At 41.9% G+C, this 70,056-nt stretch overlaps 7 protein-coding genes and 2 pseudogenes across 17 annotated transcripts in view; 6 read left to right on the forward strand and 3 right to left on the reverse strand.

The window, feature by feature from the left end:
- The first annotated feature begins 2,960 nt into the window (after nt 1-2,960).
- Nucleotides 2,961-19,641, forward strand: LOC124035884 (synaptotagmin-13-like). The gene is made up of 6 exons (XM_046349702.1): nt 2,961-3,654; nt 5,941-6,163; nt 8,960-9,097; nt 11,774-12,075; nt 18,000-18,120; nt 18,305-19,641. Exons 1-6 carry the CDS (start codon nt 3,481-3,483, stop codon nt 18,613-18,615), a joined length of 1,269 nt encoding a protein of 422 aa, XP_046205658.1. The 5' UTR covers nt 2,961-3,480; the 3' UTR covers nt 18,616-19,641.
- A 3,508-nt stretch (nt 19,642-23,149) lies between these two features.
- LOC124034870 (PR domain-containing protein 11-like) lies at nt 23,150-27,934 on the reverse strand. The gene is given in 6 exon segments (XM_046348279.1): nt 23,150-24,007; nt 25,342-25,597; nt 25,758-25,829; nt 25,831-25,923; nt 25,925-26,019; nt 27,916-27,934. Coding segments are annotated over 6 exon segments (648 nt in total). The 3' UTR covers nt 23,150-23,894.
- A 31-nt stretch (nt 27,935-27,965) lies between these two features.
- On the forward strand, nt 27,966-31,921 carry LOC124035880 (zinc finger protein 408-like). Its single transcript, XM_046349693.1, has 6 exons — nt 27,966-28,076; nt 28,946-29,166; nt 29,262-29,329; nt 29,466-29,734; nt 29,877-29,999; nt 30,096-31,921. Exons 2-6 carry the CDS (start codon nt 28,954-28,956, stop codon nt 31,811-31,813), a joined length of 2,391 nt encoding a protein of 796 aa, XP_046205649.1. The 5' UTR covers nt 27,966-28,076; nt 28,946-28,953; the 3' UTR covers nt 31,814-31,921.
- Nucleotides 31,922-33,068: 1,147 nt separating this feature from the next.
- Nucleotides 33,069-39,040, forward strand: LOC124035881 (prothrombin-like). Its single transcript, XM_046349695.1, has 14 exons — nt 33,069-33,238; nt 33,408-33,568; nt 33,754-33,778; nt 34,098-34,169; nt 35,460-35,565; nt 35,659-35,792; nt 35,972-36,280; nt 36,415-36,525; nt 36,630-36,756; nt 37,662-37,829; nt 38,001-38,174; nt 38,283-38,461; nt 38,633-38,703; nt 38,805-39,040. The coding sequence occupies exons 1-14, from the start codon at nt 33,163-33,165 to the stop codon at nt 38,958-38,960; spliced, it is 1,869 nt and encodes a 622-aa protein (XP_046205651.1). The 5' UTR covers nt 33,069-33,162; the 3' UTR covers nt 38,961-39,040.
- Nucleotides 39,041-39,257: 217 nt separating this feature from the next.
- On the forward strand, nt 39,258-46,647 carry LOC124035883 (rho GTPase-activating protein 1-like). Its single transcript, XM_046349701.1, has 13 exons — nt 39,258-39,468; nt 40,822-41,018; nt 42,083-42,178; nt 42,279-42,366; nt 42,532-42,663; nt 42,925-43,011; nt 43,093-43,191; nt 43,341-43,448; nt 43,573-43,649; nt 43,872-43,949; nt 44,107-44,235; nt 44,405-44,508; nt 44,737-46,647. The coding sequence occupies exons 2-13, from the start codon at nt 40,880-40,882 to the stop codon at nt 44,905-44,907; spliced, it is 1,308 nt and encodes a 435-aa protein (XP_046205657.1). The 5' UTR covers nt 39,258-39,468; nt 40,822-40,879; the 3' UTR covers nt 44,908-46,647.
- LOC124035882 (autophagy-related protein 13-like) lies at nt 45,126-57,040 on the reverse strand. 5 transcript variants are annotated; one of them, XM_046349697.1, is made up of 17 exons: nt 56,914-57,040; nt 56,419-56,498; nt 56,225-56,305; nt 55,994-56,113; nt 55,815-55,861; nt 55,555-55,695; nt 55,399-55,439; nt 53,606-53,702; nt 53,342-53,440; nt 53,106-53,196; nt 50,835-50,930; nt 50,028-50,161; nt 49,773-49,893; nt 49,549-49,626; nt 49,320-49,433; nt 48,045-48,173; nt 45,126-47,792 (listed from the first exon to the last, which is right to left on the reverse strand). In XM_046349697.1, the coding sequence occupies exons 2-17, from the start codon at nt 56,488-56,490 to the stop codon at nt 47,715-47,717; spliced, it is 1,539 nt and encodes a 512-aa protein (XP_046205653.1). In that variant the 5' UTR covers nt 56,491-56,498; nt 56,914-57,040; the 3' UTR covers nt 45,126-47,714. The 5 variants fall into 5 exon arrangements, with proteins under 5 accessions (XP_046205653.1, XP_046205654.1, XP_046205652.1 ...); XM_046349698.1 differs by having other exon boundaries at nt 56,419-56,519; nt 56,914-57,038; XM_046349696.1 differs by having other exon boundaries at nt 56,836-57,030.
- A 592-nt stretch (nt 57,041-57,632) lies between these two features.
- LOC124035888 lies at nt 57,633-60,204 on the forward strand (annotated as a pseudogene).
- A 1,255-nt stretch (nt 60,205-61,459) lies between these two features.
- On the forward strand, nt 61,460-63,358 carry LOC124035887 (annotated as a pseudogene).
- LOC124035885 (PHD finger protein 21A-like) overlaps nt 63,319-70,056 on the reverse strand; it is a 60,845-nt gene continuing 54,107 nt past the window's right edge. For all 7 annotated transcript variants that reach the window (XM_046349704.1, XM_046349706.1, XM_046349705.1 and 4 more), the window contains 3 exons: nt 68,435-68,510; nt 68,232-68,335; nt 63,319-68,113 (listed from right to left, as the gene is read on the reverse strand). In XM_046349704.1, the coding sequence (XP_046205660.1) occupies nt 67,715-68,113; nt 68,232-68,335; nt 68,435-68,510 (579 nt within the window). In that variant the 3' untranslated portion in view covers nt 63,319-67,714. The remainder of the gene's footprint in view (nt 68,114-68,231; nt 68,336-68,434; nt 68,511-70,056) is intronic.

Raw genomic sequence — 70,056 nt, forward strand, 5'->3', positions numbered from 1 at the left:
TTCTCTCCAAAACTCTTGAATGTGCCGTCCTTGGCCAGCTCTCCCGCTATCTCTCTCTGAATGAACTTCTTGATCCAAATCAGTCAGGTTTCAAGACTAGTCATTCAACTGAGACTGCTCTCCTCTGTATCACGGAGGCGCTCCGCACTGCTAAAGCTAACTCTCTCTCCTCTGCTCTCATCCTTCTAGATCTATCGGCTGCCTTCGATACTGTGAACCATCAGATCCTCCTCTCCACCCTCTCCGAGTTGGGCATCTCCGGCGTGGCCCACGCTTGGATTGCGTCCTACCTGACAGGTCGCTCCTACCAGGTGGCGTGGCGAGAATCTGTCTCCTCACCACGCGCTCTCACCACTGGTGTCCCCCAGGGCTCTGTTCTAGGCCCTCTCCTATTCTCGCTATACACCAAGTCACTTGGCTCTGTCATAACCTCACATGGTCTCTCCTATCATTGCTATGCAGACGACACACAATTAATCTTCTCCTTTCCCCCTTCTGATGACCAGGTGGCGAATCGCATCTCTGCAAGTGACTGTTCCACTGGATGTCATAAGGTGAATGCACCAATTTGTAAGTCGCTCTGGATAAGAGCGTCTGCTAAATGACTTAAATGTAAAAATGTAAATGTAATGCATGTCTGGCAGACATATCAGTGTGGATGACGGATCACCACCTCAAGCTGAACCTCGGCAAGACGGAGCTGCTCTTCCTCCCGGGGAAGGACTGCCCGTTCCATGATCTCGCCATCACGGTTGACAACTCCATTGTGTCCTCCTCCCAGAGCGCTAAGAACCTTAGCGTGATCCTGGACAACACCTTGTCGTTCTCAACCAACATCAAGGCGGTGGCCCGTTCCTGTAGGTTCATGCTCTACAACATCCGCAGAGTACGACCCTACCTCACACAGGAAGCGGTGCAGGTCCTAATCCAGGCACTTGTCATCTCCCGTCTGGATTACTGCAACTCGCTGTTGGCTGGGCTCCCTGCCTGTGCCATTAAACCCCTTCAACTCATCCAGAACGCCGCAGCCCGTCTGGTGTTCAACCTTCCCAAGTTCTCTCACGTCACCCCGCTCCTCCGTTCTCTCCACTGGCTTCCAGTTGAAGCTCGCATCCGCTACAAGACCATGGTGCTTGCCTACGGAGCTGTGAGGGGAACGGTACCTCAGTACCTCCAGGCTCTGATCAGGCCCTACACCCAAACAAGGGCACTGCGTTCATCCACCTCTGGCCTGCTCGCCACCCTACCACTGAGGAAGTACAGTTCCCGCTCAGCCCAGTCAAAACTGTTCGCTGCTCTGGCCCCCCAATGGTGGAACAAACTCCCTCACGACGCCAGGACAGCGGAGTCAATCACCACCTTCCGGAGACACCTGAAACCCCACCTCTTTAAGGAATACCTAGGATAGGATAAGTAATCCCTCTCACCCCCCTTTAAGATTTAGATGCACTATTGTAAAGTGACTGTTCCACTGGATGTCATAAGGTGAATGCACCAATTTGTAAGTCGCTCTGGATAAGAGCGTCTGCTAAATGACTTAAATGTAATGTAAATTGTCATGTTTTGTCTTATATTGTCTTGTCATTTTGCTTTTCCTTCTGTTCGTTTTCCCCCTGCTGGTCTTTTTAGGTTCGTTCCCCTTTTTCTCTCTCCCTCTCTCTCTCTCTTCTCTCTATCGTTCCGTTCCTGCTCCCAGCTGTTCCTATTCCCCTAATCAATCATTTAGTCTTCCCACACCTGTTCCCTATCTTTTCCCCTGATTAGAGTCCCTATTTCTCCCCTTGTTTTCCGTTTCTGCCCTGTCGGATCCTTGTATATTGTTCACCGTGCTGTGTCTTTGTATCGCCCTGTCGTGTCGTGTTTCCCTCAGATGCTGCGTGGTGAGCAGGTGTCTGAGTCTGCTACGGTCAAGTGCCTTCCCGAGGCAACCTGCAGTTTATTATCGAGTCTCCAGTCAGTTCTCGTGATTACGAGTGAAATTGTTTTATGCTTTATTTACCGCTCCGATTTGTCTAGGAGTATTGCTATTTCCTTAAACTGGATTAAAGACTCTGTTTTCGCCAAGTCGCTTTTGGGTCCTCATTCACCTGCATAACATAAATGTAACACTGGATGTAGATTGCTGGACACATGTAAACCTATAGAATGCTATCTTTTTTTCAATTGTATAGATGGGCTGTGTTAAAAATGAGAATTATGAACCAGTATTGCCTTCTGAATGAAAGCGGCCAGGAAAACCAAACTGAGTCAGCATACGTCATACCTCATCACACAGTTTGGAGATGGCCACTGCCCTGGGGGAAATTTCAAGATGTGATTCATCTAGACATGGGGATGGAATGTAAAAGAAGCCTAAAGTGTTATTAAGTTATCCAGACAGCCATGGTGATGGCTTTCATTATACAGCATGTTTCCAGAAGAGCTTGCAAAGTGGAACTACTTGCAGTCAGCTACTGTTGTTAGTAAATTAGCCTTTGAACCTTTTTATTTGTCATGTTCAAGTGCTGTACTTCTGGTTACAGCAGTGCTAAGAACAGTGCTTGGCCTCAAGTTGTTTTTACAGGTTTTGGGGGTCTGTTTGTACTGTGGGTTATGTTGTTTCCATGGAAACTGCATATTAAGGCAAGGTTGGGGGACCAAATATAGAATTTGATGAGCGAGAATATATATTTTTTTTACTGTTCATGTGGCTAAATGACATGTCTTCATACTCTAGCTATTTCAGATTCAGAGAGATGTTCAATTCAGAGAGATATCCTTTTTCTAGCCATGGAATGAATAAACATAAATATTGTGGTGGTGCACATTCCCTTGGCTGAACAGCATAATGGGGATAGGATAGTGCATTGAGAGAAGGGGAATGAGATCAGCCTATTTTTAAAAACTTTCTGTTGGTGTGTAAAAAAAAAAAGTTATTCTGGGGAGCAGGATTTTTTCAGATGTCAGACATGGATGTGTCTGAGGGCAACAGGAAAGGGGTAGTGGGGAAGAGAAGGAAGGAAGAGAGAGAAACTTAGAGATAAAAAGCAAAAGAGAGACAGGGAAGGTAAGCATAAATGAAACAGACATAATACATGAAACAGACATATTCTGTCCTAACCAGCTAACCAGACACCAGCCTGTACCCTCCCACTCCTTTCTCTCCCTTTGTCATTAACCCATCCCTCCTCTCACTGAATATATGCAAGTAGACAATGCAGACTGCCTCTCTCTCATGCTATTCTCTTCTGCAGACAGGAACATTCTCCCTCTGTCTCTGCATGAGGGAACTGCAGATTGAAAGTCCTCCTCCAACCAACTGCTGGTACCCGAATGAATTGTAGCCTGTCTCCTGAAAAAGCATCCTATTTTTGTGGGACATTTGCTGCAGACGAACCAATCAGCATCTTTATTTGTAATGCTGCCTGAAGAATAACTTGGACATTTTTAGCTTCCTTTCTTCCTTTTTATTTTTTTCCTGTGTTGCCCTTCTTGACCAGCATGATTTTCACCACAGCTGCTGTCCTTGGTGCTACGCTGGGCACTGCGTCAGGCATCCTCACTCTCTGTGGGCTCTCACTGATCTGCAGGTCCTGTAAGAAAGGCAAGTTGGAAAGTGGTGAAGATGCAGACCCAGAGAAGGCTAAACCCAGTGTTCTGCACTCCTCAGAGAAGGTGAGCTGCCCTACTACAGTACTTGGACATAGACTCAGATCTTAGAGAGCTTACTTTCCTGGGAGGGTAACTACCATCACCGCAGGGGACTTGGTGAATCTGTGTCACTAGGTTTATGTGGCGTGGGACTGGAGTGAATGCCATGGTTATTGAGTGATAACATTGACTAAATGTCATATCATGTGTAGAGCTGTTTTTTTTAAATATCTCATTTGTGATCTATAATTGTAGTGCAAAAAGCTTTGTCCTTTATGTTTGATTTGAGCAACTACAGTTTCACTGAGTAGTAACTACTCTGAGTGGTAACTAACTTACTTTGTGTAACTACAGTTTCTCTTGGTAAATAATATAGCTAACTACAGTTGTTTAATACACTGACACAACAACTACTCTTGATTTTTGAACAGGCTAAGATGATGACAAATATCTGCTTATGCCTGCCTTTGATATCTCCCTTAACTGATATCAAGATTGTAACACAGGAAATGAAGAAGTAAAAAAAAACATCAGATAGGGGTTACATTACAATAAAGGAGTGCATTAAGATAGAGCCTGGATAGGCACTGGAGTACAGTTAGTATAGCACTCTATTCTTGTTCCTATGGGCTGCAGGAGGCTTAACCTGTGACTTGGCTTGTGGCATTGTATCACAGTTCTGCTCACAAACAGTGTCCTTTCTGTGAGACAGGTTGATTGTCTGTTGCAGTCCCCTTTACAGTGAACCCACCCATCCTCTCTCTGAGCCAAGCGAAAGGTGTTGCACGTATGTCCACATTTGACCTTGACTGATTAGTCATAGAGTGAGATCCCACAGCTTTGAAGCAGACTTAACACCTCAGCAACCACTTTGAAGAGCTACAGTGTGTTTAAACAAACTACAGTGCGTTTAATTCCTATGGCCTAATGGTCTGTGTAGTGTTCCTGAATATGGGTCTCATTTGATGATGGCTAAATAATGGTGTTAGAAGCAGATAATATATATTTTTTAAAGACACGCGTATGTTCGCACCCAGCAATCCGATGAGTTTGTGACGAGGTGATGAGTGATTCAGAATCTTTCAGAGCGGAACAAAACCTGCTGGGACTAGCCTAATAAAGAATGCATGGGTTCCCTGCACATCTGTGTCAGTGTAATTTGGGGAGCAGGATACCCCTGCAGCTCACGCTACAACCTGGACTCAGGCGTAGACTTAATATAGTAAATGTAAATCTGGGACACTCCAATTAGTATTATATGTTAAGTTTCATTTGGTGTGTATTAATTTCTGGATGTCGATCATCCATTTCGTATGATATGTTAAGAATTACAATTGGTTGTGGATAACATTAGCTAGGTGGCTAACGATAGCTAGGCTAGGGGTTAGGGTTGAGGTTAGGGCTAGGAGTTAGGTCAAAGGATTGTTAGGGTTAAGGTTCGGAGTTAGGTTAAAGTTAAGCTAACATGCTAAGTAGTTGCTAATTAGCTAAAATGCCGAAGTTGTCCGTGATGAGATTCAGACACGCAACCTTTGGGTTACGAGACGTTTGTGTTCATCCTTTAACCGAACTCCTAACCTTTGTCTTATGTAACCATACCAAACGTGACTTTTTATTCTGATTTGATCGTCCCAGATGTACATTTACTATGTTACGTCTAGTCTATGCACACAGCCTTCCTTTCCTCAGCATACACAAGCCCTCGCACATGATGTGTGCACCAGGGGGACACCACGTTGCAGTCAGCTTGCTTTTTGCAGCACTTCAACTGTGCTGCTAAGGAGGTGAAAGAACACTTGCTGGGTGGAGAGATTTAGTCCTCCTCTGAATTGTTTATATCCCATTATGGAATGTAACTTAACAGTGTGCAATTTATTCCACAAGCATAAATAAAGTTCAATACTTTAAAATAATAGCTTCCAGTTACCAGTCAATGTTATCATTGAGAGTTTGATTTGGGAGAGTAATGATGCATGCCCAGGAGAATGGATGGAAATTCTTAGCAATCATAACCATAACTCACCCATCTGAGTGGCCCACATTTAGCTGACTGTCAGAGAGTTGCATTCACTGTAAATTGGTGTTCCATGTTTTCCTGTGAATTGCCAGACTGCAGTGATAATGGACTGCTATGGCCATAATGAACCCCTCTGGGATTGATTGCATACAGCAGGCTTGCTGTCTTTGAACTGCACGACCAACACTAAATCTTCATGAAAGCAGTCTACAAACTAGCTGTGATTTCTCACCACACCTTGTATCATAGTACAGTATTATTAGCCTGTGTTTAACCATCTCTTCCTCCTCTAGTTCAGTGTGGAAAAATCCACAGAGCCCATCCAACCAAGGACATCGTTGAAATTTCCTAAAATATACAAGCCCAAACCATCTGTGACCTCATCTGAGGTCATCAGCTACCCTGATCATGCCTCAGAGAAGGGGGGCGAGCCCTCTCCCGAGAGACCCTCGACTGAGCCTGATGCTGGTAACCAAGCAACTGACAGCTCTGACACATTCACGATCCTCAGACAAGGTAAACCCCAACCAATAACATACACCCTGAATTAAACAAGATAAATTCCTTTATCGTTTCCTATTCTTTTCACAGCTACTATGCCTTCATCATATACAATGTGTTATACACTTCAGTTATTTAGATTCAACATTTTTCAGGTGAAATTTTACATGTGAAAAAAAATCGTGTCAGTTTCTTGGCAGAAACAAATGTTGTTGCTAATTACTGTAGTCAATCACTTCCTACCACTTACTCAGTCTAGATAATTGTGTTTGAGTTACTTAACTAGACTTCATTACCGGTCTAAGGCGGCACCATTTGTCTGCGGGAAGACTGTGATTCTTAGTTCTGTCTTTAAGGCGGCACATTTCATTCCCCTCGCCCTCCTCTGTTGGGCTCCCAAGTGGTTCAGCAGTCTAAGGCACTGCATCTCAGTGCTAGAGACGTCACTACAGACGCTAGTTAGATTCCAGACTGTATCACAACCCGCCGTGATTGGGAGCCCCATAGGGCAGCACACAGTTGGCCCAGCGTCGTCCGGGTTAGGGTTTGGTCGGGGTAGGCCGTCTTTGTAAATAAGAATTTGTTCTTAACTGACTTGCCTAGTTAAATAAAGGATAAATGCAAATAAACTCACCTCTCCTCCTGCCAGAGCATTGTGATCAAAGGCTTTGTCCCACTCTCCCTTCTTCCCTCCCTCGTCCCTACACTCATCCACTTAGTGTTATTGATGTGTCCAGTCAATGGAACCTAATGCATGATGGATAGGACTGGTCCTAGAAGGCTAAGATCTTCCTACTGCTATTCTTGGTGCTTTCTTACACCTGAATTCAGTTGCCTTACGTTAACAGCCAGTTTGGCTATACATAGTTTCTCAAATAATTGTTTCTAAAAAAATAAATGTACGATGCACTGATTTTCATGGTTTAGTTGATGCACACATTTACCATTCAATGTCCCCAGGAAGACAAACAGACGGTAATTTCCATATAAAAGGACCCATGAGCACCAACTTGTGAAGTTCATAGGAGCATATCAAATTGGGTGTCAAATGAAAGCTAAGGGTCTATATTTTAGAGAAATGAAAATGTATATACACAATTTGGAATGAGCAAAGCCTTCGATTTCTGGTCAAACAGATGGAAAAGGGGTCTTAGGAAACATCTTACAGAAAAAGTCTGAAAAGGAAGTACAAATCAATCAAAACACAATAATGTTGGAAGTAAAGATCCCTGCCAACTAATATCAAAACTTATATTTATTTTTGCGAAATGTTTCTGCTATCTGTAAGTTTAAGAGAAATTGCCTTGTGCCTTGATATTACGTTACCAAAAACCCATACATCTTTAATATATTTTAAAATTTCTCTTCCTCTCATGAGAAATTACTTGATATTACGTTACCAAAAACCCATACATCTTTAATATATTTTAAAATTTCTCTTCCTCTCATGAGAAATTACAAAAAAGTACAAGTAAACAAGTAAAGGTAGACCTATCAATTAGTTGTAGTATTTTTACTGATACCAATTTTGTTCATGAATTATTCAGTGATTAAAACTTGAAATTGTGTTACCAAATCGATCATTTAATTTCCGAAACATTGGTAACAGAATGTCTGCAATTGAATTGGCTACAATGGGAAATCATAGTCACAAACCACAGTTTGTACAGTATATTACAGTTACAGTACACAAGGAAAATTCCAGGCTTTGGAAAGTTCATCCAGCCTCCCTACCACTGAGGAACATTACAGTCAAAACTAGCTCCCCAAGTACAAAGTACAGCAGGAAGGAAAACCTGAAACCCCACCTCTTTAAGGAATACCTAGGATAGGATAGTTCTTAAAATATTTAGATGCACTATTGTAAAGTTCCACTGGATGTCATAAGTGAATGCACCAATTTATAAGCACTAAATGACTTAAATGTAAATGTATATGAAAATGAAAGAGTTCAGTACAGTACAAGTTAAGTGTAGAGCACACTGGAGTAGAGCACACAATAATGTACTGTATTGTACTGTACTGAAGTCTACTGCACTCTACTGTACTGTACTGAACTATGCTATACTGTACTGAACTATAATGTACTGAACTCTACCCTACTGTGCTGCACTTCGATGTCCAAACTTGTAGAACATAGACGTCTATGATTGGTTCAGATTTGGTCTGGTCTGGACCAAACAAATTTGGTCTTGTTTGGGGGCAGAGCTCATTAAAATAATAGCCATTGTGAAGAATAATACCCAAATATGCAAAGGAGGATATTGCATATTTATACCTTTGTGTACCGATTTAGGATACATCACCATGAAAAGAATGACATTCATATACATAATTATGCATTTCTGTGTAGTACAGATCACAGACCCATGAATAAATTCCATTAACACAATTCCGTTACCGGGTGTAAATCCACTTTACTTACTGTAGTTCAATAACCAAAATAAATGTTTCAAAGTCAATGTATCATGTCATAGCTGACACCCCATTCTTTCTGCAGACATTGTTAAGACTTAATTCGGAGCATATATTTAACAGAGTTTTTGGAAAACGTGGACACATAAAACAATTGAGGGAGATTTTACCAAAATTCTGTTACCAAACTTTGCATCTGCATATTTCTTCCAGTAAATGTGTTTTTTGTCAAATGTTCAGTGTAAATTGTTAAAAGTAGTCCTTGTGCATGGAGTTGTAGCGTTTGTTGAACTTTGAAATCAATGGTTTTTGTTTGGCATACATTTTAAGTGAAAAATCTCAGCGCAATTCTGTTACCAAGGAATTGACCAGCCCTAACGCCGTCTCCTTTCCCAGACTCAAAGGACAAAACCCCCTGTGCAAGGGCTCTAACCAATGGGATGACAACAAGCAGCTCCATCCTCCACCCCAAGCTGCATTTCTCTCTCACCTATTATACAGACCAGAACGAGCTACACATCACCGTGATAGAAGGTAAGGCAACAATCTCAACAGTATGATCTGCCAGCATGTCCACTTCATGGAAGTTATGAAGGGTGAGGTATCACTAAACATGATATTGACCCTAGTTTACCTATTAAACATACTTTTTCCCTTTTCGTTTGGTTTTGTCTAATTGTTTTCACCTGTTCCTTGTTGGTGTTTTTGGGTTGGTGTGATTTAAGTTCGATTAGCCCGCTTGTGTTTGTGCGGGCTTGTTGCTGTGTATGTAAGAGGTGTATTGTTTATTGTTGGGTTTTTGCTGTCCGGGTATTACCAGTGGTCCTTGGGTTGTGTTTGCGCCTGTGTTTTGGCTTCACCCATTTGTACGTGTTCCTGGTTTTTGGACATTAAAGCGTTTTTTCCCTCTAATCTTTTACTTTGGTGCGAAAAGTGCAAATCAATCCCAGAACAACAGCAAAGGAAATTGTGAAGATGCTGGAGGAAACCGGTACAAAAGTATCGACATCCACAGTAAAAAACAGTCCTATATCGACATAACCTGAAAGGCCGCTCAGCAAGGAAGAAGCCACTGCTCCAAAACCGCCATAAAAAAGGCAGACTACGGTTTGCAACTGCACATGGGGACAAATATCGTACTTGTTGGAGAAATGTCCTCTGGTCTGATGAAACAAAGATAGAACTGTTTGGCCATAATGACCATCGTTATGTTTAGAGGAAAAAAGGGAAAAGCCGATGAACACCATCCCAACCATGAAGCAGGGGGTGGCAGCATCATATTATGGGGGTGCTTTGCTGCAGGAGGGACTGGTGCACTTCACAAAATAGATGTCATCATGAGGCAGGAATACTAATTGAGTGTATGTAAACTTCTGACCCACTGGGAATGTGAAGAAAGAAATCAAATCTGAAATAAATCATTATCTCTACTATTATTCTGACATTTCACATTCTTAAAATAAAGTGGAGATCCTAACTGACCTAAGACAGGGAATTGTTACTAGGATTGGAATTGGAGGTCAGGAATTGTGAAAAACTGATTTGAAATGTATTTGGCTAAGGTGTATGTAAACTTCCAACTTCAACTGTATTTAAGTACTTCCATGACAGTGCATTTCTTTCTGTCAAACCTCATTTATTAACATTATCAAAGAGGTCAACAAGCAGATGTCTTCTGCAATTGAAAACAAGGATAAAGGAAAAAACTAAGAGGCAGTTGTCTGCAAATGTAATAAATAAATGTGAGGCAACAGTTAATCAATAGTGACAAATAGATTGAAACTGTAAATGGAGACCTCACAACCCAATCCCCTCAGTGCATCGTGTCTTGTGGAGCAATATTCCGAAGCCAATAGAGTGGCAAAGTGATGACGCACCAACACTGTCACACTGGCTTAATCTATTTCAATATTCTAACCCTTCTTTTATGTCCTCCATCTACAAAATAATTGATTTCATTTGTGGTAAGAAAAAGCAATCCACCGGCCTCCCCCTTCATAAGACTGTGGGGGATTTGAAAAGGGGTCGAGTAGCTTGGATGCCTTTGCATTTGCCCTCTGTTGGCTGGTCCCCATATGTCGATGCTTAGCGACTAGATGCTGATGCGTCACCCAATGAAAAGGTCAACAATCTACTTTGCCTTGCCGGCGGTTGGGTGGGTTGTAGTTGGTGGTGGGGTCCGGGTGCAATGCTGTCAGACTGTTCATACCAGCATCATACGCCTATTGAGATATGCTAACGGAGGACACAGGTTCTCCGCAGGCCAGCTATCTGCGAGTCCTGCCTCTGGTTTGTTTATCACCTGCCGAGTGCTCAATTATATCTCATTATATCCAAGCCTTTAGCTTCATTAATTACTATTTTTATTCAAGGCGTACCGTCTGCTTTGCTGTTAGAGAAACTGTTGGGAGAGACCTATGCCGGGTCTGCAAAGTGCTTCTGCATTGTTTATCATAAACACATCTACTAGACATACGCATTCTCTCCTTATAAATACATAGCCTATAAAGTTCTAACTTCAGTGAATTTGACATAATAAGATATTTTGCAGACCTGGTATTTTGCAGAATTGGGAACAGCTAATGAGATTCTCTCCTCCGCACACTCCACTGGCTTCGAGTCGAAGCGCGCGTCTGCTACAAGACCATGGTACTTGCCTACGGAGCAGCAAGAAGAACTGCCCCCCTCTACCTTCAGGCTATGCTCAAGCCCTACACACCCAATGCGGGCATTTCGTTCTGCCACCTCTGTTCTATTGGCCCTCCCCCCTACGGGAGGGCAGCTTCCAGTCAGCCCAGCTCTTCTCTGTCCTGGCACCCCAATTGTGGAACCAACTTCCCCCTGAAGCTAGGACAGTAGAGTCCTTGCCAATCTTCTGAAAACATTTTAAACCCGATCGATCCTCTTCTAAGAGTATTTTAAATAATCCCACAGTACCCCCCCCCCGCACCCCCTTTTCACCCAGACCCCCCTTAAAGAAGGCCTTTTGTGAACAGACACTACTCACTAATATGTGGTTATCCCATCTAGCTTTCTTAAGATGAATGCACTAACTTTAAATCGCTCTGGATTTGAGTAATTTAGCATCTGCTAAATTACTAAAATGTAAAATGTAAAAATGTAATTAAAACTACATCAATAGACTGCTATTCTCAGGGTTCGCTCCCCCTCTCTCTGTTGCCTTCCTTCCCTCTCTGTCTTCCTCTGTAGCGGAGCATTTGAGTGTGGGGTCGGGCTGTGAGGGCTATGTGGCCGGAGTCCTGACCTTAGCAGCAGGACAGAGGGAGGCCCAGACTTCGTTGCGACGCCTGACCAGCCACACCCACTGGGAGGAAGGCCTGGTGTTCTCCCTACCAGGAGGGTATGAGGTGGAGGGTGAAGTGGCTCTCTCCCTTCACAGTTGTGACCACTTCTCCCAGAACACCAACCTGGGCCTCATGAGGTTCAAGCTGGTTGATGTGGGCATGATGTCCAACGCAGACTGCTGGGTCGACCTACAACCACCAAAACAGGTAGGCTACCCTGTTCTTATCATTGATATATAGTAGACAGCATTGGCCGCAAAGTTAAAGAGCAACTGCTCCTAAAAATGAACTAATCTTTTTGAAAATGGCCTATTGGCAGAACATTTATTATATTGTCAAAATTGACTACAAAGTCTAAATAGGGTCATTTTGGTCATAAATTCAGTTTGGAATTGAAGGGTGGGTTTGGATTATAATTATGTCAACAAATCATGCCCCGTTTTGCCAAGCTCCACATGCAAATCACCACTCCTCCCACTTCGCTTCCCTTCTTTAAATGGGTCTCCGTTGTTTAATCGCCCCCAGCCAACATGTTCAAAGGATCACGGCCGTTTGAGACTCAAAATATCTATATGGATTGACCATGCAATGCAAGCGTCCAGCAAGAAGCATAACCAATAACTATGGTTTGCATGCCCTGCCGAAGGACCCTATCATGCGGAATAGGTGGCTGGAGTTTGTTGGTCCCCAGTGGTGGTGAGTATACCGGTAACTAAACCATAGACTGCTGGTTTATGTATCTGGTTATGTTTACTGATAATCATTATCACTATCATCGCTAACATAGCTGATGTTAGCTAGCTAGCTGGTTAGCGTTAGCCTACCTAAATCCAACTTGATTTGGCATGGAGAAACGTTAACATTTCAAAAGGCAAATAATTAGTAGGAAATCCTTTTGTCATGACTGATGTTCTAAGATTGAGGGGACCACCGTATTTTAGTTAGCTAACATTAGCAGTGCTAGCTCATTTTTCTTTACAAACTTTGCTCGTAACAGTAATGACAACATTGCCATCTCTCTAAATTTGATTTGACGACACCATACTATGGCAAAGTTGTATCATACTAATTATTTGGTTACTTTAGCGATGTAATCATATTTCCATGCCACTCTAAGTTAGTGTCCAGGTAGGGCACAAATAAATATGGTTGTTCCAGAGATGTCTAGTTTGCAGCCAAACATGCAGCATAGAGACCAGCAAGAGGGCCCTCATCAGCATCATGCAGACTTGCCCTCGCTGTGAGCATTCCTATGGCAAGTATCTGGCCAGCAACCTTCACCTGTCGGCGGCAACAGCTTTCACAGGCTCATCATTTGTACAAATACACAAGGTAACCCGCTTCGTTACTTTGATACATTCTGATAACCCAATTGTGAAACATAATTGATGTAAACTGACATTACTTGTTGCTTATTTTCTACCTTTTTAGATGCATATAATGTCCGGGGCATAAGCGAGCTTGGTGGAACAAGCTTGATCTGAAGTGAAATAGAAAGATGAACCCAGTGTTCAGGTTGGATCCACCAGGCTAATCGTAATCAGTGCTCTGTGTGTGTGTAACCGACCAGTATCTTTGACGAGGGGCCAGGAGCTGATCTACGCTGCTATGCCCATCAAAGGGGTTCTGGCAAAGACCTCACCTCCAGCCTCACCTCTTGCCTGCTCACCAACAGTCGTTGATAGAGAGAACAGAATTAGGTAAGTCTAGTCTGACTTGTTCAAACTTCAACATAACACCCGTTTGTGTGTCAGATATTACCTATCCTAACTGCCATTGGTAATAGAACAGTGACTATGTGCATGTGTTAACAGAAACATGAATGGAGCCAGCACATGAAGACTTGCAAGATGATGGGATGAAGTCCAGACTGACAGATGAGCTTGATACAGATGTCTCTGAATGGAGAGAGATCTTGCACTCTGCATAAACATTTTACTAGAAACAACTTTTACTTGTATTGTCTTTTTTTAAATGATTGAATGGTGTCAGTCAATATGGGGAGGGAGAAACCCTGTGTATTCTGCATCTGATCAGGGAACTCCTGTTGCATACGGGATTTCACACAGGAAGGTATGACCACTCTGACATGTTTGCCAAGGTAGCCCCACTACCACTTGACAGGCTGATAGGCACAGTATCTGTATCGACTGGGAATGTCAATGAAAGGTGCTCATTGTTATGTTAGCAGAACACTGCTTCTACGGTATTATGTAAAGGGTTGTTTATTCTACATGGAACTGTTGCTACATTTTAAACGTTATCAAAACACTTAGTTTAAAATGTATACATGCATTCAGCAATTGCATTCTTTTCGTTATTACTCTGTAGGCTACAGACCTATTCAAAGTTCTCCGTCATCTCCTCACGCATCTGTAGTTATTCAACTCAACCTCCAGGAGGTTTGTTGAGATTGAGTGGGAGGAAACGGCTGCGGGCAAGGTTCTGACAGATGGTTGTGTCCTAGTGGTGGAAAGGGCCCGCGTAAGAAACACCCACATCAAACCACACCCCCAAGCCAACTCAAGTTTGTTTTCTGTCATAGCCGCAGGCATTTCTTGAGGAGTGTCACAAATACGCCGGGAGTCAGGAAGCAGGTGCAGAACGTGAGTTTAATAATGATAAATGCAGATAAATAAAACAAGTGTACAGAACGTGAATCGAATCAAACCAATACTGCCTGATGACTGAGGCTACCGAGGGCTAAATAAAGGGACGGTAATCAAGGTGATGAAGTCCAGTTGTGCATAATGATGGGGAGCAGGTGTGCATAATAATGGTTGTCAGGGCCTGTGGTTAGTTGACTGGTAATGTCAATCACTGGAGAGGGTGAGTGGGAGTATGCATGACAGTACCGGGCCCCTCCCCCTGCCGGTCCTGGCAGTGACTCCTTAAGAACCTCCCCAGCTCCTGGTTGGTACTCTCCACCTGCCCATTGGACCAAGGCCGTTACCCGAATGCGAGGCTGGCCATGGCCTCCAGCTTCTCCATGAAGGCTCTCCATACCCGCGATGTGAATTGGGGCCATGGTCAGAGACGACGTCCTACGGATGGCCATAGTGCCGGAAGACCTGCTGGAACAGTGCCTCTGCCACCTGGAGAGCTGTAAGGAGACCAGAGAGAGGGATAAAACGGCAGGATTTGGAAAATCTGTCCACAATAACCATAACAGTGATGAAACCATCAGATGGGGGGGGGTCAGTATCAAAGTCTATGGACAGATGGGACCAAGGCCGCTGAGGCACAGGAAGAGGAAGTAGTTTCCCTGCTGGAGCGTGCCGGGGAGATTGGTTTGTGCGCATACATGGCCGCCCCTCTGCCATAGTGGACCCCGGGTTGGAACGCACCAGACACCACTGAAGCTGGTGCCCCTCCTGGTCGCAATAGGAACAGAGCCCCAGCTGTCTCCGGCAACGCCGCTCTTCCGTGGAAAGGTGTGTGGCCCCTACCTGCATGGGTTCAGGCTCTGCCTCAGGACAGCCAAAGCAGAAGGGCGAGGAGAGAGGTAGGTGCCGGTGCTCCAGAAGAAGGTTATCCAGACGGATGGCCATCGCGATGAGTGCGTCCAAGGATAGGTTGTCATCTCGACACGCCAACTCCGTCTGGACCTCTTTGCGCAATCCTCACCGGAAAAGAGTGCGGTGCTCCGGCTCATTCCAACTGCTGGAGGCTGACACAGTCTGAAAGGTGAGGGCATACTCCCCAGCGGTCTGGGCACCCCGCTGGAGAAGTATCTCCCCTCCCTTTCTGCCCTCTGGGAGGATGGTCGAAGACTGCCTTGAACAGAGCCATGAACCTCTCAAAGGATCCCAGCTCCTCTTTTCCTCTCTCCCAGAAGGCCGCAGCGAGCCATAAAAGGAGCCAAATCAGCGCGTGCAGTTCCTCTTTTAATATTATTCTATTTTTGTAAATTGAATTGAATAAGACTGTGTTCCTTATTTGAGACCATCATAGATATAGTTTGAGTACTGTAACTGTTTATCTTCTTTTGAAGATTGGGTGGTATGATGAGGGATTCTGAATTGGGGTGAGATGTATTGGCTGAGTCACTGCTATTTTGTGTGTTTCCACTAACTATCTCTAACCTGTGCTTCTCTGGGCTGTCAGGTGTACGTTATAAAAAAGTAGGCGTTGCCATGGCATCCTTCGAGAGCCCTTACCCCTCGGTGATCTGATAGTGACTTGAGCCATCCCAGCTCTCAAACTGGACAACTGTTCTGTGGATCTGGTGAAACTGAATACTAGGCACTGTGATCAAAATTGTTTTTACTCAAGGCCAAACTCATTTATCTCAATAGCTTGGTCTGCCTGTCTGTATGGCTACCCTGTAACAAGCACCGTCAAGCCTCCTCAAGATAAAGCGACAACCATCCGGCTTTATGTTAACCTAAAGGGAATTATAAGAAACCCCAATATGATCTTCTTTCTCTTTTCTTTCGGAACAGCTCATTCTGTCCACCCACAAGCTGTTCTTCAAAACCTCGGCTACAAGGACACCTGAATGCAAATAGGGATTTAATAAAAAAACAGCCAGCTCTCCAGTCCTTCCTGGCAGCTCCATCGTAAGCCTCCAAGCTAGGCAGGAGATCAGAATCTACGTCATCACAAACCCTTGGGACTATCTTTATTCTGGGATGCGCAAGAGAGCATGAAGTCCTGCCAGGAATCACAAACAGGGATGATGCACGAGAGGGAGATGACGGAGAGAGATACGAGGATGACACGAGAGAAATCAGTCTTTGCCAAAGACAAAGAGCAGATAGAGGAGATAGAGAGGACAGGAGGAGGCTGAGAAATGCAGGGAGGGGAAGGCGGCAGTTTGTACGATGTAGGCTGTGACGCAAGTGATACACCTCCGCGGGAGAATAGCTATAAATGATTTCTAATTGAACACAGTGAGAAGTTTTTCAGCTCTTTATATAATGGTCATAGCTGCATAAAGAGAACACAGGGGGCAGATGGGGCTGACAGAAGCCAGTGATGACACACACAGCAGTAGACTGTGCTGCAGCTCCTCAGGAGATTACACACTATGATACTCCACTGAAGAAAGAGATAAGATGTTTGATTTATCAGACGTCCACTGAAAGAGAGAGAAACATTTTCACAAAACTGTTGATTTGGATGTGGATGTGCAGAGTTATGACTCAGAGAAGAACACTAATTTAAAAAAAAACAGACCACCCCATTCCCTTTGCATCGATTACTTACGACCCCTTTGATCTATTGCTCACAGCAAATCAAAGAGTGAGTCAGGCTGCTACTTTAAAGGGTTTACTTGCTATGTATCGCAGTCTATAAAGGGTTGCTCAAGCTGTAAAATTGTACTGTGCTCTTTGGTGCTGTTAGAATGATGTAGTTAACATGTCATTTTCAAGCATCCCCTAAAAAGACAATCATGCCTCGTCTATGCTGCATATTGGCTAATGCACAATCGTTGACTTTTTGTCCATTAGTGGGCTCCCTATTTTTGTGTGTGGCCTGTTTGAACATAATACGTTAACTACTGGATCTAGATATGAATTTTTCAAATCACCCTCCCACAGTTTGGTTGTGCATGAAACAGTTTGACAAGCGTGTTGATAAAGCCTCCCTATAAAAAGACAATCATATTTTTACGACAGACTCTTTCCTGGTTGTAAGAGTCTCTGATATTCCACTTAGTAAAGTGACATATTGGGACATATTGCAGTATGTGTAGGAGTTGCAATGCCCCTAACCCATGCAGGAAGACCATTTACCAAAGTGGCACAAATTCAGATCAATATGAGATTCACCAGTAGCATCAGAAGTATAATGGCAGGGATTATAAGGATCTGTGCCTAATGAATCCTAGTCTTCCTGAGGCACAGAGGTGACTCACTCAGCCATTCATCCAGTCCATTTGATTACTAGTGAATCAGACCTTTGTGTCCAATAATGATGGTGTCAAGGTAACAGGCGTACCTTATTGTCATTCATAAATGGACATTGCTTGTTGATATTTATTCTAACCTATGTATATTAAAGTCTGCTATGTGTTGAAGTTTCCCGCTGTGTGTTTTTTACATTATTTGCAGAGGAAACGTTTTCATGTGACCTGTTCTAATCACAGTGAATTGGTGTAATTGACTATTGACTACAATCGGCAGGATGTCCAGGCAGCTGGAGAGCTCCTGCTGTCTATAAGTTACCTGCCTGCAGCCAATCGGCTGGGAGTAGTGGTGATGAAGGCTCGAGGACTACAGTCAGACAAGCTGAAGAACTCCATAGGTACACCCTGTTTATTAATTTAACCCATTGCTGCTCATACTGTATGACGCCTATAACTGCTCATTAAACCATACAACCGTGAATGGGTAGTCCATCCACAGGTTGACGCTAGAGTATGCTAAGATAGAAAAATATTTCGGTTGGTGGATGTCATTGTAGTGAAAGCCTCGTTCCTTGTTCCTAGACCTGTCTGTGAAACTGGCCCTGAAGCACCAGACTACCAAGCTGAGGAGGAAGAAGAAGCAGACGCGACGGGTCAAGCACAAGATGAACCCAGTGTGGAATGAGATGATGATGCTGGAGGTTCCCCGCGAGCTGCTGTCTAAATCCAGTCTGGACTTGGAGGTGTTGAACCAGGCAGGTCCTGGTGAGCAGGAGTCCCTGGGCCGCTGTCAGCTGGGTTTACAGGCCTCCAACACTGGCCTCCAACACTGGCAGCAAATGCTAGACAACCCCCGTAAGCAGATCGCCATGTGGCACTCACTGTATGACTAAGATAACCACCTGTCCGCTTCGCCCTTCCAAATACCCAAATGGGGGGGGGGGGGGGGCATGTCAACTGCCTTCCTGGATCAGGATTTAAGAGCCTAAATCTATTTTATCCACTTATATTGAAAGTATCCCATTACCTGCAATTAATTATCCCACAGCATCCCATGACAACAGTAGCATACACCAAACTGAAATGTCACTGAATATCACAGAATTTCCAAAGAATACCAATTATGAACACATTTTATATATTCAATGAGACTCATCAATGCAATGTAATACTTTGCCTACAGTACCTATACTTAACCACCTCTATGATCTGTTTTTATAGTTGAACAGAATAAATATGATAATGCCTGTGTTTTTATGTTATAGGGGATTGTGTATATGGTATGTAAGAGTATGATAAATATCAGTGAATTATTCTAGAGTAGAGCTGTCATTTTATTTGTAAAGGGATTCACACGCTTGGAAAGCAATCGAGAAAATGCACCTGGCAGAAACTTAAAGGCCAGCCAATATTGAACGGATAGGAGATTCAAAAGCCCGGTATACTACTGAAAGGACAAGTATTAGTATTCATAGATATACTGTAACAGTGATGAAATTACAGTGGACTACATGTTTAAAGTGTATCTTATTACACAGGGTCTAAAAACGTCAGCTAAAGTTTTCCACATGATGTATTAAAAAAAATCATGCAGTGTTTAATCTAGTAATATACTGTATTTGTCATTTTTATGAATATGTGCAGCTGTATTCTATCTTAGGAGAATACGAGAGTTGATATACATGTTATATTTAAAGTAGTTACAATACAACTATCAACTCAACTTCACACCTGTTTCCATTCAACCCACTTTGCTTCAGTTATGTACAAAAGGTATTGTTCTCCATTGTGGTTTTGTTTTTTACATAGCTTTTGTCAAGTGAACTGCTTATAGACTGCGCCAGTGAGGAACACACTGCATAATTTGAAAATGTACACACTGACACACAAAATGTGTGAAAATAAAAACATCTTCAAAATATATCATGCCAAAATCTGATTCTCGTCAAGTTGTACTGAGGATGTGCAAATACACGGGGCATCCAGAGAGCACTATGTGCAGTATCAGCACCTAACACCACATCCGGGCAGACATTGATGTAATATATCTATTTATTGATAATTCCTATCCTCAGAGCTCATTTTGCGTAACTGATATAACCTTGGACCTGACCTACTATACAGTAGCTATCTTTTCATAGATGAATGAGCTGCCGTTATCACGTTGAGATGAAGTTACATATTAATATTACCGGTCCAAGCCATTTCACAAAAAAAAACAAAGATTTACTGTAACAGACCGGAATATCATCAACCTATTAAATGATAACTTATTGACTAACTAAAGTATGGCTATTTCGCATGCACGGTGTTGAATTTACAAGAACACTGGTAATAAACCCCCGGGCTGACAAGGTACAAATCTGTCGTTCTGTCGTTCTGCTCCTGAACAGGCAGTTAACCCACTGTTCCTAGGCCATCATTGAAAATAAGAATTTGTTCTTAACTGACTTGCCTAGTTTAATAAAAAAATGTATATGTTTATATGTATATGTTTTTTTCTAGGAAATCATTTCAACAAATGTCTTATTTGGTATGTTATTGTACTTAGGCCTTAAGTCATTGTTTGTAGATATTTAAAAAAACAAATATACATCTTCATGAGATTCTGAATGATCTTTTGCCAGATTGTTTTAGCATGCCATGGTCATTATATTCCTGCCTATTTGTTAAGATATGAGCTTGTGTGTAAGTAGTGTGATCATTATGCATGCAATGGTGTGCAATGTGCATACACTTTATAGCCCTAAACAACAGCACTTCCAACTAATGATGTAGCTACATTGTTATGTAAATTAACTGATGCAGAGGCAGTGGTTGGATATAAGGCAACAATAAATCATCCAGTGTTTCCAGGCAGTTGTCCTTTTTAATAAATATATATTTTTTAAATTTAACTAGGCAAGTCAGTTAAGAACAAATTCTTATTTACAATGACCGGCCTATGAACAGTGGGTTAACTGCCTTGTCCAGGGGCAGAACGACAGATTTTTACATTGTAAGTTCGGGGATTTTTATCTAGCAACCTTTCGGTTACTGGCCCAACGCTCTAACCATTAGGCTACCTGCCACCCTTTCTGTGGACTATCCATTACAATCTCCCTGCAGCTGCAGACATGGCCAGAATGAATAATGAACGTTGTTTCCAATCTGCCGGTTATATAACATAGCCAATAGCACAGTTCATCAACCTCAATATCTGTCGTGGCCAGAAAAGAGAGAAAGAACGATGGGACATTTTTTATCCATTGCCTGGCAAGGACAACATGAACCTGGAAGAATAATTGCATGAATGAGAACTACAAAATAAACCCACTGATTCATTAATAAGTAAAACGTACTGACTAGATCAGCCTGTCCCATGGGTCTGATACTTCTCTTTTCAATTTAAAATGCTTGTTGCTGCCTAGTTGTGTCAGCAATGGAGCCATTGTTTTGGCCAGAGTCTAATCTGAGTCTAATCTGACATAGGACAATGTGATGAGGCGAAACTGCTGTGACAGGCACTGAGTTGAAAGGTAGACCTTGAAATACATCCACAGGTACACCTCCAATTGACTCAAATGATGTCAATTAGCCTATCAGAAGCTTCTAAAGCCATGACATAATTTTCTGGAATTTTCCAAGCTGTTTAAAGGCACAGTCAACTTAGTGTATGTCAACTTCTGACCAACAGGAATTGTGATACAGTGAATTATACGTGAAATAATCTGTCTGTAAACAATTGTTGGAAAAATTACTTGTGTCATGCACAAAGTAGATGTCCTAACCGACTTGCCAAAACTATAGTTTGCTAACAAGACATTTGTGGAGTGGTTGAAAACCGAGTTTTAATGACTCCAACCTAAGTGTATGTCTGACTTCAACTGTACATACACACATGTGTATGTATATACAGCTCTGGAAAAAATTAAGACACCACTGCAAAATGATCAGTTTCTCTCTTTTTACTATTTATAGGTATGCTTTTTGGGTAAAGTGAACATTTTTGTTTTATTCTATAAACTACTGACAACATTTCTCCCAAATTCCAAATAAAATTATTGACATTTAGAGCATTTATTTACAGGAAATAATACATATGGAATCATGTAGTAGCCAAAAAAGTGTTAAACAAATCAGAAAATATTTTATATTTGAGATTCTTCAAATAGTCACCCTTTGCCTTGATGACAGCTTTGCACACACCTTCAACTAGCTTCATGAAGTAGTCACCTGGAATACATTTCAATTAAACGGTGTGCCTTGTTAAAAGTTAATTTGTGTAATTTCTTTCCTTCGTAATGCGTTTGAGCCAATCAGTTGTGTTGTGACAAGGTAGTGTGGGTATACAGAAGATAGACCTATTTGGTAAAAGTCCATATTATGAACAGCTCAAATAAGCAAAGAGAAATGACAGTCTATCATTACTTTAAGACATGAAGGTCAGTCAAAACAGAACATTTCAAGAACTTTGAGAGTTTCAAGTGCAGTCGCAAAAACCATCAAGCACTATGATGAAACTGGCTCTCATGAGGACCGTCACAGGAATGGAAGACCCAGAGTTACCTCTACTGCAGAGGATAAGTTCATTAGAGTTACCAGCCTCAGAAATTGCAAGCCAAATAAATTCTTCACAGAGTTCAAGTAACAGACACATCTCAACATCAACTGATCAGGGGAGACTGTGAGTCAGACCTTCATGGTCGAATTGCTGCAAAGAAACCACTACTAAAAGACATAAATAGGAAGAAGAGACTTGATTGGGTGAAGAAACATGAGCAATTGACATTACACCAGTGGACATTTGTCCTTAGGTTTGGAGTCCAAATTCAAGATTTTTGGTTCCAACCGCCATGTCTTTGTGAGAGGCGGTGTGGGTGAATGGATGATCTCTGCATGTGTATTTCCCACCATAAAGCATGGAAGAGGAGATGTTGTGGTGTGGGGGTGGATTGCTGGTGACACTGTCTGTGATTTATTTAGAATTCAAGGCACACTTAACCAGCATGGCTACCACAGCATTCTGCAGCCACACGGCATCCCATCCCATGGTTTGGGCTTAGTGGGACTATCATTTGTTTTTCAACTGGACAATGACCCAACACACCTCCAGGCGGTGTAAGGGCTATTTCACCGAGAAGGAAAGTGATAAATGCTGCATCAGATGACCTGGCCTCCACAGTCCCCCAACCTCAACCCAATTGAGATGGTTTGGGGTGAATCGGACCACAGAGTGAAGGAAAAGCAACCAACAAGTGCTGAGCATATGTGGGAACTCCTTCAAGAACATTGGAAAAGCATTCCAGGTGAAGCTGGTTGAAAGAATGCCAAGAGTGTGCAAAGCTGTCATCAAGGCAAAGGGTGGCTGTTTGAAGCATCTCAAATATAAAATATATTTTGATTTGTTTAACACTTTTTTGGTTACTACATGATTCCATATGTGTTATTATGTCTTCACTATTATTCTACAATGTAGAAAATAGTTTAAAAAAATTAAAAATACCTTGAATGAGTAGGTGTGTAGGTGTGTCCAAACTTATATAATATTTATATATATATATCAAGTTTTTTCGTCTTCATGGAATTGATCAGTTCTCTCATCACCGCCATAGTCTCGGTGTGCTGTTGCTGCAGAAGGCTTCGCAGCTGATTAAAGCGCTCCTCTGCCCTCCTTTCCCTCTCCTCTTGCAATCGTTTGTCCTCCTCCCTATAACCCTGAAAGACATCCAATATATCTGCCATCCTCCTTATCTTCCACCCACTGGTTCTAACACGGAGGTGATTTTCTCTATGTCAAAAGGAGAAGGTGGCAGAAGTGGAGGGGGGACTGACAATGTCAATGGGGCTCGCCGGCACCTCCACAATGTGTAACAGACTGTCCTCAACCCCTGCATCTGCCTCAGCATCTCCCATGCTGCCATCAGGCTCGGGGGAGTCTTCAACTAGTTGAAGGCTGAACCGGTGGCCTATGAGGTCCTAGAGCCTGTTGAAGTAGGCTGGAATCTTCCTCTTGGCCATGTCAGCATTCTCTGGGTGGAGGACGTACTCCTTGTACACCCTCGACAGGTTCTGCCACTTCTGGAAGCATCACCCCCTCGCCTGCTCTGGCACATCACTGATGGGGAAGCCTTGCTCCTTCAGCCTGCTAGCTAGGATCTCAAAGATCCTCTTGGTTCGGGTCTTGTTCTCCCTAATCAGTCCCTGGATCTCTGGAGAGCTGTACAGCTCTACTAAAGCCATAATGTCCTGACTGATCACTTTCCGAATCTGACCACACAGGCAGGGACCCACCGTTCTCAGCAGCTAGAGACGTGGATAGGAAGACAGAGAAAAATGAAGAGTTATTACACAAAGACTGTCAATGATTTTGAAAATGGCTGCGTCCTTTTCAGTTATAGGCCAACTGCTAAGATTCAACGTCATAACATGTGTCATCCCCAAGCCATGACCTCCTCCCCTTTTGGAGTTGATTCTCTGCCCTCTTCTCCTCCGCATTTGACTGGAGTATCTTGGGATGTGGGAACCATTTGCTCCTGGACTTCCTGGCTAGCGGTTCAGGCTCAGTGGTGCCTTCATAGACTCCAATCTCTGACTCTGGGGTGGAGGGGATACGGAGGTTGACTGGATGGCTCGATGGGACTACAATAGCATAGAGTTGGTGCTATAGCTTTAGGCTTCAGCTTGGTCAACGCCCTGGCTGGGGTGTCAGCAGGAGCCAGCTTGGAGCTCAGCCTCTGGTCCATGAGTGCATGGAACTGGTCAAAGAACTCGGGCTGTTTCCTGCGTCCAGAGTCAGTCCTCTTGGACGCCAGCACATAATCTTTGTACGTGCACTCCATGTTGCGCCACTTTTGGAAGCATCGCTTGCCAGGAGTTCTCACTGATCAGGAAGCCCTGTGCCTCCATCCGACTGGCAATGATCTCAAATCATTGGTTCTGGTTGTTCAGTTAGGCCCTGGATCTCTGGGGACCCGTAGTGCTCGATGAGGGCCTGGTTGGCCTCCCGGTCCCGGGCTGTAACATTCCAGGGGCTTGAATGATCATTCAAAACCGCAAGTTTAACTTGATCAGCCTCTGATGGGTAAGCACCTTAAAACTGCTTATAATAATATTTTGTATTACCTTTATTTAACCAGGCAAGTCAGTTGAGAACAAATTCTTATTTTCAATGACGGCCTAGGAACAGTGGCAGAACGACAGATTTGTACCTTGTCAGCTCAGGGATTTGAACTTGCAACCTTCCGGTTACTAGTCCAACACTCTAACCACTAGGCTACCCTGCCGCCCCATATAAACAAACATGTAATCATTCTTACATAATAAAATGACAAAATCCTCTTTATTAACTATATTTGTGCGTAAAACGACATGCTGATATGTGAAGTATTAATTTCAAAAAGGTGACTACTGGTTTGATATTGCCATTCATTGTTTGAGCTTCTGCATGTATTTTGCAACATGGCTCCCTCCGGTGGTCAAAATGTCATACTATTGCATTTATTAGAATAACTATTTAGGAGATCTTAGATCAGTGATATGGGTAGAAAAGTACACAAATTGTAGCACTCTGGAAAGCAACAACAATAAGTTTGGTAGTTAACTAGAGGGCTGGCAAAGGGATTAGTTAGGAGTGTTACCTGTGGCCAAGTTGCTGTCAATGGTGTCCTGGGCCATGGGGTGTAATCGGTCCATGTAGTCATCACTGTACCATACCCGAGGTCTCTCTCCCACTGACAGGTCACGGCACACCCGTAAGTAGATGTGCTCACCATGCTGGAAGGCTGTCAGGTTTCGCTCAATGTCCTCTGAAGAGTTTCGGACATACCTCATCCAGTTAGCTTTGGTTTCGTCGCTACCATCAATGGATTTGTATGAGTTGTTTTTGTCCACCAACTAGGGATAAAAAAAATCATTGACATAAATACGTAGATGCGAGTGCCTTAAAGTTACACCTGATGCATGACGTAAAGGAAGACAATTTCATGAGTCATACCATATACTCGTGAAAAGTGAATTGCAAAACATAGTAAGGAGGTTTGTGGATTCAACTTACCATCCAAGGAAAGAAACCAGAGGACTTGTCCTGTGACATCACTTCACCCTGGTAAGGACCGAAGACTGCCCCACCTGGGAATGTCTTTGTCTACGCAGTACACGTCCACCTCACTGCCTTCCTGAATGACCTCAATGCCACTAGGGATAGTAAGGGTGGCACGGTTTAGGACAACCCACTGGCACAGGGGTGTCAGGCACAAATACTGGAGGGCCATGTGTGGGGCATTCATCAATAAAATTGTCTTTGCACTCGTCGCAAACTGTAAGGCATGACAAAGGTACATTTTAATATCATTTGAAGGTAAAATGTCAAGTTATTTAAAATATTACAGCAATGATGCATGGATGACAAAATAATTCAACACCAACAATAGAGGTTGTGGAGTACATTTCATTAGCAATATTCACATAAAGAAATGATGGGCCTAGTGGCACTGGGAAATGTATCAAAGTATCAGAACAAATGAAACAGTCAAACACAGTTCAGCTGCTCTTAGTCATAGTCTAAGGCTCTTAGTGCGAGTCTGTGTTTAAAGGCACTGTACGGAAATATCTAATAATCACACCAGAAGTAACATTTTTGGTGTCTTTCAATGGTGAAAAGCAAGTGGTCGACTTTCAATCTCTGGTTGGCTCCTTCTGTCTCAGAGGACTCAATGTATTTTATTTCACTAGAAGATTATAGCATATCAAAATACAATCAAATCTAATTTTATTTGTCACATGCGCCGAATACAACAGGTGTAGACAGTGAAATGCTTAGTTATACAAGCCCTTAACCAACATGCAGCTTTAATAAATAAATAAATATTTGTTTTTACTTAACACATATTTTTCTTAAAGAGCAGCAGTAAAATAACAGTAGTGAGGCTATATACAGAGGGTACCAGTACAGAGTCAATGTGCGGGGGCACAGGTTAGTTGAGGTAATATGTATGTAGGTAGAAGTAAAGTGACTATGCAATCTCTGGATCTCTGGATCTTTTTCTTACTGCACCTGATTAGCATCCATTTATTGAACTAACCTGCAAAAATGGGCTATCAAGGCAACAGATATCAAAACAGACTAGGCTATATGAAAACCAGTGGAGGCTGGAATGGAATCGTTTTCATGTGTTTGATTCCTTTCACTCCATTTCAGCCATTATACTCTATTTCAGGCACATGTTACGAGCCGTCCTTCCCTCAGCAGCCTCCACTGATCAAAACAGCAGATCATTGATTAGTAGAGGATAGAACACATAGATACTACTAGGCTATCCAGCAGATCCAACCCGCTTGCTTACAGCTGCACTAGGGTCAGACAGGCTTTCTGTGTAGAGTAAGACACATCAGAGCCGGTGCTAGATATATCTCGCAAAACGTATCTCAATCCAGGGATGAGGAATGTGTTGTACCCTGAATTGTTCCATTATCCCAACTGTTACACTGAGACGATTGAACAACTGCTATTTGATCTTCTCTGTGTAACAGTTGGGATAATGGGACAATTCGGAAGTTCAATTTATTTATCATCCCTGGTTTGGCCATATCTCGCGCCGACTCCGCTGTTATTATAGCAGTCGTTCAATCATCTCAGTGTAACCGTTGGGATAATGGGACAATTCGGAGTACAACACATTTCTCATCGCTGGATTTGAGGTACATTTTCGGAGCCGGCGCTGTGTCTTAATTTACACAGGAAGACTGTCCGACCCTAGCCTGTCTGCAACTGTAAGCAATCCGCTGGCTACTAGGCCAAATTTATTCATATTACTACTTGGTGCATAGTTCTGCTTCTGTTGAATGGTCCTGGATGGCAAGTGACTCTGCCATAGTGCATAGGTCCCCAGACTCCCCACCTCAGCATACCATGTCAAGTCTGTTGGTAGAAAAAGCATAATATAATGGCAGTTCATGAATACAAGTGGATCAGGTAATACAATCAGTCCTAGTATTTAAAATAAACTCGACATTAAATGTCAGTCTGGCAATGGCAAAACCATAAATGGGACCACGGCACTTGCTCTACGAGATAACGTACATGAGTTCCTATTGCCGCTGACAAATATATGTTGAAGTTGGAAAAAAACAAAAGCAGCAAGGTACGATAGCTAAAGATCCATGACTATATCTGGATTTTTAACCATTCTAATTAGAATAAATATAGCATTTACGATGTGGGTCAAATGACATATTTCCTGTCGGAATGTTTCGATAGAAAAGAACTTGAGGACTTCCGGATTCTGTCCTCGGCTGGAGAACGATGATTTTCCCGGAGTTTTCAAATGGAAAAAACGAGTGATACAAATTGGCCAAGACCCTGTGGAAATCCTGAGTTAGTTGAAATATTTTCGTGTTATTGCCGCGAATCGAACGTCTAGTTGAAATATGTTTGATATCCTAATCGTAGTATCATGTTCACACTGTCGTCGGCTGGTTAGCCAGACAACAACAATGTAGCATGCATGGTAGCAAAAACAAGTGCTTGAGTTTGTTAGTTAGCATCATCAGTGCCACCGAGAACAAATTTAAAAAACGATAACGTTCGTTAATTAGCTATCAAGCTAAATAACCACTGTTTCTAGAGTTCTGATATATACTCAAGCCTGTTCGAGCTAACGTTAGCTACTGAAAGCATAGCTTGCTAGCTCGACAGTTAATAGTTGGCTTGTGCTTCTTCATAATAATTGACTGCCTGTGTCACAATTAATTGACAAACTTACTCACGGTCCCTTGTCGTCTGGTACTGTTTCCAGTTAAGCAGGCCAACTTTTGTTAGTGAGAAAATTATGTTAACGTTGGCTAATGGTTTTGACAGGGGCTTACATTAGCACTGAGATGTGTTGCCTTGTCGGCGCATGTACACATAGGTTGTCACGACAAAGCTTGCCACCCGCCAGGTCCACGCAATCACGTATGCATGTCACACACAATTATTGATCAATGATGGCCATAAAGCTCAGCTAGCTATATTCCTATTGTATGTACATGTGGCTGCTGTTTCGTATTCAGTACTGTGTCACTTTATACAAGTACTTTATCAATGACAGCTTGAAACAAATCAAGGAGATACTTCCAATGTAGCTAGTCATTGTAAATGACATCCAAAACGTGCATTTTTTTGTGTGCCATTGTAAGCTAGTCATTGTAAACGACGTTCAAAACATTAGCTTTTTTAAGAGTCTCTACATTTTGTGGCTACAGAGAGAAGGATGGACTCTCTGGGTATGAGGGGCCCATCCCTAAACCAGGACTTCCTACACAGTGTGCTGAATGCTGTTCCTCGTGGACTGACAGTGGGCCCCTCTCTAGCAAATGATGGCCAGTTGGGGCTCTGGTGTGTAGGACATGCACTGCAGAAAGGGATGCTTCTGGGTGTGGAAAACCAAAGCAACACCTTTGACCAAAGGGAAGACTTTACAGAGGTATGTATCCGAGTGGTTGTGATGGCGGAGGCACACACTTGCTCAAGTTTCTATAATATTGCAAGTGTATTGAATGTAACATTTGTTGTCGTCAGAGCTTGATGGAAGAAGCATATCATACGATAATCAAGGGGCATCTTTGGGACAGGTGCTATTGGATTAGGTAGGTGTCTTTGGGTAAAGAAGAATAACACAATGTTTTGTTGTTGTTGTAGCACTCAGCTGTATCAAACACATTAACATTACTGTCACGTTTAATTTGGTCATTGGGAGAGAGAAACCCTCTTTGTTTTATGCAGATTTGCCTGTAATGCAAGGAGAAAGGATGAACAGAATGTTACTGTTCATGAGGTGGACGGAAGTCTCTGTCTAAGGGCCTGCAAAGAGATCAACCCAGGGACAGAACTTCTGCTTTGGAGTTTCCTAGCTGATCCTCCGGAACACGATGGAAGCCAAGGAGGGTCACTAATAACACCAGGCAAACCCCGCAAACAAGTTACACCTCGCAAGTCCAGGGAGGATAGATCCCCAGGTGTAAACTTCATGGAGCAAGAGCTCAAGCTTACAGGTAAGCCTGACACCCACATTCTTAATACACACTAACTAATAAATATTTTTACTAATAAGGATGATGTTATGAAATGATGACATTTTATATTTGGATAGTTGTTTCCGAAATGTTACGTGGAAGATGTTTGTATGTCTTACAGAGCCTGAGGAGCACACTGAAGATTCAGACATGTCAACTTCTCCACTGGGGTCGGTGGTGGAGGAGAAAAGCCAGGCTGGAATCAAAAGGACCAAACCTCTTATCTACAAAATGAAAAAGAGAGGTGTGAGAGACTCTCATTCCAGGGGTGATAAAACAATGGAACAGAATGGAGAAGTTGACTCAGGCAAAATAATAAAAACAGAACGTTTCATTCCAGAAATAACCAATGTGCAATGCTCTAATGAGGACAAACTTGTGAGTCCTGCAGACGAGCCTCCAAAGAACAGTGAAGAACCAGGTAATGTGGTAAGAAATCCCCAGGAGGAACAGGGGCCACAGGTGGTCAGGGCCAGTTGCAGACTGGCTGCTAAACCCAGGAAGGTGCATTCATTAGTCAGCTGCATCCACAAGCGTCTTCAAGGGTGCAAAAATAGGTATCTGGATCGTCAAGTGACATTGGAGGTTACGTCCAGAGTTGGTGATGAAAATGGACAAGCTTGCCAAGAAACAGACATAAAAGATAGAGAAAATATAAGCGCAGATGAAATCCCAAAGGATAGTGACAAAGGGGGGAAGAAAGACCCGGAGGAGCTTACGACAGCTCCAGACCTCTTTAACATCAGGGAAAGGAGGTATACATGTGACGAGTGTGACAAGAGTTTCTTTCAGCTCTGTCACCTGAAGAAGCACAAATTCACTCACTCGGACCTAAAGCCTTACTTATGCACAGAGTGTGGTAAGAATTACAGCTCTCAAGAGAACTTCAGGGCCCACCTTCTGATGCATAAGGGAGAGAGGCCATTCAAGTGCCAGCAGTGTGACAAGAGCTATGGCCTGAAACGGGATCTGAAGGAGCATGAAGTTCTTCATACAGGAGAGAGGCCTTTTGTCTGCGATATCTGTGGGAAGGCTTTTGCCCGCCGGCCTTCATTACGTATTCATAGGGAGGCCCACCGCGCCAAGGAAGAAAATTACCATGCTCCTAAGCTCAAGTGCCCTGTCTGCGATAAAGAACTGGCCAATTCGGGCTCCCTTAGGAATCACATGCGCTTGCACACAGGAGAACGGCCTTATGCCTGTCCCCACTGCAGTAAGACATTCCGACAGCGGGGGAACCTTTTGGGGCATCTACGCATCCACACAGGGGAAAAGCCTTACAAGTGTAACCATTGTAATCAGTACTTCTCACAGGTGCCTGAACTCCGCAGACACCTCATATCACACACAGGGGAAGTCTACCTCTGCCCTATATGTGGCAAAGCCTTGCGGGACCCCCACACCTTGCGGGCCCACGAACGTTTACACACAGGGGAGAGACCTCACAAGTGTGAGGTGTGTGGGAAGGCCTACACCATGGCCACCAAGCTACGCCGGCACATGAAGTCCCACCTAGAGGAGAAGCCCTACAAATGTCAGGCATGTGGTGCTGGCTACACGCTAATGCAGAGCTTGGTTCGCCACCAACTCTCCCATAAAAAGAGAGAAGATCGGACATCTGGGGAGCTAGCTGACGCTCTGGCAGCTCTGGAGTCTAGCCACTCTGCCCCTGCTAGAGGCAGACCTAGAAAGACCCCTCGCAAGACAGAGGTCAAGCCATGGGTTGATGTCACTGAAGAGAACATGGAGAGTCAGACAGTAGTGTATGTTCAGGCCATCGAAGACTTAGCCATGCCTAACTCAGGGGAGGTTGTTGTCAGCACCTATGACTCGTATCATGATAATGCCATATCTTCTGTGGTAATAGAGGAAGGGTTGGAACAGGATTTGGGCCAGATCCAGCTAAATGAGAATGTCATTGAGATAGTTGTCTCAGATTCTAATGATAAGTGCATTGTGGTAAGGGAGCACAAAACACACAGCAACCTGGTGATTCTACAGGGAGAGGATGGACTGAGCTCTGTGGCAGAGACAATAGAGATAGAAACAGGAGTTTAAAACTGCAAGTCACACCGTTTTGCTTTCTGATGCTGTTTTTATTTTTTAAATCTTCAAATAAAACCAAGAATGTGAAGAAAAAATGTTGTTTTGCCTGCTAGATGTACTTTACCTAAAAGAAGACAATAAGCAGTATTTATTAGGAAAATACATTTGTCATGAATATAAAATATGTTATCACCATCAGGATACCCCATTTAGATTACTGGAGAAGGGAGCCATAATTGTCAACGAGTTAAAGATATCAGCAAATATTGACTCACATCTGTGGTGGATCTTGTCAAGCCACTATCAATAATAATAATATAATAATAATATATGCCATTTAGCAGACGCTTTTATCCAAAGCGACTTACAGTCATGTGTGCATACATTCTACGTATGGGTGGTCCCGGGGATCGAACCCACTACCCTGGCGTTACAAGCGCCATGCTCTACCAACTGAGCTACAGAAGGACCAGCAAATGTTCTTTTCAAGGACTGTACTAAAACTACCTGCCCCTGTATTTGAGGAAATATCTTAATGGTTACAAAGAGAAATCCTCATGAATAGTTTTCTTTTTTATCTGACTAAAATATATTTGATGTCTAGAGAATGTTTATGAAGGCTTATTAAATAGCTTTACTGTATTTTAATACACTGTTGTAAATCTGGTCCATCAACAAGACGATGATTATTGTTGAAGACTCCAATTAAAATAGAGAAGTAACTCTGTGGTGGCTTTACAACAGTTGTATGTGTTTTTGAACACGACTTTGACCATTCACTCTTTATCCAATGCGTCATTCAATATTTGGGTGCAAATATTTAGATGGTTGGGACAGTCCGAGACTGAATCAGCAAATATTCTGGTTTGGAGCAACTTTACTGTGTGTTTGCTATGCTTGTCTATGCAGCACACACTATCATACTCTAAAATAGCAAATGGCAGTATTTAACAGGTTGATTTATTATGTGTTTTTGACATGGCCTTTGTCTTTATCATTTGATAATCCTCTTGTAATGACTTATTAGCAAACATTTTTTTAAATAAAGTAATCCATGAGTAGGCCCTGACAGAAAATAAACCATGCAGAAAGCTATTCTTGACATAGTGTGGAAAGTGTATCCATGGCTATAGGTAATAGTTGGAACTTTAATGGAAATACTGAGTGCAATTTCCTGTTGTTGACATGACCCAGGTGGGAGGCGCAACCCCTAGTCAGTCTTAGTACAGTGGTTCAATATTAACCAGGTGGTTCAATGTAACAAAGTGGGGGGTTTCAATGAGTACTGGATTTTGAGGGGGTGAGAAGGTTTGGTGATGTCCTAGGTTTTGCAAGGAGTTCTGTCTTAACCATCCGCAACAATGGGTCGAATACCCGCAACTCTCATTTTCACTCTACTATTTTATTCTACTCTTCAGATCACCCTTTGTGAAAATGGTAAGATACCAGTTATTTACCAGCCCTAAAAGCTTAAAAGCAAGCTTCAAAATATCGATATTCTGAAAAAGTATACTCCTTAAATTGTTACTCCTTGATGTGAATTAGGCTATTTGTCAGTTATAATTTCACTAAACAATAGGTTGAGTTATCAAATATTTGTTTATAGTATTTCTTAACAGCAAGGAGGCCTCACAGGTTTTTATCCGTGCTAAACGGGCAAATTCCTTCCTTGAGGAGTTGAAACCTGGGAACTTGGAACGGGAGTGCATTGAGGAGATCTGTGACCATGAAGAAGCCCGTGAAGTCTTTGAAAAGCCTGACAAGACGGTGAGAATGTCTGGCTTGTTCGATTGAAGTATCATGCAAAGCACATTAATATTCACCTTGGTATACTGGTAACTAAATCATGAGCTTTCTGTTTACCTGGGTAACACTATGTTTATTTGTGTAATAAAGTATGATTATAGTATTTCTCCCCAAATAACTGTCTAAATTGATCTTTCTTAATTTAGAAGGCATTTTGGACCACCTATTTGGGTAAGTATTTGTTTTTTATTCGTTATTACATGTGTTTTCTATCAAAACCTTATCCATGGAATATGCAATCATCAGTCAGAACACCCAATGTAAATAGATGGTATTGAACCAGAACAAAGTGCAACTGAGATGTTAGTCGACTTGTTTGAGGAACAGGCTTTAGCCCCAGTGTCGGTGAACCCACACGTTTTGCTCTTCCCACACATGCTATGCTCTTTATGCTTAAAAAACAAACATTAATATCGGCTTTGGCAATTATAAGCAAGTAGAGTCAAGTATTCCCTCATGTTTTCTAATTCTTGCTCTTTCTTCTTCACAGCTTGCAAAGGCACTTCACTGCTGAGAGCCAAGGACAGTATAAAAAAATTGAGAGGGTGTATTGATGCCAGTGGTAATAATTATGGCCTGATTACACTGCACATTTCAAATACAGTGGCTTGCGAAAGTATTCACCCCCTTTGGTATTTTTCCTATTTTGTTGCCTTACAATCTGGAATTAAAATAGATTTTTGGGGGGTTTGTATCATTTGATTTACACAACATTGCCTACCACTTTGAAGATACAAGAAGTAAGACAAAAAAAACAACATGAGCGTGCATAACTATTCACCCCCCCGAAGTCAATACTTTGAAGACCCACCTTTTGCAGCAATTACAGCTGCAAGTCTCTTGGAGTGTCTATAAGCTTGGGCACATCGAGCCACTGGAATTTTTGCCCATTCTTCAAGGCAAAACTGCTGCAGCTCCTTCAAGTTGGATGGGTTCTGCTGGTGCACAGCAATCTTTAAGTCATACCACAGATTCTCAATTGGATTGAGGTCTGGGCTTTGACTAGGCCATTCCAAGACATTTAAATGTTTCCCCTTAAACCACCTGAGTGTTGCTTTAGCAAAATGCTTAGGGTCATTGTCCTGCTGGAAGGTGAACCTCCATCCCAGTCTCAAATCTCTGGAAGACTGAAACAGCTTTCCCTCAAGAATTACCATGTATTTAGCACCATCCTAAAACTCTGACCAGTTTCTCAGTCCCTGTCGATGAAAAACATCCCCACATGGTGTTCTTGGGGTGATGAGAGGTGTTGGGACTGCCTGGCCAGACATAGTGTTTTCCTTGATGGCCAAAAAGCTCAATTTTAGTCATATCTGACCAGAGTACCTTCTTCCATATGTTTAGGGAGTCTCCCACATGCCTTTTGGTGAACACCAAACGTGTTTGCTTATTTAATTTTTTAAGAAAAGGCATTTTTTCTGGCCACTCTTCCGTAAAGCCCAGCTCTGTGGAGTGTACGGCTTAAAGTGGTCCTATGGACAGACACTCCAATCTCCGCTGTGGAGCTTTGCAGCCTCTCTGATAAATGCCCTCCTTGCCTATTTTTATTGTTATTTTTTTTCATTTCACTTCACCAATTTGGACAATTTAGTGTATGTCCATTACATGAAATAAAAATAAAAATCTATTTATGTTACAGGTTGTAATTCAACAAAATAGGTAAAAGGCCAAGGGGGATGAATACTTTTGCAAGCCACTGTACGTCAATGATTGATTGACTGAATGTTAATGTTTGTGTTGAAATCAGCTAAAAAGTGTGAGGAATCTACCAGGAAAATGTTATAATGTAAAGATGCATTTTTTGAGCAGGACATTCTGTTTCTCAAATATTATGTGGGCCTGCATCTTACAGGGGAGTGCTCAGTGGGCAATGGTGTGAACTACAACGGTACCATCTCCACTACTTCCTCGGGAAAAACATGCCAGTACTGGTCCAGTAACTTCCCACACAGAATTACGTATGTATTATTGACCCCATAACATGAGCAACGTAATTTCAAAGTTGTTCCATTCGTGATGTGTTGTTGCTGAGGGGTAACATCTCTTCTTAGGGAGTTCAATTCTTCGCTGGATGAGACCCTGTATGAGAACTATTGCAGGAACCCAGACAAAACTCCTGAAGGACCTTGGTGCTTCACCAGGGATCCCACAGTCAGGAGGGAGCAATGCATCGTCCCAAAATGTGGTATGATTTCACTACTTGCATAATAACCAACATTTGGTTGCATGTTGTTGCTGAGCTAGGTGTACTTTTACTCTGACAATCGGTGGTTTATATGCCTCCTTGTTCAACAACAAAGTGCAGAGCATGTTGCAGGTTGCAATATGTCTTAGTGGTCCTCTATTGTGATTGTTCCCTTACAGGTGAGCCTTGGGTACCCCCAAAAGTATCTGCTACAGTGGATAGGAAAGCCAAGTACACTAAGAAGGACTGCCTGGCCAACAATGGCTTGGATTATACAGGTGATCTCTCAGTTACCATGAATGGCAAAACGTGTCTGCCTTGGGCCTCCCCAAAGGTATTGGCACTCAGCAAAGGAAAGAGTTTCATCCCAGAGGTCAAACTTGTGACGAACCACTGTAGAAACCCTGACGGAGATATGGAGGGACCCTGGTGCTATGTGGACCAGCATGGAAATACCACTGTGGACTACTGTGACCTTGAGATGTGTGGTGAGCTGTTTCAACACTTTTTCCCGTTTTAAATGATTCACTTAAAATATTAGGACACTGAGGGGAAAAAAGGATATCTGACAAGTATCATAAATGCTCTTTACTGTGAGTGCTGGACTGTTGTTCTCTTTCAGATGACCCAATAGATAACTATGATGAGGCGGCTGGCGGAAGGGAAAGGACAACACTCTCTGGGCCCAGACAATCCTTCTTCAGCCCTCGGAGCTTTGGCAGTGGAGAGCTGGGTAAGTAATATAATTTTGGTTAGGATAAAAAAAAAAAAGTTTTAACATAAAGTGTAAGGTACGGCAAACAGAGGAGTAAAGAGTCGTCATGACTTTGTTTTCAGTGTGCGGAGAGCGACCCATGTTTGAGAAGATGAGTAAGAAGGATGGTAGAGAGCAAGAACTGATTGACTCCTACCAAGGAGGCCGTATTGTTAAAGGGATTGACGCAGAAGTGGCCAGTGCACCATGGTAATGAAATTAATAGATATTCAAAACACCACATCTGTTCTATTGCATTTATGTAGGACTACTACTTAGGATGATGGTCGTCATGGGTGCGGGAAAGGAAGTTATCTGTGTGTCCGTCATTTAGAGGATGTGTTTTGGGGTTGTCGATGCATTGCCCAATTTAAAAGAATGGAGTGGCTACAGATCTGACTTTTCTGCACCTTTCTTCCAGACAGCCAAGGGCCCCCGAAGCTTTTGCACATGCGAGGTTTTCTACTTTGCACACAGTCTCTGTTCTACTCATAGACAACAGGGCTACTCTGGCGAATGGTGCCCCTTTTAATAAAGTTAGATCAAAGCTGAATCGATGTCTTCTAGATCACATAATGATAGTAGCCTATTCTACATAGCATACCAAATATAATAGCACAGTAACGTTACTCTAAGACAAAAAAACACCACCTAATTTATTTTGATATTTTAGGATGATTGCGATCAAATTGTCTTTTTTTTTCCTCATGTGGCCAAAACTCAAAAGCGCACCACTAGGCAAAATATGTGCTTTGATTGAAACACGACACAGGTTGGCTATACTACAGTTCGTTAACACCATCTGCTCTAAAATACACTCACTGTACATTAATTCAAAATAACACTGTAGGCTTCTTTGAAACGGTAGCCTAAAACTCAAGAAGATCTAAATGCTTATCCCCATGAATCTGGTTGAGATCAAATGGTTGGTATGCAGATGCTGCATGGACGTTTCACCAGTAAAACCTGAATAATTATCATTTCACGATTGACCGTGAGAAATGCACAAGGCCGGAAAAGTCAGATCCACAGCCTCGGCCTAAAAAGAAAGGCACAGATGTAATTTGGCAGAAGAAAATGATGATACCTGTTATTCATGGATGCTTTGATGGTAGGCAGGTGATGTTGTACAAGAAAAGCCCACAGGAGTTGCTGTGTGGGGCCAGTCTAATCAGTGATGAGTGGATCCTCACTGCAGCCCACTGCATCCTCTATCCACCATGGAACAAAAACTTCACCATCAATGACATCCTGGTCCGGCTTGGCAAACATAACAGAGCTAAGTGAGTGGCCATCTCCTATTTTCCCATTTTATCTTTATTAAACAAGCGACACGCATTGACTTTTGCACAGTTCAACAGTGAACTATGACATGCCATAAGACTTAAGACAAAACAATAATATAGCCATAGAAAAATATTCTTGGCTCATTCCGTATTTCAACCTAATTCAAGGTTTGAGAAGGGCACAGAGAAGATTGTGGCTATTGATGAGATAATTGTCCACCCCAAGTACAACTGGAAGGAGAACCTGAACCGGGACATTGCTCTGCTGCACATGAGGAGGCCCATTACTTTCACAGATGAGATTCATCCTGTCTGTCTACCAACCAAGCAGGTTGCTAAGACGTAAGAGAGTTTAACGTAGCTAGCAGTAATTATCAAATATGAATGAACATTTCAGAGATTTTTCCCTTACTAGCAATGATAGCATCTTTTTTAAATTTCTCCTTCAAGACTGATGTTTGCTGGATATAAAGGCCGTGTGACAGGCTGGGGGAACCTATATGAGACATGGAGTTCCTCCCCCAAGTCTCTACCCACAGTTCTCCAGCAGATCCATCTACCCATCGTTGAACAGGATATCTGCAGAGCCTCTACCTCTATCCGCATCACTGACAATATGTTCTGTGCTGGTGAGTAGCAGTTCTCAGCTCTTATCTCAGTGTGGTAATTGCTGTATACTGCAGCTCAAGTCCATCCAATGTGTTAATCAAAAGTGAATTGGTGACTTGATAAACAATTTGGTGAATCACAGGTGTTCCCATTAGTATGATGCTTCCACGCAATGCCAATGTACTTTTCAGGCTTCAAACCAGATGAACAGAAAACGGGTGACGCTTGTGAAGGTGACAGCGGTGGTCCCTTTGTCATGAAGGTATACAACTAGAGAAACACAAACTTCACTCATTAAATGTCTTGCATATCCCCCACTTTATTTGATATACTCATGAGAATGACTTCTATCCTCATTCACAGAGCCCAGATGACAACCGTTGGTACCAGATCGGCATTGTGTCCTGGGGAGAAGGATGTGACAGGGATGGGAAATATGGATTCTACACCCATCTTTTCCGTATGAGACGGTGGATGAAGAAAGTTATTGACAAAACAGGCGGCGATGACGATGATTGATTGTTATTTCTTCTCATTTTTCTCTACATGCAAAGGAAACTGATGTAATGTTGGAAATAAACATGCGTTCCTGATAATGATCTGCTTGTTATTACTCGTAGACTCAGCAATAATACTTTTTACAGAAATGAATCAAAACTAAATTCAGATCTGAGACTGCCACTAGAATTTTGCATGTTGTTACACAAGGTTTTCCATACATTGTTTTGATACAGATTTAATGATGAAGTAAAAGCAAGCACCGCTGGAGAGCTATCAGACAGGAAGTTTGGAACCGGCTATCATCAATCAAAGCTAAGCCTAGTTCACAGAGCATTTTGCCACTGTCTCATTTCGGAGTCAGAAATAGTGGGGGCCTAGACAAGGAGAGCTCTCCACCCACGGAACGAAAACCGGATGTTTGTGACTTGTGAAGCAAGCAGCTGTCACTGACCTAGCTAACGTTGGTAGCCTAGCGAGATAACTTATAGCAAGCCTTTCAGCGGGGATCAATTTCACAGCTTTTACGGTAAATCCACCAATTTAATGATTTAGGTTTGAATGAATCAATGTATTTTGCGTGTTCTATAGCTAGCTTAGGACATACACGTCAGACGAGCTCATTTGGATTAGCCTCATATAACCGAGGATTAGCCTCCTTTAGATAGTTAACGTTAGCCTAACCAGCCGAGGCGAATGGTAACGTACTGTACCGTGCTAGCTGACAAGGTAGCTAGCTGTTAGCTAAACTACCGTTAAACAGGTTAGCTGCTGCTGGTAGTTGACGCGTTAACTAGCTAACGTTTGTTTTAATCTATCGATATTTGTAAAACATTGAGTAGCTAGGTTACCTACTACTGTAGCGTTACCGTCCGGCGTTAGCTAACGTTTTATTTATTTATATCTCGACATCGCAGCGTAATGGGACATACGTTAAATAGCTAACTAGTTAACTAGAGGAGTCGGGACAAATTGCAGCCTTGTTTTTGGTAACGTTAGATAGCTAACGTTAGCTGTTTCTCTAAGACACGAATCACTTTATTTCGGTAGCTAAACTATATGGCAGTTGCAGTGTTTCGCAATATACCATATTTTGGCTAGTTTATCTACTATAGATGTATACAATTATTGCACTTTGCCTGAATGCAGTTCTCCTCACGTGAACTGCGCATACATTAATGTGTTTCTGACTCCAGTCGTGATATTTTAAAGAACCAAAATGTCAGAGCATATTGCATCTCATAGCTGGGGAGGACTGTATTTGAGCCTTCCCACAAAACGAAGAACGGGTCACACAACAAGGCTGCTTCTTCAAACACAGCCCCTGTGGTGTTGTAAGTTAATTGGGTCATTTCATACCAAAATGTGTGTGTGTGAAATGTGTAGAACTTCCACAAACAAACCAGCCAATCAACTGTTGCTTCATTGCACAGACATCTCCTCAAATTTGATTGCAGATGTGAATTAGGCCTTGTCTATTTTTCATTTAGGTTGGACTTTGAAAAGAGTGAAGGACAAAAGTTTATAGACCTATTTGTTTCATGCATTGTCCTTTCTGGCCCCATTTGAGTGGCTCTTCTGCAGTTATGATGTATCAGTACAGCTTTAAAGTATGTTTCTTTTGTGTGCCTAGGGTCCATTATAGCAGTGATAATTTACCACAAAGCACAATAGAAAAGGCATCTTTAAAAAATGTGCATCTGTGCCTGTTAAGCACTTGTTAGCTGTTTTATTTGTCTAAGTTAAGCTATAGGGAAGGGACTCTTGAGGAAGACGCAAAAAAAGATCCTGAAAGTGATCCCACTGCTGAGATAGCACCTTATCTCATTGCATTAGATGTGTTATGGATGGATGTTGATGAACACACTTGTTTCTGTGACAGGAGGCTGGCTGAGCACCTGACAGATTTTGTTCCGTGTGGAGTCTCATAGTTCACCACCATGTCTTCAGACCTTCTGGTTGACCTCAATGATGACCTTGGTGTAGATGATCCCTCCAGCAATGCCCTGGACCAGCTCAAACTGTCTCCAATGGGGGACAAGCTGTGGCCCCCAGATGACTCCAGTATGAGCAAGTCTGGTAAGAACCTAAAGGCTATTAGAAGGACAGCTGGACCTCTCTGTGCTGTCAGATGTGGACAGTTGGGTTACAATGCAAAAAAAATAACTTGCTGAAATTTGAGAATTGCTTAAAGAATTTCTATTGTTCTATAAGCCACCTAATCCTTTGAGTAAAACAAAATCGTGAGATCACTGTTTTAAAACGCCACATTCCTGGCAAAATGTTGGCCCTTTTAATATGATAATAATCAGCCTGTTGTAAGATCAGCTGAGTTTTTAGAAATGGAATGTTGTTTTAGGGCTATCACTGTTATTTCCCTAAAAATCGTGTGGTTTTATGTAAATCTGTCATTTGTTTAAGGGAAGAGTAAAAGAGAGCCTTATTCACAGCCCAATGCAGTGAGCCTTTTGTTACTCGTGTCAACTTGATTGCATATTGCCCTCTGATGCAGTGTGCGTACATTAGTTATGCATTCTATTTGTAGGCACAGTCAAATTTCTGGTTCATTTCTGTTTTCACAGCAGATCTCCAGCCCCTTGTCCGATTGGAGGATGAGGACTGTGCCATTATTTGTGACTAATAGATGCATCTACAGCACCATGATTTAGAGTTTGAATTATTCTAAGAATCGTTATTAATGAACGGATGATTTAAGAGAAGGGTGCAAGGGTTCATCTTATGAGATACCAAACGAAGCGCACACTGTCTGACGACGCCCCGAGCAACTGCATGTTAGTGACTTTGTGAGAAGGACTTTGGTTTACTAAGTACACAATGCAGTCGTGTGTGTGTGTGTGTGTGTGTGTGTGTGTGTGTGTGTGTGTGTGTGTGTGTGTGTGTGTGTGTGGGGTAGCCTGTAAAATGCAATGTTTCGACCAACTAATTATTTGGGTATGCATCGAGAAGAGGCTCAAAGTGTGTTCGCAAACTCATTCTAAGAGTGCCTGAGCAGTGAGCAAGTACTGTCTGTGACGGGGCAGAGCCGAAACATTGAGTTGTGACATTCTGAGCACTCTGCCCTCGAAGATGAGCTAGTGAGATACGTGTGACGTGGTTGAATGTGTCCCCTTCCCTGTCAACAGAGACGGACATATCCAAGCGGTTGGGGGAGGGGTCACACCTATCCTGGGACCACCCATACTATGATATTGCCAGGCATCAGATTGTCGAAGTAGCAGGTAAGAACTTTGTCTCTACATGTGTGGCTTATCTGACCTCGATTTCCTGTTCAGTCTTGAATCCAGTTGAAACTGTTTCCTCTCTCACTCTGCTGTCAAGGTGATGATAACTTTGGCAGGAAGGTGATTGTCTTCAACGCCTGTCGGATGCCCCCCCACCACGAACTGGACCACCACAAGCTACTGATGTGGGTGTTGTTGTTTTGAGATTACTGAGACATTTTCATCCTGCCATATGTCTAATAAATACCTTCTTGTTGTGCCTTGATTCCCCCGCTGCTAGTCAAGTCGGTAGTCATTGTGTTTTCACAAGTGATATGGATTGACTTCTCAACTATCATACTATCATCCAGGTACCTGAAGGCTACCCTAGACCAGTATGTTGAGAGCGACTACACCCTCATCTACTTCCATAATGGCCTCACCAGTGAGAACAAGCCATCTCTCAGCTGGCTGAGAGACGCCTACAGAGAATTTGACCGGAAGTGAGTCCCACCCTACCTCCAGCCAGACACTGGAGACCATAGTCGCAAAGCACATTTTGATCGTTTTTTCACCTATGAATGATGATGCACTCCATTTCACTCGAGATCTGAAAACTAAAGCCAAAGAGGAAGTGGACTTTGCCCTCACCCATATTTATGTCTATGAAAAGTACCATGTGCTTTATTTGTACTTATGGCTTGACTTCTCAAACAAGTGAACCGATTCAAGTTGACTTTTGCTGACTGCTCTGCTTTCTTCAGGTACAAGAAGAACATCAAGGCACTGTACATTGTCCACCCCACCATCTTCATCAAGACTCTTCTCATCCTCTTCAAGCCTCTCATCAGGTTAGCATTCTAGCACCGGGAGATGCTCTTTATTCCTTTCAACTGTTTGCCATGTGTGATGGAGTCTCCTCTCTTGTCTAGCTTCAAGTTTGGACGAAAGATCAACTACATCAACTACCTGAGTGAACTGGAGGACGTTGTTAAGTGTGAGCAGCTAGTGATACCCACCCGGGTGCGAGAGTAAGAACATTTTTACACACGTTTCATGTAACTACTGTATCTCAACATTGCCAATGATTTGGTCACGCTTGCGTAAAGGATGTCTATTTGTGATATCTGACTAGTTTGTTAAGTGCATTTGCTTTGCTTTCTCACACCCAAACCGTTAGCTATGATGAAAAAATCAGAGCCTCACTGAAACCATCAGTTCAGGCCCAGATGTCCCCCCCTCGCAGTCCACCACTACCCAATCAACAGTTTGGAGTCTCCTTGCCAATGTAGGTAGTTGGATGAGGGCTGTTTTTTATTTGACTCTACTTCCTCAATATCCGACCTTGGCGTTACATATGTAAGATGTTTCTAAGATTTTCAGTTTTTTTTTGTTGTTGTTGATTTGTCAAGGCTAAGAGCAAGAAGTTCTGACAACGAAGCAGTACCATTGGTGATGCGAGACACCGTGGCCTTCTTAATGGAACAAGGTAAGCACCAGTCTTGCATATTTTTACCAGTGGTCATTTTTCTTGATGATGGGTTAAACTTTTGAATCTTTGTTCTGATGTTCAGGTTTTTAGACAATTTCATGGATACTGGACATGGATTCAGTATTTGACTTGCAAAACAAGGCTAATTCTGCTATTTGATTCTGTTTTACAAAAGGTTTTTCGTTTTCATGGTTTCTCCCTTTTTCTGTCCTGTCTTAGGCCTTGAAATTGAGGGGATATTCCGGCGGTCAGCCAACGTGACGCTCGTCAAGGATGTTCAACACAGATATAACTCGGGTGAAGCATTTGCACTCATTACTCTTAAACGAATGTCTAAAAATAATATCCGTTCATGTAATCAGTTCATGAAGTCCCTGGGTAGACCTCATTTATCTCTTTGGCTGTAGCTGTGGGATTTGTATGGCTCTGTGATTGTGTGTGTCTGTGGCTGCAGGTGAGGAGGTGAGTTTTTCCCAGATGGAGGACGTTCACCTGGCAGCTGTCATCCTCAAGACATTCCTCAGAGAACTACCAGAGCCCCTCCTCACATACCAGCTCTACAATGACATTGTCAACTTCCACAGTAAGTCTGGGGAACTCTCTCTTATCCTCCACACAGTAGATGGGGATATATTTTTTTATGTTTGTTACTAAAGCTGTCAATTTGTTTTTGTAGGTCATAATCCTGAGAGGATAGTTCTAAGTCATAGCCACGTAACGTTTAGGGTCTATTTGTTATGCTCATTCCTCAGATGTTGACAGCAGTGCCAAAGTGACTGCGATCCAGAACATGCTGGCAATGCTCCCCGAGGAGAACTATACATCCTTGAAGTTCCTCATTGAGTTCCTGGTGCAGGTATGTTTGCTGTCGTATCATATCCCCAGCTGAATACTTATCAGAAGCTCGGGCAAACATTCCTGTTTTGTCTTTGGACGCCTGTTGTTCTATGGTTCTGTCTAAATAAGCATCATTCTGGGCATTTAGTACTGCCCGGTGACACTGGCCCTTACCAGGTTTGTGTAAATTAACCAGTGAGTCGTTTTCTTATTGATATTCTACAAACATGCATGCTTGCCCATGTAGGTGTCCGCACAGAGTGAGATCAACAAGATGAACAACACCAACCTGGCAGTGGTGTTCGGACCCAACCTACTATGGGGACAAGACGCTGCCATGACACTCAGTGCCATCGGCCCCATCAATAGCTTCACCAGAACTCTGTTGGACCAACACTACGAGGTCTTTTCTCCCTAAGACATCTCCTGTACAGCTATCTCTAACCACGCCCCATTCATGTTTAAATCCCCATCTCTGACCCCGTCTCTGTATTGGTCTAGTACAGTGTAACTGTGTCTCTCCCAGTGTCCCCTAGTAGTGTTGCCAAATGCATGTGTGTATTGTGACTGTGACTGAGGACACAGAGAGAGGAAAAAGACAGGGGAGACGAACCATTGAAGATGCCAAAAGTCGGGTTAGAAGTCCGGTATGAAGGAGGCTTTAATGTCTCCGCCAGATATCTTATCACTCAGGAGAAGTTCAACACAGTGTACATGATTTGGTACTTTAAAACAATTGGAATAACCGAAACCAGTTCACATCTGTTCTGGTTTGAATCATATCAAATATTTATTTTGATGGTACAGATTTCAGAGAACATTTATGCAATGTTTTGTATCTGGGGAGCAAGATATATTTCATATTAATTTACTTGGTATGTCAAGTCCTATTTGCATTGGAACAAATCATTTTCGAATTTCATAAATGATCGGTCGCTGCAGTCAGTGAGCCAGTGTACTCTAAATTCTATCGGGAGTTTATATTTTGCCACAACTTGGTTATGTGTAAAGCTACAGAGTATATAACTAAATAAAACCATGTGTATTTATGTTTTTTTTTTTGGGGGGGTCACATATCGCCTTACTTTTTAAATGTTTACTCATCTTACAAAACATACTGGTATCCCCTTTAAACATTTCCAGCAAGCCTTTGTTCCTTTCTGCTGCATTACGTTTGATCAATTTGTACAGGTCAACTATAAAATAAACTATTCTTAATCATGTAACTTCTACATTTCATGTTAAGCCTGATTAGCTTAGTCAATGCAGGACAGTCTTTTCATGACACATATTCTACTTTAATTTGTGTATTATTACTCTACTTACAGCAGCTATTCCTTGAACATCAATATCCCTCTGTAAAGACTGATGGCTCGTGTCATTGCTGGCAAAATATCTTTCTGTAGCCTTAAAGTCAGTAAGGGGTATTGGAAGGGCTTCTAATCATGGATAGACTGAAATGCTGTGTACTTACAGACCCCGGGGCTCTCAGGCTCTGCTGTATTTCATTTGTTTACTGTATGTTAACTGTTTGGCGAGCTGTTTCTCTGCATTATTTTGCTCATTTTATTGACGTCTGTTGCATTTTGTTCAATACTAAATTCAACTCAACCAAAGAATTATGGTTGCATTGGAGAACACTAAGATTTTTCCATTTAGGTTATTGTTTACCGTAACATTTTTTTCCATTTGCAATGGCCAAACTTTTGGGAGTACAGCTCCTGTGCTTTGTAATCCTGAATGACTTTGTAATGAACATATCCTGAACGAGAACCGTGCTAATGTTAAGACTGAATAAGTAAGAGTTCTGTTGTGCTTAGATGTTTTGTCTATTATTAAAATTCATTTGTTTACGGTGTATGAAAACTTCCTGGTCATGTCAATTAAACAATTGCATTGACATGCGGATCAGTGGCTTAGTAGAGCCTTTACAACCCCATTTTGCGTCTGTGTGCCTTAAGGAAACAAACAGGCGAGGAACCAACTCCAGTCATATCTCGTTAAAAAAAATTGTGCCCGTTTGTACTGTTTATCTGTATTGTCAAATAATAGTATTTCCTGGTTGCTAGTGAAAATGAAATTTCTCGTTGAGTATTTTACTGCAATCATTTTTTATATGTTGTGAATATAAAGTATAAATAAAAGGTGATGGTTAAAAGCGCCTTCATTTGATTTATTCAGATGTGTGGAGGGGCGTACTCATGTGACAAGAGTATTGATGCTCTATTGTATTTTAAAAGCTTCAAGAAGGACGACGAATACGATCCCTCGTGTTGTGCTGGTATAAATCACAAACGACCACAATCAGAAATATACAGGGCCTCTGGCTTATTCCTTTCCCATAATACAAAATAGGCCATTTGAGATCAAATGTATTACACATGACCATGCTACTGTATATTAAAGCGTTGGGGGAAATCAAGATGACTTAAGATTGATACATTGAAAGTGCAAATAATGTTTACCCTCTTTACAGATAGGGAAAAGGGAACCTTGCTTTATATAGTCATTCAGAGGTGAGCAGTGACTGTACATCATTTGTAGTGACACACAGTGGTGTGGCCTAAAGTTGGTCATCTAGAGAAGGAAAGCAGAAGACAACTCTTCTCCCCATTTACAAAAAACAACCACAGGAACCTTTTTCAACATACAGATTCAGCTACACAGCATGTTTGCCGTTTCTTGGATATAGATTCACTACTTTTGATCAATTTCCATACATAGCTTGGCTTCTTCCCATCTACTAAAACATGGCCATGCCTGGCTCCATAGTTGCTATGAGCGTTCTCAGTGTCACACGGGACAGCAATAATACAACGCCTCCTGACCTTTAGACAACAGCTTTGATGAACTGAACGTCTTAATTATTACGTGTTAAGCTCTATAACAGCAAGGTGAGAGGGGATCTGGTATTTACATTATGACAGTCTGCTCAACACTAGAGCAAATGTTGCAGTTATTCACGTCAGAAAAGAAACTGCAACTTTTTTTCTTTTTTAAAGATGTCTTCGGTTGTTGGGTACAGGCTCTCTTACTCTACAATACATCAACCAGTGAGGTTTGAAGAGAAACATTCGGATTACAAATCAATATGGAATTTAAACTACGACAAGAAAGAACAGGCATACACAGGCTGAATGCAAACCAGCTTGAAAGACAACAGGACCTTGCAGATGGACTAAATGGGATCATTTGTCATTGCAGACAGTGGATCCATTTCTATCCCTACTGCAATGTGTCCACAAATGCATCAAATTCATCAATGTTCTTCTCGTATACTGCCAGTTTTTCAGGAAGAGAGTCCTGTAGGGAAAATGAACGACATCATTACAAACATAGAATGACTAAGATATTGATTTATTAGACTAAAAAGCACCACAGAAAAGAGACATTCAAACATACAGTAAATAATATAATGGTAACTACTATGTTCCCCTTTCACTACTATCTGTCAGCCGTTTAAATTCCAACAGGACCACTTCATAGACAACACCCCCCAACCTGGCAAGAAAACAGAAACCATCTCTCTTTGGGAGTCAGAGAAGTGTGTCTCACCAGGTCTTCTGCCATGGACTGAGAACTGACATCAATAGTGAGGCTGGTGAGCTGTGGGGGATTCTGGAACTCTCTGTAGAATGTGCCAAGGTCCATGGGAAGGAGGTCATCCTTGGAGAACGCAGGCTTCTGAAGAACAGAGCACACAGAACACAATCAGATGTGCAGGGCAACAACTGTCACAGCCCCTTCCTTAATAACAGACTTCTCCCTATGATTTTTTGGTCAGCAGCACATATTATTCTCAGAGATTCCGTTAAAAAAAAAATGTTCTTCCGAGCAACATAGTCCTAATTAATTCTCAACTGTTAAACACAAGATAAGGGGTCCGAGGTCAGAGATTTGAATTAAGAACGCTCATTCCCATAAGCTTCATTTTCTCGACATCAGAAGCGTTTATCTAAAAATGTTCAAAGCTGACATCTCTCCCTCTGTTGCTTTAAAAAGCCAGCTCCCTTTGATCGATTTTGGTTTTCATTAGGTCTTTGCTATGTGCTTTGTCGCATTCGCCTTTGATGTTTTGGATTTGAATTTCTCATGGTCACTCTACAGCCCAGATACAAGTCAGAAATAAGCACTGTCTGAAGCAGTTTGTTAATGTTGGTCTTTTGGGCAAGGGTTATTTCGGCTGTCCATATGCACACATTTTTTTTCCTGAGGCAAGCCGATGTTTGGTAGCCGAAGTCTCCGCTCCTTCGTGGGTGACTTGTCAAGAGTAGGGATTCTTCAATGGAGTGTTTGATGTCATTCAACAAGAGAGAGGACTCGTTTTCATGCAAATTGTTTCAGTTGAGAAATACTGCACCACACAATCTCAGTTAGTTGTAAAATTGCAAGACTACGACCGAAAACTTGTATACTGTAATCTTGAATAATGCTACGGCATCTAAAGAGGGACAAACAGTACCATTGCTGCTTTTTAAAATAATTTTTCAAGCCAAGGTCTTTAAAGGGAGGATGTGAGGCACAGACATTCACTTCGTCTACCCGAATTCTGCTAGGAGCAAATCGAACCTAGTATGCAGACACATTAATGACCACTGCTAAATGACGTAAGTAATGCTCATTTCTATATGAAGAAAATGAACGTTTTCTTCCTCTGCAGATAACATCCACAATTGACAGACATAAACAGACATTTGTTCGTAGCAGCATTTGATACGACATAGTAACTCAATCAATCTGCCCCCATTTCTATCTGTCCTTGACTAAAATGTAGTAGTCTCTGTTCTCCTCTGAAAAAGCAATCCGTGTTACCGAAGGCAGGGTACTTACAAAGTCCACCATAACAAAGTCGTCCTGTGCCGGGCCTCCACTCTCACCAGAGCCTTGGGAGTGCAAACTGCCCTGCAGAGGAGAGGACGTGGCTGAGGACTCCGGCGGCTGAACCTTGGATAAAGGAGAGGTAATATCATTACCAAGTCTGCACTAAAATGACTTCTAACCAGATCCCAGAAAATAGCTACTTAAGGCTGACAATTATTCATGTGAATAATTTATTTACCATAGGGTCATTTTCCTCGAGGTCATAGGCTCTGGGAGCAAACGCTGCAAATGGTAAGTCCAGGCTTGCTGTGGTTACCTGCAATGGACATAGATTACTACTGCAGTAATTACAAGGGTATAACACTCACTGGTAATATGTCCTTTACTCGTAAGAATGGGTACTTCCAGGAATAAATATCTAAGCTTTGTACTTAAACAAGGACATAAAAGGGCTGTCGCTACCTGTGTGCCTGGCTTGTTGACAAAGGCACCCACTTTCCTGGTGAAGGTGGTCTCCAGTACACCACAGGGAGAGCCACTCTTCACCCCAACGCTCCTCGACGAGGTCTCTGCGTCCTCACCACTTTGAAAGATCACACGGCAAAGCTGTAACAAACAGGTTTCTCCCAAGCAAGAGTCACCTAAGGTGATCCTCAGTTCCACAGGGTGCTTCGCTTTGTCACACGGAGGGGGGGGTCATGGCAGACTGGGGTTTACCTGCTGGATGGCGTGGCGGGAACATGATCAGCAGGGGGGCATGAGGACACTCGTCGATGCTCTGCCTGGGCTCCATGACAAGGCTGCACAGGCACCTGCTGGGGTACGCCGCCCTCCTTCCCTGGAACTCCCATCTACATAGGACATGTGAAAGGCCACTGGCTGAGTCATGTTGAAACACCTATACAAAGCTTAATTTCCCTTGTTGGCCCTCAAATCTATTCATTTAGAGCATCTTGACTGGCTGCGTCACCGCCTGGTACGGCAAAGTGCTTGGCATCCGACTGCAAGGCGTCATCCATAACCTCTATACCAGGCGGTGTCAGAGGAAGGCCCTACAAATGGTCAAAGACTTGAGCCACCCAAGTCATAGACTGTTCCGATGCAACAAGTCTGGAACCAACAGGACCGTGAACCGCTTCTATCCCAAGCCATGAGACTGCTAAATAGTTAGTTAAATAGGTACCTGGACTATCGGCACTGACCCTCTTTGCACTAACTTTGACTCATCACATACGCCGCTGCTACTGTTTGCTATTGATCCTGTTGCCAAGTCACTTTATTCCTAGTTATACAGTATGTACATATTTACCTCATACCCCTGCACTGGTACCTCGTGTATATAACCAAGTCATCATTACTCAATGTGTATTTATTATTACTTTTCTATAATTTCACTATTCCCCCCTCTCTGCATTGTTGGGAAGGGCCGGTAAGTAAGTATTTCACTGTTAATATACAACTATTGTTTACAAAGCATGTGACAAATAAAATGTGATTTGACTAGCTCAACACCTGGGTGGTTACCTGGTGTGGGTTGGCAGCGTTTAAGGTAGAGGGGTGGCAGAAGTCAGCAGCTCCAACAAGCACAGGAGACTGATAAGAAAGACGAGAGCAGTAGAGCTGAGAGAGAGAGAGAGAGAGAGAGAGAGAGAGAGAGAGAGAGAGAGAGAGAGAGAGAGAGAGAGAGACAGGGTGAGAAAGAGAGAGAGACAGAGAGAGACAGAGAAAGGGCGAGAAAGAGAGGGAGAAAGGGCGAGAAAGAGACAGAGAGAGAAAAGGTGAGAGAGAGAGCGAGAGAGAGAGCGAGAAAGAGAGAGACAGACAGACAGAGAAAGGGCAAGAAAGAGAGAGAGAGCGAGAAAGAGAGCGACAGAGACAGAGAGAGAAAGGGCGAGAGAGAGAGCGAGAAAGAGAGTGACAGTGACAGTGACAGAGACAGAGAGTGAGAAAGACAGCGAGAGAGAGCGAGAGAAACAGAGAGTGAGAGAGAGACAGCGAGAAAGAGCAAAAGAAAGAAAGAAAAGAGAGCGAGCTAAAACATGAATGAATCCACAGAGGAGAAATGGGCTGATGGGAGCCGGGCAGCAGGAGGTAGAAACTATAGCATTACAGAGGACAGGGTAAACGTTTTAAGCACGGCTCTTCTAAGCAGATTTGACTTACCCTGACAATGAACGTGATAATCTATTAAACATATTCATGTGATGACGAACTACTTGTTAAGGAATCCTCGTCAGCAAACGAAGGTAACCATGTGGAAAGGATTAAGGTTAGGAATCCTAGGGCAGTCCGTAGATAATGTAGTCAATTACAAAAGCACTTCCGCAGGTTATAAAATACCTTTTTACCAAGACAAATATGATTATTCATGTTCTGAATCGTTCAGCGGAGTCTCTCTAACATATCATTAACATTACATACATAATGTTGGATTTCTTAACATTATACATACGATAATACGCACAGAGCTCTGTTGACCTAGTGACGGAAGGTTTCTCGTAACAACTTTTGAGCATTTTACATTTTGTGGTCCTTGTCTTTCAAAGTTGTTTCCGTGGGTGGCAAAAAGCACAATTAGCCCGACACGAGCTGAATTAAATATAAAAGGCTTTGGGAAAAGAAAAGAAAAGCTTGGAAAAACGCTCAGTGCCCCGTTGACATTTCAGAGATAAGCTTGTTTTTGTGAAAAATCTTCAAAAAAAAGAACAGGAATTTCAAATGAATATGAAAAGGGTATACTAAAATATGAAAATTCTACATGTCATGTCTCAAAATCGGTGTCCACCTTACATCTATATTGTTTTATGTCCTGCGGATTTGAAGACAGATGAGTTCAATGGGAAAGTGAGCCTGCCAGGTAGCCACAGTAGCCTTATTTCTTGCACAACACCCAGCATAGCTGACTCGATGCAATTGTCCTGATTTTTTTAACCACTTTTTTTTATGTTCTGGCCTCCATTGTTTTAGTCCATTCTACAAGGGTTAACAACACCGATAACTTTTGAACTGATTATTATAGAGAGATGAGGTCAGGACCATTGGTTTTATTAGAGGTGTATCTACACAACAAACATATTATTTTACCCATTGGGTCAAAATATGTGTTTTTTGATTGGACACCCTAATGTAAGGGATAAAGAGATGTCCCATTTGATTGCTTCATTGATTTGCTTTTAAGCGTTCTATACTTCTATTACTTTTAAAAGAGGTATCAGAAGACAGGCCAAATAGTCCTGGAACACCTCAGGCATTGTGAGTGAGTGAGATACATGCCCACACACACAAGACTCACTTGGTGTGAGAAGGCCAGGCCCATCATGGGTCATTTCAGAGTTTCCATCACTGCAGGTTTAGGGGTCTTTAAATGTGCCTTACGTACAGTGAACACGCACTACACAGACAGCACAGAAAGAGGGAGAGAAAGGGGCTAAGAAATGAAAGCACTTATACGGAAAAACGGAGAGGACCCATTTGGTACGGGGGCTTGGTAATGTCTCCAACACAGTGCTTTCCCACCGCCAGAATTGTGACATGAGCTTTGGGTATGAGAATAGCAAACCACCAGATACACAACTACACAACAGTTGGATGTATGGTCATCAATATAGGTCAAATGTTTGAATATGCATATCTATTTGAACGCGGTGCAAGACAAAATAGATGAAGAAACACCTGACCCCTTTGGTAGTGAAGTCACAGTCACAAATCTCACCGGGGACACCACATATGAAGTTACACGTTTGTCAAATTTGCACAGTTGCAAAGTTTGACTTTGCTAAGCAGTGACATACGTACTTGTGAGGGTGGAGAAGTGGAGAAGGACGTGGTGCACACTTCCTGAGAATCCTCCACCCCATTGTATGCTCCTTCATCTTCTCCGGGTGCTCTGGAGTATAGGGAAGGCAAACAAACATGACCGGATCATTACACAATCCTTTATTTTAGAACTTCATTAAAGATGATCATAAATAATAGGCATGCACAAATCTGTATTGGGTTGGTAATAGGTGTTTGGGCGCGGGCTAACCAACCTGTAGTTACATGGATGCATGTGTCCCACGTTGCCAAAGGGGCGCTCAACGAAGTGGTCAATGATTATGCCCATAATCGGAGCCGTCCTCTCAAACTGCCTGTGAGAATATAGAATTAGGAATAAATTTATAGATAAAACCAGTGGAGAATAAGGAGGATATGGAAGAAAATGGGAAAACATATAGTGGCATATTTTACAGGCAGTGCATTTGAGACCGCTGAGTGAGCACATGCAGTGCTGTGAACAACTTCTGTTTCTGTACCTGGTGGACATGAAGGCCAGGTTTGTCCTGTAGGCACAAGATAAGGTGATGGTTCCAATAGGAGTACCCACAACTCCTACACGCACTGTCTGGAACCCTGAAAACAGCATTCAGAAACAACAAATATCAGAATCTTCACAGCCCTACACAACACTTCCAAAGACCCAAACAACCGACAAAATATGTACAGTGCGTTTGGAAAGTATTCAGAGCCCTTGACTATTTCCACGTTATCATATGTTACAGCCTTATTCCGAAATGGATTAAATAATTGTTTTCCCCTCATCAATCTACACACAATACCCCATAATGACAAAGCAAAAACAGGTTTTTAGAAATCTTTGCAAATTTATGAAATAATAAATAACAGAAATACCTTATTTAGGTAAGTATTCAGACCCTATGCTATGAGACTTGAAGTTGAACTCAGGTGCATCCTGTTTCCATTGATCATCCTTGAGATGTTTTGGCAACTTGTTTGGAGCCCACCGGTGGTAAATTCAATTAATTGGACATGATTTGGAAAGGCACACACCTGTCTATATAAGGTCCCAAAGTTGACAGTACATGTCAGAGCAAAAATTAAGCGATGAGGTCGATGGAATTGTCCATAGAGCACTGAGACAGGATTGTGTCGAGGGAAGTGTACTAAAAAAATCTGGGGAAGGGTACCAAAGAATTTCTGCTACATTGAAGGTCACCAAGAACAGTGACCTCCATCATTCTTAAATGAAAGAAGTTTGGAACCAGCAAGACTCTTCCTAGAGCTGGCTTCCCTGCCAAACAGAGCAATCGGGAAAAAGGCTTTCGTCGGCGAGGTGACCAAGAACCCGATGGTCACTCTGACAGAGCTCCAACTTTCCTCTGTGAGGATGGAAGAACCTCCCAGAAGGACAACCATCTCTGCAGCACTCCACAAATCAGGCCTTTATGGTAGAGTGGCCAGGCAGAAGTCACTCTTCAGTAAATGGCATATGACAGCCCTCTTGGAGTTACCAAAAGGCACCTAAAGGACCCTCAGACCATGCTAAACAATATTCTATGGTCTGATGAAACCAAGATAGAACTATTTGGCCTGAATGCCTACGGTGAAGCATGGTGGCGGCAGCATCATGCTGTGGGATGTTTTTCAGCGGCAGGGACTGGGAGACTAGTCAGGATCGAGGGAATGATAAACAGAGCAAAGTACAGAGAGATCCTTGATGAAAACATCCTCCAGAGCACACAGGACCTCAGACTGGGATGAAGGTTCACTTTCCAACAGGACAACGACCCTAAGCACACAGGTAAGACAAGGTAGGAGTGGCTTCGGAACAAGTCTCTGAATTTCCTTGAGTGGCTGAGCCAGAGCCCAGACTTGAACCTGATCGAATATCTCTGGAGAGACCTGAAAATAGCTGTGCAGCGACGCTCCCAATCCAACCTGACAGAGCTCAAGAGGATCTGCAGAGAAGAATGGGGGAACCTCCCCAAATATAGGTGTGCTAAGCTTGTAGCGTCATACCAAAGAAGACTCAAGGCTGTAATCGTTGCCAAAGGTGCTTCAACAAAGTACTGAGTAAATGGTCTGAATACTTATGTAAATGTGATATTTCCGTTTTTTTAAAAATACATTTGCAAAAAATCCTAAAAACCTATTTTTGCTTTGTCATTATGGGGTATTGTGTGTAGATTGATGGGGGGGCAATGTAATCAATTTTATAATAAGACTGTAACATAACAAAATGTGGGAAAAGTCCAGGGGTCTGAATACTTTCCGAACGCACTGTAAATAATATAACAGGCATGGTTACCTTCTCCCAATCCTGTAAGTTGAACCTCTCCAAAATATATCCTGCAAAAGAATGTATCTATTAGTCAGACTGTTTACCAACACGATATACATCATCATTAGCAATACTGGTCAAAATAATGATAACACATATCTGTATACCATAAAACAAACAAACCTGTACAGTATGACATAGTCGTGCCCTTGCTTTCGTGAGAGTTTGTAGGCTGGGGTTACCCTTGTGATAGCCAGTAGTGACTTGAGCAGTAATGACATGCGGTTATAGACAGTGTAGGACACTTTAATATCTTTGTCACACCTGCAAAAAAAAGAATCATACATTTTACAATGAGTGTTACGCTCCATGAAATGTAAAAAGCAACTACAAAACCTGGGGCACAAAAATAAGAAAATGCTAAACTTATCCTCATTACTTACTTCTCGTTCATTTCGAGACACCATGTCTCCAATTCCATCGAGTCTCCCTGGAAAATATGACAAAGACATGATGTTTTTCTAACCTTTACAGTCACTTGGACTTATTGACAAACAAATGCCCAATGATCCAGACCACTGGTCTCAAGAACTGTCTGTGACACCAGTCTGTGCTATCTTACCTCTGAGGTTTTGAGGGAGATCTCAACACACATGGACCGTTCGATGCCAGGAAGCTGCCCGGCCAGAGCTTTCTTTGACTCATGTGTAACTTCTGGGATATCTTTGATTGCCAGGTTGAACTGGTGAAAATAATTTAGTTTAATGAGACTTGAATCTACAACTCTTTCAGGGAAAAAAAATGGCACCGGTAAATTAATGAGTTGAGAGAACAAGAATGAATTGTGACATACCCAATCAGAGCCAGTAGGTGAAGACAAGGAGCGTGTGCATACTTTTTCCCCAAGTCGAGCTTGGACTATCACCTGTACTGTCTGATGACAAATTAGGAAATTATCAACCTCAGTGAATTAATCAACTCAGGAATACTATAGAAAGTGCTTGATAATCTAATTGTGGCAATATTGTGCATAATTAAAGACAGTACCTTCAAAGCGAAAAACTTTATGAACTTGTCCAAGTCTTTTTTATCCTGAGGACTTAGATCACTGTCCATCATGGAATGCACTTGTAATGTAAAAACACAGTCTGGTGAGCAAGGACAGCCACATTAATCTAACTGTTGGCAGGCTATATCAATTGCGTGTCAGTCAAAAAATGCTAGATTTTGTCTAGCCCCATTCTATAGTCATAGCTAAGAACTCCAGTGTCCACATTAAGCTTGTGTGTGTTGACAAAAAAACAGCGAGCTAACTTCGACTCTAGCTAGGTAATACTTGACTAAAACATATTGGCTGTCAATGACAAGAAAATATTCAAGATTGGTGGTAGCTATCTAGATAGTTAATTTGATAGCATGGCTAATTACCGCGTTTAGCAACATAGCTAGCTAGCATGCACGTACTTAGCTCATCACATCAGAAATGCACATGCTATTTCAATGTTGCGCTGATAGCGTACTGAATAACGTAGTTCTGGTTACCTATATGTCTAAATGATATATATTCTTATATTGGCTAAGTTACACCGTCGCATTATGTTATTTGGACACCAGCCTTGACCACCTGGCCCATTTCTTGTTTATTTTCTTTGGGGGTATGACGTGTCTCGAAAGAGTTGTATTTTGAGAAGCACTTTCATCTCCAACGCTGTGGTCTATAAAATGTGCAAAATTCCATCTTTCATAATTTCAGTGTTTTAATATCAATAAAACGCAGTACAAGTTGTTTTGAAAACAATAATTACGTTAATTTGTTTGTTTTGAACTCGAAACTGCGTCTCACATATTTTTGCTAGATATCAGAAAAGTGACATGCGCAGAAGAGTCACAACGACAATAACAACAAACGCCGGTAGGTTCAAATTCGACGTGTTTTTAAAATATGTTTTTTTTTTTTTACTAATGAATTATATTTATAGTTCGTATTACTCTAAGTTAGCACCATCTTGGGTGACTCTGGTTCACTGTTCCCAACTAAATGTCTGATAAAGGAAATTGCTAAGCTAGCCGCAAGCCTTAATGCTAGCTAGCTATACAACATAGAACACAGATCATCTTTATATCTAGTAGAGACTATCTCTGATTTATCTAACTGGACATTTGGTTAGAGATGAAGCATATCTGCCCAGAACATAATATTGAAATTAACAGACCATGCTGAAAACACAAGGCCCCTACAGAATTAACATAACGAAATTGCATAACAAATAGCCATTCTGGATTGTGACCTGCTGCTCCATGGTTGTGGACATAAAACTCTCGACAGGTTTGATATAGAGACTGTTTCAGATGAGTTCCTATTAACAACATTTGGATTCCCTCGAGATGTCATCTACTACCTGGTGGAGCTACTGCGTGACACTTTAGGATTCTATACCTCAGGATCCTTCCAGACGAGGATGGGAGATGCCATTGGCATTAGCCAGGCTTCCATGAGACGCTGTGTGACAAATGCAACCAAGGCACTGGTTGAGAAAGCTCCAGAGTGCATAGGATTCATGAGAGAGGAAGCCACAAAACAGCAGTCCAAAGAGGAGTTTTTTCAGGGTAGCAGGAATGGGGTGGCTATATGGGTGCCCATATAGCCATTAAGGCACCCAAGTCAGATGATTCTTCATCTGTCAATAAGAAAGGCTTTCATTCAATAAACTGTCAACTTGTGTGTGATGCCAGGGGACTTTTGCTCAGTGCAGAAACTAACTGGCCTGGCAGTTTACAGGATAACTGCATATTTCAAGAGTCTTCAGTGTACAAGGAATTGGAAGAGCAGGAAAATCACAAAGGCTGGTTATTAGGTAATATAGCTGATAATCCTCCATTTTAAACTTCCATTGTTGAAAATACTTTTTTTTTTTTAATTATTGTCTTGCTCTTCAAGCTTCCCTCTTTCATAATGTCTAACCTAGCCATGCCTTCGATACAACCTGGCTCACACTGCCACTCATGAGATGGTGGACCACACGTTCAGGGCCATTCAAACCCGTTTCCGTTGCCTGGATGGGTCCAAAGGCTACCTTCAGTACTCACCTGAGAAGTGCTCTCACATCATTTTGGCCTGCTGCGTCTTGCACAACGTGTCATTGCAACCAGGCTTGGATGCCTGGACGTTTGAGAGGACTGATATACCAGGCCAGTCAGATGACGGCAGTCGAAAGCCAGAGGCTGTGGATTCTGAGGCAGTCCGAATCCGCCAGGAGCTCATTCTTAGTCACTTCAGCTAGGTCTGCCAGCTCAGAATCAACAGGGAAAACACTATGTTTCACAGAGCCTCTGCCTGCAATAGAGAAGTGGTTGACACCAGATTCTGTATAAGCAGAAAGAAAGATGATTTTGTGACGAATATAGGTTTTAGTAGGTGTAGATGTAGATGTACAGTTTCAGAAAGTATTCATACACCTTGACTAATTCCACATTTTGTTGTTGGATTAAAGTTATTATTTGTCTCACCCATCTACACACAATACCCCCTAATGGCAAAGTGAAAACATGTTTTTAGACATGTTTGCAAATTTATTGATAATTAAATGTGTATCCTAAAAACCTCTAGTCCTTTCTGATGACAAGCATACCCATAACATGATGCAGCCAACACCATGCTTGAAAATATGGTGGTACTCAGTGATGTGTTGTGTTGGATTTGTATGTATATGTAAAACGTATGTATATGTAGCAGAAAATATGTAAAAAAATATATATATTTCTCCTCCAAAGAGGGGTGGTGGTGGAGGGGTTAATACGTGTTTTTTTTTTAAAGCCCTAATAGCGGACACATTTCTCGACATGCTCACAACATTCAATTGGATCCAACTTATAAACATTTGGATACAGGAAAAAAAATGGTGCAAGTCAAATTCTACTCAAATACTGTATTTGACGGGTTGTGAGCATGTTGAGAGATGTGTCCGTTCTTAGGGCTTGATTCAATCAGATTTTTTTTTTTAAATGCATGTTTTGGATTATTTGTATTCTGTACAGGCTTCCTTCTTTTCATTCTGTCATTTAGCTTAGTGATAACTACAATGTGTTCGATCCATCCTCAGTTGTCTCCTATCACAGCCATTAAACTCTCTTAAAGTCACCATTAGTCTCACGGTGAAAACCCTGAGCGGTTTCCTTCTGATCCAGTAAACTGAGTTAGGAAGGACACTTGTATCTTTTTTAAATTGAACTTTTATTTAACTAGGCAAGTCAGTTAAGAACACTGAGCTCAGCACGCACTGAGCCCCAATTGCCCACCGCCCCAATGGGACTCCCAATAACGGCCGGTTGTGATACAGTCTGGGATCAAACCAGGGTCTGTAGTGATGCCTCTAGCACTGAGATGCAGTGCCTTAGACCGCTGCACCACTCAGGAGTGACTGAGTGTTTGATACACCATCCAAAGTGTAATTAAAAACTTCACCATGCTCAAAGGGATATTCAATGTCTGCTTTTTTTATTTTTTATCCATCTACCAAAAAGTGCCCCTCTACGAGGCATTGGAAAACGTACCTGGTCTTTGTGGTTGAATCTGTTTGAAATTCACTGCTCAACTGAGGGACCTTACAGATAATTGTATGTGTGGGGTAAAGAGATTAAGTGGTCATTCAAAAATCATATTAACCACTATTATTGTACACAGAGTGAATCCAGCAGCTTATTATGTGGCTTGTTAAGCAAATGTTTACTCCTGAACTTATTTAGGCTTGCCATACCAACAGGTTGAATACTTATTGACTCAAGACATTTCAGCTTTTCATTTTTAATTCATTTGTAAAAAAATCTAAAAACATAATTCCACTTTGACATTATGGGGTATTGTGTGTTGGCCAGTGACACACAATCTCAATTGAATCCATTTTAAATTCAAGCTTTAACACAGCAAAATGTGGAAAAAGTCAAGGGGTGTGAATACTTTCTGAAGGCACTATGTATTTGCAGACACTGGAATTGTCTACAAGAGGGCAGGGTGTGGTGTACAAGATGTATATGCTCCAATAAATACATGTGTCAATGACTGGTTCATTTATTTTACTCATTATACGCATAACTATGCACAACTATATTTTTTTAAGTGATACAGTTTAAAGTTCATTCCAAAAACTATTCGATAGAAAGTTAATTCGCCATATCAAAGGTTTGTTTTGAGTTAACGGTGAAAAGGCCAAGCTGTCTCCATCGCACAGCATGCTTGGCTATCAACAGCAATAAATCAAATCAATTTAATGAGACTTGGAAGGGGCGCGCACTTCCAGATTGTTTCATTTTGAAAAGGGAAATGAAGGCAATGGATGGACTGGACTGTGAGCTGAAAACCTGAGCAAATGATGGAGAACAAACATATTTCTGTCTCCCAGCATCTTATTGAGTAATTAGAGGACCAGACATAGCGAAGTGATCGAAGAGAGCAAGTAAGGATAGACAGTATTTCATATACTCGCATATTTCATATACTTTCATATATTACATCGTGTGTGTTGCACCAATTTTTTTTATACTTTTTTAAAAGCAAATATGCATGAACAGATGTAGTAGGAGTTCTCAGAACTCTGCTGAATCCTGGTTTTGAACTAACTGTTGTAGACTAAATAAAAAGTGTTCAACTAATTTAGACGAGCTGTGATTATTTGTAAAGTAAGTTTATTCATGTTTTAGTGTTTCTAAAGAATTCATCAACATATCTCATTGGTTGAAACTGTCGATGGGACATGCAATTGATTTTGGTGATATCGAGACACCTGTGGAAAGACAGATGTTGAAAAATATTTTTAAATGGAGACTGATGGCTTAAATTGAGTGGGATATTATATTGGTCATCCAGGACAGACGTTTTTTAAAGTCTGAAGGTGAGACAAATCTGCAATACAAAAATTAATGTAAAATAATAATACTCTGAATTGTTGATACTATGTTAATTTAGTATGACGTTTACTATGCTATTTACTATCAGTAGCCTGGGCTTAGCTAGTGCGGGGAGGTCTATGCAAGGGGAAATATTTAAAATACCTGAGTGCTCATGGTCTGCTTTGTTTGAACTTCACCCCTGTGTGTTAGATACATCACCAAGCAGTTCATTGGAGAGTATGACCATCAAAAGGGTAAAGACTGCATCTAATTTTACTGTCCCTTATGCAAGTTGTCACTTGACTATATTAGGCTGACAGCATTCTGTCTGTGGGGTTCTCATACAGGAGTAATATACATGTGTTGGAAAACTGTGGACAAGGAGACCATCGATTTTGAAATATTGGACACAGCCAACAAGGTACTATCCAGAGACTGAAGTCATCATGCTCTCAGTTTTAATCGACCTCAGAATTAAGTCTATATTTTTACTGTTTTGGGGATTTGTTTCTCTCTACCCTTGTGTCAGGTCTCTATAAACCCAAAGAGGAAGATTACTCTCAGGCTCAAACAACCAGACCCCCATACCATTCCAAGCATACAAAAGTATGCTCCCAAAAGTGCTATGCCCCTGCTAGAGTCGAAATGTTGCCATGAACAGACCACTTTTGAGAGCATAAAACCAGTGTACAGATGTATCTTGTTCTTTATTAAATGACAACTCAACCTTTGTGGTCCCCCCCCCCCGTCTCTTGTTATCGCTCTCTCTCTCTCTCTCTCTCTCTCTCTCTCTCTGCAGGAGTCTGTGGGTTCTGCAGCACCTTCTCTTGAGAGTTCCATTAAATGGGCCGATGGTTTCCAAATTATGTATTCCATCACAGGCCGGAGCAACTTTGAGTCGGTCTCACACTTAAAGAGGATGAGTATTGATCACGTCAAGCAGACCCTGGGTGAGATGACAACTTTAAACGTGTGGAAACACCAGGAAAGGGGAATCAAATGGAGTCTGGAGTGGAGGGCATCTCATTATTGCAGAGGTTACATCTTCTAAGAGGCAATAGGACAGCCTAGAACCCAACCCACCCATGACTCTTCAGAACCTACTTTACATAGGCTAGTCCAGCTGTCTTCATTGGCAGATATTACGCTTTTGTATAATGTTTGTCTAATTTATCATAATGATTCCATTAAATCACTCATGACTAGGGGAACTGGTTTTATCAAGGCTGTGTTAAGCGGAGTTTGACTGCTTACAGCTTTTGCTGTAATAAAATACGCAAGCCACTGTTACACACCAGTACAGTGATAAAACAGTAGGTCTGCTTATTGTAACTGCAAACATTATGTGGTGGTTGTCTTTTCTGCATAGCAAGATAGACCATCTTAAACAAGATCATCTGTGTATTTTGTGTATTGTGTGTGTGTTTTGTGTCCCTTTAATAGGTTTCTAAACTCTTTCATGCTTTTTCATCAGGCATACCTACTGTAATAGTTGTGAATAAATGTGACATGGAGAATGGTGGTGCAGACAGGAGAAGGAAAGGCCCTTGCCAGTGATCTGAGGTGACATGTTTCAATTGATTCACTTGTCTGGTGCCATCAGCAACAACTTCTTTGAGTTGTCTGCGGCGGAACGTTCTGTGGCTGTGGAGGTAGCGGTTGAGAAGTTAGTACGAGAGGTGCGTCTGGAATACCAGCGCCACCTACTGGCCATGGACAGTCACTCAAGCTCCCCCGCAGCAAGACCATGCAATGGTGACGAAGGCATTTCACAGAAAGTATATACACACAGTGTGTATGGCATATTTGGTTAATGCACAATTGCATAGAGGTTCACACAGCTTTGATATGGCACTTGACAACATCAATGGGAGTTTGACAGAAAGCAGCTGAAAATGGATCGGAAGTCGCACTTTGACCTGGAGGTATTATCGCTCACTACCACCTGTTTCACAGTGAATTGATTGCTGTCTACAGTGTTTGAAGAAGAACTGTCACACACCTCATCTTGATGGCTGTTCATAATCCGGATATGTTTATACAGAGAGAGAAGAGACGCGACAATTACAACTTTGTAATTTTATTTAAAAATGGTCAAATAAATAAATACAAATTGATCGAATGCTCCAAAGAATCTTGACTTACTCTGACACTGTAATGGAATTTGCCAAACACTGCATACAAATAGCTGCATAAAATAACTCAAGTACAGGAAAGAGGTCAAATGAATCAGTGGATCACAGGCAACAAAAAGGATTGGTAACAAAACCGTAGTCAAAAATAAACAAATACTTCTTTTAAAAAATTGTGAAAAAATACAACCGACAAATATTACAAGAGAGTATGCAGTCTGTGCAATAAACCATTTACACTATATCCAGCACATTAGTGCCTTTGACTTGCTTGATCTGCTACAATGCATCTTAACAAAGAGGAAGAATACTTTACATTGAGAAAAAAAGCCTTCTAAATGAATGAAATGATACGAGTGCATGAAGTAAGAGGTGGGACAGAGGTTTACAAGAAAGGGGGGAGTCTCCATATTGATGGCAATGAAATGCAACTAAAATACTTGAAGGCCACAGATGTGACGTGATTTCGCATGAGAATAACTGTTTTCAGAACTAGTCAAGATATGCAGAGATGAGAGAATCTAATCAATATTGGTTTCCTAATTGGTTGCTCTCGTTGTGAATATTATTTAGCTGGTGTAGATCATAAATGGAAATTAACATTATTTAAAATCATTCTTTGGATATTAACTTTGTTTCTATTTTTTTTTCTTACCACAACATGACATTTACTTTCCTTCACAGCACAAAGCACTAGACAATATTTGAGTTGGCCATACCACCCCCCCCCCTCATCTTCCTCCCTAAGTCAGAAAATAAAAACAATTTCGCCCATAATATTCAGCACTTTGCCTTCAAAGTTATGATCCAATAAAAGTCACTAATTGAGAGGGACATTTCATTTCCTACGTGAGTCATTGGGGTAAGTATACAGTACATTAAACATTTAATGATACAGCTGTAGCTTTCAATATACTGCTGTAACACTTTACATTAAGGTAGCCTATACCCTGGTTACTTTTTTGTTACTTATTCGTTATAATGGGTTATAAACTAAAATCTGTAACCTACTAAATAACAGTCTATGAACGACTTGTGAATATTTTATGAAAGGCACCTTAAAGTAAAGTGTTACCAAGGTTGGAAAGGTGAAATTCAGTTCTATATATGAAAAGTAGGAATGGTTTTTATAAGTATAATCATGTCTATACAATCTATTTGCATATGTAGGCATAGGTTTGTTGAGGTTTCGACAGCTGTAGTTTTGTTGTTGGGCTCATCATGCTGAGCACAGATGGGGGAGTGTATTTGCTGAGATCCTTATTATTTCTATTGCATTAGAGGCACATTTTCCTAAGCTTCTGCACCAAAAAAGGTCCAATAAAAACACATTAAAAGGATTATAAAAAGATAAGATGAAGAATGTCAATTATTTAACAATATTCAGAAAAAAAAATCTGGCCCTAATTATACATTTTCATGGTAAGTATGTGTCATTGCTGCCACTTTTATCATTTGCATCTTGCCCCATGAAGATGGCAAGTCAGGAGAGAACTAAAGAATTTAACACCGTTGAGTGTTCAACCACAAGGTGCATTATAATATTTGATAATTGCTTGTATTTGAGGGACTTGGTGGAGGGACAACTCAAATAGTCGTTCAAATCACAATCCTTATTTTTCATACACTGGCAAGTCAAGTCAAAACGAATCGGAACTCTCTTACATGACTCAGAGCAACTGACCCCCTTGTAAATACAATCACCACCTTCCGGAGACACCTGAAACCCCACCTCTTTAAGGAATACCTAGGATAGGATAAAGTAATCCTTCTCACCCCCCTTAAAAGATTAAGATGCACTATTGTAAAGTGGCTGTTCCACTGGATGTCATAAGGTGAATGCACCAATTTGTAAGTCGCTCTGGATAAGAGCGTCCGCTAAATGACTTAAATGTAAATGTAAATGTAATAGGTTCCCATTTTAGCCTATCATCTCAGTTCTGTGCAAAGAGAAGTAGATTTCCTGAAGTGGTTCATCACAAATAGACAAGATTTCCACAATTCATTGAATTTTTTTTGTGACACTCAAACAAGACCAACAATACACCGAACAGTTTGTTCACGAGGCGCAACATTTTCTTAAGGCAATTGCTACACAACGACAAGTACCCGCAGGCCAAAAGGAAGAGTGGCCTCAACACAAGACACTGGAATGGGCCATCACTTATCCTTTAACTAATGCTCTCCTTTTGATCTGGCGATAGATTAAAAACCCGATCTTGCATCTTCTCTTTGTGCTTTCCAGTTAATTGCATTATGATGATTTGTTTATGTATTTTCAAACATAAAACATTGCCATGGTTCGGGTGCATTTCATGTCAAGAGGAAATATATAGAGCCCTGTAAAAGCCTTCAAACTCTCTAGACAAAGGACCCGCCAGGGGGACCCATACCGTCTGATGTAGTACAGCAAGTAGGCCCTGTGATGAAATGATATGTTTACCGGCAACCCATTCCTTCAACGTCCCTAATTTCTCAAGTGTTTCACAACTAATATATCGACATTGCATTGCAACTCTTAAGGACTTAAACATGTAAAACGGCAGGTTATGAACAAAAGCTACACATACTGTACAAAAGTGTCAAATGAAAAGTGACTTGTCAGTGTGGTGGTGTAAAATATAATCGTTCAAAATGTTCATATTTACTTTAGACATGTTTATGGCAGGATGAGGGTATGTGGTTCGGTTCCAGTTTGTTTTCTTTGCCAACAAGTTTGTGCTTTTCCTATAGCGTTCCTGACCATTTTCCCAAACAACATATGGTACAATGTCATTGCCACGCTCTCTTTTGTATATCTGTAACTGCCATGCTAAATTTGTGCCTAATCTACGGGGACTCCTAATTGAAACCTTAAAAACATTATATAAGAAAATAGGACTGTTTCCCTGTTGTATTTGGATACAATAGCATTTGGCAGTTATGAATTGAGCATATTGAATAAAAATTCAATTGCAAGGAACATCTAAAAAAGAAAAAGAAAAAAAAGAAGCTATTTACATAGTATTTTCCGGTTCAAATATATTTTTATAAGAAACCAAAGTAATGCGAAAGAGAAAAGCACTTTTGAAGAAGCATATCTTGATGTTTGAAAACTAGGAAGACGTGAATAGAAATATATTCCCCCAGAATAAATGGTTAAGTTTCCTTTAGCAACAGATCATGACAAACGGACACAAAAAAAACCCTCTCAGACTATATCTGAACTGATAGTCTCTAAGTCCCCCGTGCATGCCTGGAGCTGCAGTCACATGGAATATTGATGCAGCCGCTTTCCTTCTATGCCTCCGAACGTATCAACCAACAAAGTGGTCAATCATGTTCTCAAAATAATACAAAAGAAACGCTAGGTTCAGCAACAATGGATAACGCAAAACAAGTCATGATAAAGGTGACCTCGTAAAGAAAAACATCTTCATTGTCAATGAAGCCTGCAACGAGTCCATGTGATGCTGCTGAAGACAACAGACCGTAAGCTGAATGCTGGGCTCCTCCCACTGTAGCCGGTCTGTCCGGCTGTCTGTTGGGCAGCACCGAGGCGACAGTGGATACAACTTGAACGTCAGGCTGACCTATGTTGATCCATCATCTGTCCTGTGATGTAGCTTTAAGCTGTACTGTCAGAGTTGTTGGTGGTCGTAATGGGGGCAGGTGGGATAGATGGATGGAGGTGAGCTGGAGCTCCTATAAGACAAAAAGTGTGATTTGGGACTAATAAGATCCCTCAGGCAATACTTCAGTGATTTTCAAAACTGTTGACAAATACTGCAGCAAACAAAAACCTCGTCCCCTGGTAGTTTATAAATTCCAAATGGCTGTTATGGTGTTTTGGTTGATCCAATTGTTTCTGGTGTGGTGTAGGTGGTGGATCTTCAGGCGAGCGGGCAGGTCTCATCTTTGGACATCTCGGATCCATCTCCCCTGAAGCTGCAGACTAAGACACCCTAAGAAACCATCCCCACAAAGAGGCGCTATGGCGACTATTGGAGGCACACATTGGTGTGATGTTTATTACTATTAACAATATCGTTATTATGAGTAAGAGTGTCACCATCGTCAGACTTGAATAATAATCTTTGACCTCGATTGGCATACCACTGGTACATAAAGTCACCCTCCTTCGTCCCTTTCCCTTTCTCCGTCTGATAATCATAATGTCCTCTCGGATAATCCAATAATACACAAACTAACAATAACAACGACCCCAAAAATATATATGTCGGTGTGTGTGTTAATCGATTGGCAACTTTGGGCAACTTCATGGGGTGCTTTATCTTTTTCTTTCCCTCTCTTTGGGGGTTCCTGTCCCTGGACTGGGTGGGTGGGTGTTATTTGGCCCCCTCTGCTACATCCACAAGGGCCGGTGCTATAGTCTGGGGAGGCTCAAAGGTTTTGCCAAGGCTGCTGCTGTTGAGGTTGTCCATCTCTTTAACGTCCTCTTCCTTCCCTTCCTCCTCGGTCGCCCCGTCTGTGTTGTTGTTCAGTTCGTCACCGCTACTGTCAGTCATGTTCTTGTGATCCTCAGGACTTGTGTCGCCCGTGTGGTCAGCACTGGCACCGTCTGTTCCTCCATTTGTCAGGCTGGTCTGGAGGGCTGGCGGTGAGGCCTCAGGGGATGGGCAGAAGTTGATACCCTGAATGAGACGCACCAGGCCCTTGACCTTCTCCAGGGAGTTGTGCATGTCCCTCTGACGGGCCAGGATAGTGTTCTTGTTCTCCATGCATTTCTTTAGAGGGAAATAGGGACAGGCTCATTAGTAATTAACCATCCAGTTCATCTATTGTTCTGAGATGACTTCACACGCCTTCAGGGTTAGCATCAGTGTCATGCAGTGTACTGCTTACCGTTATGGATTGGCTCAGCTGTTTGACCCTTTGTTCTAGCTGTTCTCTGTCCTGCTTGAGTTCCAAACTCCACTTCACCAGTTTCTGCTTCTCCTCCTCTTTAGCTGTCAGATAAACCATGACAGTCAACTTTAAAGTGTTACATTAGATGAACACAAATTCATTTGGAGGTAGCTCTTTTTAAGATCTGGCTTCTCCTGTACCTGCTTTATATGCAATGTAGGAATGAACAATAGCGAGGGTTCCAGGCCATGGGATTGCCTCATCTTTCATCAAAATCTAAAGAAGAAAAGGGAAAACAATTGAATCCATGTCAACAATAGGCTTAAGTTCTGCTTCTTTTTCGTCTTCTTTTTTTAAATGTTTGAATAACCATTCAACTATCCATTATGTTTCATTCGTTTTTTTTGGGGTGGAGACAAGTGAGCGGAGAAATACAATATAATTCAAATACTGAGCTATATAGTGTATGCTCCCCCACAAAATTGGGATATAACACGAATATAATTGTTTAGAGAAAGAGATTTCCGTTTAACAAGTTATACTTTCTTCTCTCAAAAAAGGTAGTGCTCAAAAATTATTGACACTCCTAAAGATTCTGATAAATGAAGTCGTCAAAAGGTTTAGCATTTGGTCCCATGTTACTAGCACTTGTCATTCTCCAAACCTGTTGGACGCATTTGCAGCGAATGTTAGTTTTGGTTGTTTCAGATTATTTTGTTCCCAATAGAAATGAATGGTAAATAAATGTATCCTAGTCACTTTTATTGTAAATAAAAATAAAATGTTTCTAAAAAATACCTGGGGGTATGATCAAAGATCATACCCCCAGCCACATGCTTAACCTCCCCTGTTATTGGTAATGGTGAGAGGTTAGCATGTCTCTGACTTTATCACTCATTATTCACACCATCCACAATTAGTATATATTTTTTAAACCTTTATTTAACGAGGCAAGTCAGTTAAGAACAAATTCTTATTTTCAATGACGGCCTAGGAACAGTGGGTTAACTGCCTGTTCAGGGGCAGAATGACAGATTTGTACCTTGTCAGCTCGGGGATTCGAACTTGCAACCTTTCGGTTACTAGTCCAACACTAACCACTAGGCTACCCTGCCACCCCAAATGAACAAGCGTTTAGAAGCATATTAGATTGTTATTTGCAATAAAAGTGACTCTATAATGACGCAATACACGAATCACCATGAATACGGGACCGAATGCTAACCTTTTGACTACCTTAATTCTACGAGTATTTATGAGTGTCAATCATTTTGATGGCTACTTTTGAGAAAAAACATTACTACTTGTTAATAAAAATATTTTCCTAAACAATTGTATTAGTTTAAAATAAAATATAGCTCTGTATTTGAATTATTTAATTTATACAGTTGTTATTGCTCATCTTTATCAAGGTTGTCAACAACTTCGGGCCGCACTGTATATACTTTAGTTGAAATTGACTGAATTCTTCGCCCCACTTTTAGATGTTCACACAATCATGGCTCTGAACGCTGTTGTCAAGGAGTTTAAGACAGCGAGACAAGGCCGTGAATCAAATGATCATTGATTACTGTAGGTTATCATACTGTATATTATGGAAACATTGCACAGAGGGATATCAACATAACAAGTCTTCCCTTTCAACCAAGCTACCAAAAGTCCAGGGACACATACAGGGCCCCTTTGGAGCACTTCCACATAAAGTGCACAAATCTTTCATAGACCAGACGAACAAAAAAAGAACAAGATGACAGTGCAAGAAGCATTTTGTACAAATAATGAAGTGAAATGCATGGCGCTTTCTCGTGCCTGTTCAAAAACG

Source organism: Oncorhynchus gorbuscha, linkage group LG05, assembly GCF_021184085.1.
Source record: "Oncorhynchus gorbuscha isolate QuinsamMale2020 ecotype Even-year linkage group LG05, OgorEven_v1.0, whole genome shotgun sequence".
Classification (NCBI taxonomy): domain Eukaryota; kingdom Metazoa; phylum Chordata; class Actinopteri; order Salmoniformes; family Salmonidae; genus Oncorhynchus; species Oncorhynchus gorbuscha.

Coding starts and splice junctions, on each gene's coding strand:
- LOC124035884 (XM_046349702.1), top strand. CDS start 3,481: ATGATTTTCACCACAGCTGCTGTCCTTGGTGCTACGCTGGGCACTGCG. Junction 6,164..8,959: donor ATTCACGATCCTCAGACAAG/GTAAACCCCAAC, acceptor CTCCTTTCCCAG/ACTCAAAGGACAAAACCCCC. Junction 12,076..17,999: donor ACCTACAACCACCAAAACAG/GTAGGCTACCCT, acceptor TACAATCGGCAG/GATGTCCAGGCAGCTGGAGA.
- LOC124035880 (XM_046349693.1), top strand. CDS start 28,954: ATGGACTCTCTGGGTATGAGGGGCCCATCCCTAAACCAGGACTTCCTA. Junction 29,330..29,465: donor GACAGGTGCTATTGGATTAG/GTAGGTGTCTTT, acceptor TGTTTTATGCAG/ATTTGCCTGTAATGCAAGGA. Junction 30,000..30,095: donor CTACAAAATGAAAAAGAGAG/GTGTGAGAGACT, acceptor GTTTCATTCCAG/AAATAACCAATGTGCAATGC.
- LOC124035881 (XM_046349695.1), top strand. CDS start 33,163: ATGGGTCGAATACCCGCAACTCTCATTTTCACTCTACTATTTTATTCT. Junction 33,779..34,097: donor ATTTTGGACCACCTATTTGG/GTAAGTATTTGT, acceptor TCTTCTTCACAG/CTTGCAAAGGCACTTCACTG. Junction 34,170..35,459: donor AGGGTGTATTGATGCCAGTG/GTAATAATTATG, acceptor TGCATCTTACAG/GGGAGTGCTCAGTGGGCAAT.
- LOC124035883 (XM_046349701.1), top strand. CDS start 40,880: ATGTCTTCAGACCTTCTGGTTGACCTCAATGATGACCTTGGTGTAGAT. Junction 42,179..42,278: donor TCAGATTGTCGAAGTAGCAG/GTAAGAACTTTG, acceptor TCTGCTGTCAAG/GTGATGATAACTTTGGCAGG. Junction 44,509..44,736: donor TCATTGAGTTCCTGGTGCAG/GTATGTTTGCTG, acceptor TTGCCCATGTAG/GTGTCCGCACAGAGTGAGAT.
- LOC124035882 (XM_046349696.1), bottom strand. Junction 56,306..56,418: donor TAAAGTTTTTCGCTTTGAAG/GTACTGTCTTTA, acceptor ATTTGTCATCAG/ACAGTACAGGTGATAGTCCA. Junction 49,894..50,027: donor CCCGCCACGCCATCCAGCAG/GTAAACCCCAGT, acceptor GATCTTTCAAAG/TGGTGAGGACGCAGAGACCT.